At 34.8% G+C, this 72,089-nt stretch overlaps 2 protein-coding genes, 1 long non-coding RNA gene and 2 other non-coding genes across 6 annotated transcripts in view; 3 read left to right on the forward strand and 2 right to left on the reverse strand.

Moving 5' to 3' along the window:
* LOC112727440 (uncharacterized) overlaps positions 1–1,819 on the forward strand; it is a 7,355-nt gene extending 5,536 nt beyond the window's left edge. For both annotated transcript variants that reach the window (XM_025777173.3, XM_072209276.1), the window contains exons 7-8: positions 572–705; positions 1,345–1,819. In XM_025777173.3, coding sequence (XP_025632958.1) covers positions 572–705; positions 1,345–1,420 — 210 coding nt within the window. In that variant the 3' untranslated portion in view covers positions 1,421–1,819. The remainder of the gene's footprint in view (positions 1–571; positions 706–1,344) is intronic.
* A 4,595-nt stretch (positions 1,820–6,414) lies between these two features.
* Positions 6,415–10,698, forward strand: LOC140177037 (uncharacterized). Its single transcript, XR_011868521.1, has 3 exons — positions 6,415–6,623; positions 7,602–7,713; positions 10,069–10,698. It is a non-coding gene; the product is annotated as an uncharacterized lncRNA (long non-coding RNA).
* Positions 10,699–13,316: 2,618 nt separating this feature from the next.
* Positions 13,317–13,425, reverse strand: LOC112731183 (small nucleolar RNA R71). Its single transcript, XR_003166972.1, has one exon. It is a non-coding gene; the product is annotated as a small nucleolar RNA R71 (small nucleolar RNA).
* A 10,705-nt stretch (positions 13,426–24,130) lies between these two features.
* Positions 24,131–34,414, reverse strand: LOC112727441 (bifunctional D-cysteine desulfhydrase/1-aminocyclopropane-1-carboxylate deaminase, mitochondrial). The gene is made up of 10 exons (XM_025777174.3): positions 34,043–34,414; positions 33,874–33,939; positions 33,543–33,737; positions 32,744–32,854; positions 31,843–31,934; positions 30,760–30,852; positions 30,380–30,437; positions 30,187–30,300; positions 29,609–29,706; positions 24,131–24,549 (listed from the first exon to the last, which is right to left on the reverse strand). The coding sequence occupies exons 1-10, from the start codon at positions 34,277–34,279 to the stop codon at positions 24,345–24,347; spliced, it is 1,269 nt and encodes a 422-aa protein (XP_025632959.1). The 5' UTR covers positions 34,280–34,414; the 3' UTR covers positions 24,131–24,344.
* Positions 34,415–46,901: 12,487 nt separating this feature from the next.
* Positions 46,902–47,009, forward strand: LOC112732127 (small nucleolar RNA R71). The gene has a single exon (XR_003167864.1). It is a non-coding gene; the product is annotated as a small nucleolar RNA R71 (small nucleolar RNA).
* The last annotated feature ends 25,080 nt before the right edge of the window (positions 47,010–72,089 follow it).

The following is a 72,089-nucleotide window of genomic DNA, read 5'->3' on the forward strand; positions in this document are numbered from 1 at the left end:
CAATGAATGAAAACACAACACCAGATAGTCGTAACATTTTGGCAAGTGGAATTGGTGATTGATTGCAAAGAGATAGCGAGCAGACTTCATTCTTCAATTTAGTCATACAACGAGAGGAGCCAACCAAATAGGCCCTCTTAGCTTGTTTTCATGTTTGTTTTATTTAGTTGGAAGTGCGTCCAAGAGATATAAAAAATCTGGTCATTAGAGAATGTAATCAACTTGTTTCAACTTAATGAATGTTTCCCTTAAATGTCATTAAAATAAACGGAAAAAGAAAAACAGAAAAGAAAACGCTTGTGGTCTTTCAAGTTCAAGGTCCGGATAAAATCCCGGACTATGCGGACCTTTTACTAGTGGCCTGGGGTGCATTCATGTCACTGCCATCTTATTATATTATTTTGAGCATTTAGGGAATTCATGTGGCCAATATTCCTCTTCAACAAATCATCCCAAACTGAGTTCAATTTGTTTGATTAATTTTTGTGATTATGATTGCTTTCTTTTCAATTAGAATACTGGGGTCTGAATATGGATCCGCTAATGACATTATGTGTCACTATGTGAGCAGGTCTGGAAAGGCCAAGGATCAAGGAAGTGGAAACATGCGCAAAATGATGGCTTCTTTGTTCAATTTGAGACACCTTCTCTACGAAAGCTCTGGTTTATTCCAAGTTCCAATGAAAAGGGACAGACTTTGTGCAGGTTTCTCTTCCTCCACTCTCTTACATGCAAATGATGGAATGTATTTTAACCTTCATTCACTATATGCATTCAATTTTCTGGAGCATTTGCTAATTAGCTATTAAAATATTTATGTACCAAAGAAAACAAAATTTGAAATTTTTTACCCCTTCTGCACATTTCCCCCCTTCTAGTCCATTCACTTTCTTACATCTCCAAAGGAAGTATAAATTTTGTTAACCTTTCAATGTGCATGAAGTAGAGAAGTATCAATTAACTTTTCAAATCTTGTAGAAGGAAGATCATCCAATGTACCTATTTTTTGAATGGTAACTGTATTGGTCAAAAATGTTGAATAATTGTGGAAGCTTCTCATTGAGAATCTTCCAAGTGATTCCTGATAAATAACATAAATTGGTTTTGCTTTCATCATAGCGTTATGCTTTAAGATTTATTACCTAAATTTTGTTTATTGCCTTTTCGAAGAATCCAAACACATACTTGATCAGGGAACTTGCTAGGCTGGTTCTATTCATCTAATTTCTTCTTAGAATTATTAGTATGGGAACTTTGCAGTGCGCCCTGAAAGTTTGCTTTTGGTTATATAATATAACCTTTTAAATTGAAAAATCTAATTTGTGTTGGCTATTTATTTCTCAGGGATCCGGATGGTTTGGACATAGGTGCTCATGAAATTCTTCCGCGGTTATTCAAGGAAAATCTTCCCAGCTCTTAAAACTAGTGTTTTGGCTTATATTTCCTTGGATATAAAGGATAGGCTCATAGGAAAGTTTTCGTATCCAACAAAATATGGAGGACTAGGTTTATTGGCCATGTTTTGTTTTCTTGTAATGTGACAAATGCATCCCGTTCGATTTTGATTTATTTTTAATTTATTTTATCCAAACCTTCAAAAGGGTTGCGTACTTGCGTTAGTTCTGTGCAAGTTATTTAATTGCATGATTGATATTCATCTATATTGGTGTTCTCTGGACTTTGGCCTTTTAGTTTGTTTCATTCTAGATAGGACACGTCTGTGGCTGAGTCTAGAAAACTGCTTATTATGAAAGTTTGATGTGTATCTTTGTCGTTGAGATATGAATATGGTAGTTGGCTGTTAGCCTGTTACAGCAAAGTTGATTTAATTGCTTTCTTTTGACTATTTATATTGAACAACATCGTTCTTATTTGGTGATCAGGGACTAATGAGTCTAACCAATTTCACATGCACCTTTTGTCATTACCTAGCCTATCTTACAAGAACAACCTGATATTTAATTACCCACTCTGCAATCATGGTTAGGGGCTGCATTGTCTTTTTCTTTGTCAGGAATTGCAACGTCTTTTGTGCGAATGGATATGGATTGGATTAGAGGTTCACTTCAAATATTAATTCGTTCAAATTGAATTAGATAGTGAATGCAGTTTTGTTTTTTGTTTTTTTTTGTTTTTTTGTTTTTTTTTTGTTTTTTTTTTTTTGAGTAGAGTCAGTTTACTATTTAGTCAATGAAAAATTTCGCATCAGACAAATTAGTTACTAAGCAATCAAAAGTACCAAATTAGTCCCTGGAGTTGGCATTTGTCGGATACCGTTAGTCCTTAGTGAGCGCTGTTAAATGACATTTTGATGAGCTCACTAAGAGAAAGTATAGGGAGCCAATGACCTAAGCGTACAAGATGTACAATGAAGGTTTAGAAAGTATTAGAGATATGATTATTAATGTTACATTGTCCTGTCAGGTTACGCTTTTGGGAAGAGTGGTTTCAGGACATGGTATTAGAGTTCTAGATCCGGAAGGTTAAGAGTTCAAACCTTGGTAAACCCAAAATTAGCTTTTTATAACATGAGATGTTTATTATCCTTGGTATCCGGATGGTTATTTTGCATAGTACAGGTGATGTTCAATTTATTCATAAACCAAAGATTTAGCCCATTGTAAGCCATTGGCTCCCTAGCACTACTCGCTCACTAAACAAAACGTAAGCGCTTATGGAAGGAGAGAAACATTGTTGATTTCATATGTAATGATAATGAAATCTCTAAACCTAACCCTAATTGCATGGCAGACAGATGAATGATTGGAAAGCATGAGATTGGAAAGCATGAGCAGCAACGAAGGCTAATTTTAGTCGGCGAAGAGGAGGGGCGACAGATTGCTCAGCTTGGTGCGGTGCATGTGTCAGTGGGAAGGAAAGGGGATAAAGCACCGTTTTTGCCTCCAAGTGTTACTGCAATGTATATGTGACACTACAAGTTTTTTACATGATTAGCTATCTAATTGGATGAACCTGAATTTACTTTAACACAATTATCATCTATTCTGATCACTATCCTGATGCTTGTAATCTTCATCTTCAACACCCTTTTTTTTTTTGAACAAGAGAGCTCAACACAATACAGTGGAGCCGTAGACAACCAAACTGTAGTCATAAAAATAAAGGAGATAAAGTAAAAGTAATTAAACTATCCCTGTTGTTATCTCCGGCATTGCCATCAACAACAACAAGGTTTCAAACTAACTACTCCACTCTCCATAGCTAGTCATGGATTTTTCAAACACCTCTTCTGAATTACTTTCTTTGGAATTAAAAATCCGCCTGTTCCTCTCAAGCCATACATTCCAAATAACCGCAAAGAAGCACAACATCCACCTATTCCGCTCCTCCTTTCTGTTTGCGACTCCTGTCCAGCTCTCAAAATGTTCTTTTAATGAGCCCGGAATAGACCACTCTCTCCCGAAATCAGAAAGCCATCGACACCATACCTGCCAAGTAAACTCACAACCTAGGAACAAGTGGTGAATATGTTCAACATCTTTTTTACATAACACACATATGTTGTCTCCATGACTAAGTATTCCAAACCTATGTAGTCTTTCTTTAGTATTTACTCTTCCTATCAGAACAAACCAAATAAATAACTCCACTCGTGGTGGCGCCAAACCATTCCATATGGTTCTGGGAAAGCTGAAGCTGGTGATATCCTCCGAGAGAGTATCTGATTGCACCATCTGCACAAAAGAGTTAGTTGAAAAAATTCCTTCCTTGCCAAACTTCCATACAACTCTGTCTTGCTTATCACTTGCTAGTTTAATTGGCCTTAAAGACTCATGCAAGCTATCCAATAATTCCAACTCCCATTGATATAGGCCTCGCCTCCACTGGAAGTTCCAAACCCATTCTAACCCATCCCAAAACCCACAATCCCCTATGACAGATCCTTGCTGGTTTGAAACAGAGAAGAGTCTCGAAAACCTCAACTTGAGTGAACCGCCTTGAAGCCAGACATCTTCCCAGAACAGAGTCCTCCTTCCATCACCCACCTCCATGGACAACCCAATAATAATCTTATCCCTTACATTACTATCCTTGAGCTGCAACTGACATATGTCCTTCCATGGACCCCCTCTAGTAGGCAGTGGCTGGGTTGATAACATCATATTTGGATTTAAGTCGTAGCAGGAGCATACAACCTTCTTCCATAAAGGGCACTCCTCCTTTGAAAAGCGCCACCACCACTTAAAGAGTAGAGCAGAGTTTCTAATCACTGCATCACCTACCCCCAAACCACCCTCCTTTTTAGGGGCCTGAATCACTTCCCACTTAACTAGTGCTATACCACTCCTACCTTCCTCCTTGCTCCATAAGAATCTTCTCTGTAATGATATCAACTTTTCTGCCACGGCCTTCGGCATCTTGTATAGGCTCAGGTAGTACATTGGCAAGCTATTCAACACAGACTTTATAAGGACTAGCTTACCCGCTTTATTCAGCACCTTAGCCTTCCACAAACTGAGCTTTTCCTCAACCTTGTCGATTATCGGTTTCCAAGTCTTGACCAGCCTCGGGTTTGCACCTAGAGGAATACCAAGATATCTGACTGGAAGGTTCGCCTCTTTACATCCCAATAAGCTGCACATGTTGTCAGTCCAATGCTGTTCACAATTGATTGGGATTAAACTGGATTTATCAAAGTTAATTGTTAACCCCGACATTATCTCAAAGCATCTTAACAATCTGACATAGTTTCTGATGGTCTCCTCCTCCGGTGGGCAGAATAATATAGTGTCATCTGCAAACTGGAGATGTGACAACTCTATGTTTTCCTTACCAACCAGCAGCGGCGAGATTCGTCTGTTCCTCACTGCCTCTCCTACCATCCTGTGTAGGACATTCACTACCAGAACAAATAAGAACGGAGACAGTGGGTCACCTTGTCTCAAGCCTCTCTCCATCTTGAACGATTTTGATGGGGAACCATTTATCAGAATTGCCATGGACGCTGTGCCGATACACTCCCTAACCCATTCTCTCCATCTCCAACCAAATCCCATCTTTTGCAGCACTATATCCACAAAGTTCCATTTTACCCGATCATATGCCTTTTGGAAGTCTAATTTAATAATTTCCGCCTTCTTCTTCCTCATCTTCAACCATTGCACTGTTTCGCACGCAATCAGTGCTCCGTCGTGAATTTTCCAACCTTTCAACACCCTTTGGTGGAGGTTTGTACAATTGATCATTGGCACTCTCGTATCCCTCATCATTGACACTCCTCAAGATCACCAACTTCCTCTACATCAATCCCTGCTCCATCATTCTCCTCCATAGTATGCTCAAAGAAAATGTAAAATTCAACAGATCTCTTATTTTGAAGCTTGTTATTGAGCAGGTCGTTGATCTCAGCATCTCCTCCTTCAATACGGTGCAACCCAGCTTCAAAGCTGGCAATGTAATCTTTGTATCCCAATTCTTTATACAAGATCTCCAAGTCCCGTTTATCGACCAAATCCTAGTCCATTCGAGAAACCTCTCTGCTTTTCCATTCTTATAAATCTGCCCACATGGTGGAAAAACAAGGACTGCAAATACATCCATCTAAAAAAGGCAAAAAATTACAATTAAATAAACAATGTTTTTTATGTTCATTATTGAAACAAATATAACCTTTCTGTGTAATATTCTATATTTTTGAAAATCTAAATATGAATAAATTATAGTTTATTTCATTAACTTTTAACTTTATATTTCTAAAAATTATTTTATTAAAAATAATTAAATTAGTTAAAAGATAAGTTGATTTTATATCAATTAGGATTTTAAGATAATTTTATTATAATTAAATATTTCACATAATTTCATTAATTGAAAAATAATTAAGAATTATATCATTTAATTTAAGTAATTTCTATTATGAATAAGTTATGATTTATTTTATTAATTCGAACACTTTATTTTTAAAAACTAATCTATTAAGGGTAATTAAATTAGTTTTATGAATATTTGGAGTTAAGTTAATTAATAATCTTGTATAATTTTATTATAATTGGTTATTTAATATAATTGAAATTTTAATTTCGGTGATGGAAAAATAATAAAAGGTTATATGATTTAATTTACGTAATTGATAATTTGGGTTCAAATTGTACCTTATAAAATGTGATCAATATGTTTATTTTATAATTTAAATTAAAAATAATTATTTAACCTCATTGATATATTGAGAAATAAAATTATATATGTTTCGAAAGTAATTTCTACAGTATTATATTTAAATACTAAGTTATTCTTGTATCTTGAATATTTTGTAAAATTTCTAAGTTACTTGTATATATTTTATTTTAACCTTAATCCTAAATTTCTTATTTTATATGTACCATTATTATTTAACACATTACCCGCTGACCAATCACTTACACATACGTACCCCACACTTGTTTATCATTTACTAGGCCATGCTCACTCTATTATCACCACTCCTTCAAGAGCAAACACCCACCACACAAACGCAATACACACATGAAGAAAAGGAAGAAAACAGAGGAGGGAGTTGAAGAGAGCAAGCGAGAGAGATCGAATGAGAGAGGAAGAGATGCGCCAAAGAGGGGAAGGAGGAGGCCGCTAATGTAACTTTAAAGAGTTTTATGGAATTAATGAAGGTAAATATTGCTGGACTAAATTAACTATTTGCGTTTTATTATTTACTTTCATGACATTCTCAACCTCTATTGAGAACTTGTGGTTAGTTCTCAGCACAAAATTTTAACCCCTTTCAGTGTCATAGGCTTGAGGACTCAGTATGAAACTACAGATGAATAATGAAACTTGTATATGAAATCAAGTTGTTTTCATAGAGTCTCCTCACACTTGTTGCATAAGATTCCATTTTATATAGAGGGGTAGGTGTTGTATATGAGTTTCATTTGATTTCACTTGTATAACATTTATTATTATTAGTATTTATGTAATTATTATTACTTGGAGATCTTTGATATATGATTTTAATAAATAAAGACAAAATTTTCTGGAATTTCTTTAAATTAGAATGTGATATCGACATAAAGGCTCAGTATTAAGTAATTATTATTAGAAAAGATTACGTAATGTTCTTTCTAGTAGAAATACCATGACTTAAGCAAGGTATTTTGCTGGAAGGGACATTACATTATGGTATCAGAGCAGTCCTTCCTGTAGAGCCTTGGAAGTGGAATAACTATGCTTTATTGTATACTCTGAGTGTTTGTCATGCCTTGTGACTTGTCCTAGTGACAATAGTTTAAGTTTTATATGCATGACTGTCTGTTAATTAACGTTGTTAGTCTACCATTGGATACCTCATGGTATTAAGTATAGCCAACTTAACACTAATAGTTTATGTATTTAAGAACATTAATGGATTATCATAGACAAAATAAAAGTAATAGGTAATGCGAATTACGGGATTTGAAAACGTTAGAAGTTACGTTTTAGGGTTAATTCCATTTAGACATATAATATTTATTCTTGCCAATGTGACTTGGGGTCATCTCTTCCTTGATTGCTTGACTTGAGAGGGAAAACTATATGAGAAGCATTAATTAGATTAGATTTGATTCTGTTTTATTTGATTGAGTTTGAATTCTGAATTTTAAGTTTAGGGTTAGCATTTCAAGGAGTGAGAGATACACACGTGAGCTCTCTTCTGGCAGCCGTTTCAATTGATAGTTTTTGTTTTCCAAGCACTATGAGTCACTAATCTCCTCAGTTAAGGTTAGTAGCTCTGTTGATTCTAATGGATTAATGTTATAGCTTTTTTACTTTTGATTAATGCATTGATATTTTCTTAAGAAATAAGTTTTCATTCTTCATCACAAGAATTTGAATGTATTGAAAAATAATTCAAATCTGAATTGAATTACATTATCACCTTCGAAAAGTTGGTTATTGGAATTAAGCTTGAAAACCTCTTCTCCTAATTCTTTGAGTTTTAAAACTGGTTTGATAAGTGACATAAAATCAACTAGGTTTATTTCTTAGGAATTGTGTGATTTTGAATCATTAAATGTGTCTCATCTCTTATCATAATCAATTGATCATGGAATGGACAATTTGTTAAGAGAAATTGAACTACCAAGGGATTCTGGTTTGATTAACTATGATTTACCATGGATACATCTTTGCATAATCAAAGTACATAGTGAAAAGCATTTGCCCTGAAGTTTAAACATCTCGAAAACCTTAGCACCTTTATTCATATTATTTTCTGAACCATTTTCAAATAGCTTTCATTTAATTCTCTGTTTTTGATACTGAATACCTTAAAACCTAATTCTCAATTGTCTAACTAGATTAATAAGTTAATCACTGTTTTCTTAGTCTATTAATCCTCGTGAAAATGATAACCTACTCACCGTAGTATTACTTGATACGATTTGGTACACTTGCTAAGTTTGAAAAAAGTCCATCAAGTTTTTGGCGCCATTGCCGAGGATTAATTGAGATTCATAATAAACCAATTAATTGATTACCTGTAAGGATAATAAGTTGCAATCAATTGGAAGTGAGAGTTGGGTATGTCTAGTATGTGTGGATTAAATTTCAGGGCTGTCCTAATTTTAATGAGTGATTCATGGAACTTGGAAAAGGGTCTGTCCACAGAATCTTGCAAAAGATTACCCAAATTCCAAGCTAGATAACTTCCTCATTAAAAATGGTATTGAGCTGGAACTAATTGAAAAAGAAACCTAGATAAGTCTATTTGAACCATATTAAATTTGAGAGTTATTGGATTTAATTTGAATTTTATATGAAATTTTGAAAATTGTACACTACTGATGTTTTTCTGATTTTTAAAGCTACAATGCAATCACGGTTTTTCCTTTATTACTGAAGTTAGAAAATTTTGAAAATTATGATTTTAGCTTGTTATAAATCTTAGTCCAAGACGGACGCGTGAACATAAAGTTTGTGTGATTCTAAGTTTGTTTGTTTATTTAAAAACAGAGTGGAAGTTAGACTATCAATGCTATTTTGGTGACAAACTTGGTTCGTGAGTTAAAAGATGAATTTTAATGTTACATGCTTGATTTCTGTTTGATGTTTGACGAAGGATGGAACACCAAATTTGTTTAGCTTAGAAGTAATGAACCTAAGCTTGGAACATATTGGTTTTCATATGATTTAAGTGACTTTTAAGTTGTAAAGGAATTGAAACAGATTTCAATGTTAATGCTAGATATTTTGAGAATTATATGTTAGTTATCTACTGCGAGGAAGCAGTCAGAAATAATTCTTTTGAGAAAAGATAAAGTATCGATTAAAAATATGCCATAGAAGAACATATATGCTTGTCACAGAAGAGCAGAGCAATGTTTGTTTGATATCTGCCATAGAAAAGCAGAACTGCCACATTAGAGCAGTCTCTTTTCCAGGCCTCAAATATCTACCACAGTAGAGTAGAGCTACCACAGTAGAGCAGTTTAAAATTATATTACACACCTGTTGGAAAATCATATCCGAGACTTGTGACCGGTTAATGTCGGGAGCGGGCAAACAACCGACACATGAGCTCATGACATGCACTAAGGCTAGACATTCATCATATGTATTTGTATGACTTGCTTTAGTGTGCCTGATAAACCACTATTTTATGGTTTATTTTGAATTGAATTAAGTGGATTTTGTCAACTATTCTCACACTTATTCATGTAAATTGCATGTTTTTAAGATTCCTTCCTAATTTTGTGCTATGATTGAAAACATGTTTTCTAGGCCTTAAAATTACTAATTTTTAATTCTATCTTATTACCATTTGATGCCGTGATGTGTTCGTTGAGTGATCTAAGGGTTATAGGGCAGGAATGGCTTAGAGGATGGAAAGGAAGCATGCAAAAGTGGAAGGAACATAAGAATTTGAAGATTTGAGAAGTTGGTCTCGACGCGTACACATGGATGATGCATACGCGTGACCAATTGATGAACGGATATTTTATACGCTTTTTGGCATAATTTTCATATAGTTTTTAGCATGTTTTGTTTAAGTTTTATTATATTTTCATAGGTTTTAGTGTAAAATTCACATTTTTGGATTCTATTATGAGTTGTTGTGTTTTATGGTGCTTTTAGGTATTTTCTGGCTGAAATATGAGAGTTTGACAAAACCTGATTTAGAGGCAAGGAAAGCATAGCAGATGTTGTCAGGATCTGACCTTCATGCATTCAAACAAGCATCTCTGGAGTTACAGATATCCAAATGGAGCGTTCTCAACAGGTATGGAAAGCTAACATCCAGGGCTTTCCAGTAATATATGATAGTTTATACTTGTCTTTGGAGATGAAGGCCCAAAACTGGCGTTCAACGCCAGCCACATACCCCCTTCCTGGCGTTGGACGCCCAAAAGGGAGCAGCTGGCGTCCAATGCCCACAAAGGTATCCCAAGCAGGCGTTCAACGCCCAAGAAGCCTCCTAGCACGTGGGAGACACTAAAGCTTAGCCCAAACACTCACCAAGTGGGCCCTAGAAGTGGATTTTTGCACTATCAACTTAGTTTATCTTATTTCTGTAATCCTTAGTCATTAGATTAGTATATATAGACAAGAGTTCACCATTGTTAGGGGACTTTTCTTGACTCTTCCCCACTTTTATGTTTCATTTTGTATTTCTTCTATCAGCATGAGTCACTAAACCTCCTAGGTTAAGGTTAGGAGCTCTCCTGAGTTTTATGGATTAATAAAAGCACTACTGTTCTATTTTAATTCATGTTTGATTCTCTCGTAATATGTATCTTCGTTGTTCAACCTTATGAATGAGTTGAACCGTCAAAAGTTATCTCTATTCTACATGGGTTCAGCGAGCGTCTTTCATCGGATATCAATGAACCACTAGCTTGAGCATACGTCTTTTAGAAGGCTAATCGACGACTTCATTGGGGACTTCTCGAGACATCAGTTCAGCTGAGGTATGGGGAGATTAGGGTCTTTGTGGTAAAGGCTAGAATCAAGGCATAGCATTCTCTGATTCGGAAGATTCGACCTTGTCTGTGGCATTTTGTGTAGGATCCCCAAGGGGATGAACTGTAGGAGCTTCACCCTAATTCAGACTGGATGCGCACTAATCCTGGTGTTCAGCCTAGAGGAAGATTGGCGGCCGGTCAAACGGGCGTTCATCACATACAACCTGCTATAGAAGAAATCATTCACAGTTGGAGTAGACAGTAAGAAAGGATTGATCCAGAAGAACAAAGCATCTTTGAAGCCTTAACCATCTTCTTACCATTAGATTCACAACCACTGAGTAACGTTATCTTTATTTTACTTTTATGTGTTTAAACAACTACACAACTTTTTTATCCGTCTGACTAAGATTTACAAGATAACCACTGTTTGATCAAAGCTGACAATCCTCGTGGGATCGACCCTGACTCACCTCAGGTATTACTTGGACGACCCAGTGTACTTGCTGGTTCAGTTGTACGGAATGTGGAAATCCGTGCACCAAGTTTTTGGCGCCGTTGTTGGAGATTGTTTGAGTTTAAACAAACTAACGGATGATTTTGTTGCTTAGATTAGGTGCTTTTTAATTTTGTTTGAGTCTCTTGTTTTTCTTTTTCGAAAAAATAAAAATTTTTTCAAAAATCTTTGTTTTCTTTATAATCTTTATCTTTTGTTTGAGTCTTTTGTTCTTGTTCTTGTTAGAGTTCGAACTTTCTTGAGTCTTTTTCCAAAAATTTTCAAAAATAGTGTCTTTTGCTTGGGTTTAGTGTTAAATCTTAAGTTTGGTGTCCATTGCATGTTCTTTAATTGCTTTGAATTTTTCGAGTTTTGTTCTTGGTGTTCTTCTTGGTCTTCAAGTTGTTCTTGTTTTTCTTCTTGTTTTGATCTTTAAAATTTTTAAGTTTGGCGTCTTTAGGTATTTTTCTTTATAATTTTTGAAACTTAGTGTCTTTAGATCTAAAAATTTTATGTTTGGTATCATTTAGTTGTTTTTCTTTTTCTTCATTAATTAAAAACAAAAATAAAAAAATATATTTTCTATCTTTTTACATTAATTTTCGAAAATTGCAACAAAAATTTCAAACTTTAATTTCAAAATCATTATCTTATATTATCTTAGTTTTAAATTTCAAATTCAAATCTTTTCAAAATCAAATCTTTAAAAAAAAAAAAACATATCTTTTTCAAATTACTATCTTATCTTTTTATCTTTCTTTAAAATTCAAAAATCTTATCTTACCTTATTTCAAATTCAAATGTTAAAATTCAACTTCAAAATTTAAAATTTAAAATTTAAAATTTAAAATTTAAAAATTCAAAGTCAAATCTTTTTCAAAAATCAAATTTCAAACCTTATCTTTTTCAAATCTTTTCAAATTCTTATCTTATCTTTCCTAAATTCAATTTTTAAAATAAAATCTTTTTCAAATCTTTTCAATTTCTATCTTATCTTTTCTAATTTTAAATTCAAATTTTTTCTAATCTTCTATCTTATCTTCTTTTCAAATCTTTCAAATCTTTTCCTAACTAATTTTTCTATCTTCTAATTTTTGAAAATATCTTCTCTATTTCTCTCTATTCTTTTTCAAAATTTAGTATTTAATTTTCAAATCTTTTTAGTTAATTAGCTTTAATTTTTGAATTTAATTAATAAATAAAATAAAAAAATATTTTCTCTTTTTACTTTTAATTTTCGAATTCTTCTGCCCTTTGATTCGAAATCTTCTTCTCTTTTCTCTATCTTCATTCTTCTTTCTTCTTCACATCTCACAGGGAGTCCTCTATTCTTAAACATAGAGCTCCTATGCTTCTTCTTTCTTGTTTTCTTTTTCTTGTTTTTGAGCAGGAACAGAGATAAAGAACCTCTCTTAAATCTTGAACCTGAACCTGAGAAGACTCTAAGGAGGCATTTACAACAAGCTAAAGCACAACACTCCAGAAGAAACCTCACAGAGCTTTTCGAACAAGAAGCTGAAAACATGGTAGCCGAGCCTAATAATGAATGAGATGCAAGAAAGGTTCTTGGTGAATACACCATACCAACTTCTGATTTCTATGGAAGAAGTATCTCCATACTTGCCATTAGAGCAAACAACTTCGAGCTTAAGCTTCAATTAGTCTCTCTAATGCAACAGAATTGCAAGTTTCATAGACTTCCACTGGAAGATCCAAATCAATTCTTATCTGAATTCTTGCAAATTTGTGACACTGTTAAGACCAATGGAGTGGATCTTGAGGTCTACAGACTTATGCTCTTTCCCTTTGTGGTTAGAGACAGAGCTAGGATATGGTTGGACTCTCAACCTAAAGAAAGCCTTGACTCTAGGGAAAAACTGGTTAATGCTTTCTTGGACAAGTTCTTTCCACCTTAGAAGATGAGTAAAATCAGAGTGGAAGTTCAATCCTTCAAACAAAAAGAAGGTGAATCCCTCTATGAAGCTTGGGAAAGATACAAGCAACTGATCAGGAGATGTCCTTCTGACATGCTCTTAGAATGGTCTATCCTAGGCATCTTCTATGATGGCCTCTCTGAGATGTCTAAAATATCATTGGACAGCTCTACAGGTGGATCACTCTACTTGAAGAAAATGCCTGCAGAAGCAAGAGAACCCATTGAGATAGTTGCAAACAACCAATTCATGTACACTTCTGAAAGAAACCCAGTAAATAATGGGGTAGCTCAGAAGAAAGGAGTTCTGGAAGTAGACATTTTGAATGCCATATTGGCTCAAAACAAGATCTTGATCCAGTAGGTCAACATGATCTCTCAGCATTTGACTAGAATGCAAGCTGCAACTGGCAATACTCAAGAAACTTCCTTTGAAAGAGAAGCTTATGATCCTGAACAACCCATGATGGCGGAGGTGAATTACATGAGAGAACCTTATAGAAACACCTACAACCCCTCATGGAGGAATCATCCTAACCTTTCATGGAAGGATCAATAGAAGCTTTAGCAAGGCTTCAATAATAATCATGGTGGAAGAACCCAGAATGGGTTCAACAACAGGCCACCATTCCCATCTTCTCAGGAACACGTGGAGACTCCTAAGCAAAGTCTTTCTGACTTAGTCACTAGAGTCTCCAACCTCTCTAAGATCACTCATATTTTCATAACTGAAACAAGGTCCTCCATCAGAAATTTAGAGGTACAAATTGGTCAACTGAGCAAGAGAATCCCTGAGACTCCTCCTAACACTGTTCCTAGTAACACTAAAGTAAACCCAAGAGAAGAGTGCAAGGCCATCACTATTGAAGCTGAGATTGAATCTGAAGGGAGTAATCTGGCGTTGAATGCCAATGATGAGATCCCTAATGGGCGTTAAATGCCCAATGATATGCCATTCTTGGCGTTGAACGCCAGTAAGGAAGTCCTTATTAGGCATTCAACACCCAATGTTACACCTTTAATGGCGTTGCACGACAGGAAGGAGGTCCCTCCTGGGAGTTCAACGCCCAAATTGGCAGAGAAGCTGGCGTTAAACGCTAGTGAAGATGTCCCCATTGAGTGTTCAACGCCCAAAAGGCCACAAGAGGTGGATTTGAACACCAGTAATGGTGTTCCTACTGAATATTCAACACCCACTGATGAAGTCCCTATCCAAGAATTAAAAGAAGCCAAGGCTCATGTAGAGACCATAGAGGTCCCCTTGCAAGAACTCTTGTAATTCATGAGTTCTAATGAATACTCATCCTCTGATGAGGATGAGGAAACTAGGGAAGAGCAAGTTGTTCAGTAGCTAGGAGTTCTCATGAAGCTAAATGCCAAGTTATTTGGAGTAATGACATTGGAGGAAGAACCTCCAGTGCTTACCAAAGAACTCAATGCTTTGGTTCAGCAGAAGCTGCCTCAAAAGCTTCCGAATCCCGGATGCTTCTTAATTCCTTGCACCATAGGCACCATGACCTTTGAGAAGGCTCTGTGTGACTTAGGGTCAAGTATAAATCTTATGCCACTCACTGTGATGGAGAAGTTGGGCATCTTTGAGGTACAAGCTGCAAATATCTCACTGGAGATGGCAGACAAATCAATGACAAAAGTATATGGCTTAGTAGAGGATGTCTTAGTGAAGGTTGAAAACCTTTACATCCTTGCAAACTTCATAATCTTAGATACTGGGAAAGATGAGGATGAGTCCATCATCCTTGGAAGACCTTTCCAAGCCACTGTGACGAGCGGATTTCGGCCAGTAAAAAATTTTATAAAAATAATCACGTTGTAAGTATAGTTTCTAAACCAGCAAAAAATCCTTTCTTACAAAAACTTATTTGTCACTAAAGCAAACCCAATAAAATTGATAACCGAAGTATTTAAACCTCGGGTCGTCTCTCAAGGAATTGCAGGAAAGTATGATTTATTATTGGTTATGGAAAAAGGTATATTGTTGGGTTTTTGAAATATGGAACAAGGAAATAAATTAACACTAAAGTAAATTAATTATCATGAAAACCATTGCAAGGTATAAGAACTGGAAATCCCATCCTAGTTATTCTTATCAAGTGTGATGAGAATTGTTTATTGCTCCCACTTAGTTAACCCTTACTAAATAAAGAAAAGTCAAGTGGACTAATCAATTTGATTCCTCAAGTCCTGGTCAACTCCTATGGAAAGACTAGCTTTAGAGAAATCCAAATCAATCAGCAAATTCTAATTTTCAATCAACAGCTGAGTTTGATAACTTATGTGTCACCAATTACTCAACCCAAGCAAAGGGAGAGAAATCTAAATTAAATTAAAGGCATTAATAACATAAGTTAAAGAAAGCAATCATAAATCTGAAATACCTCAAATTGTATTAAATAGAAAATGAAATTAACATGGAGTTCATAAACCAATATTGAGAAAATAAACAAACCAAAGTAATAGAATAATTAAAATTAGAAGAGAACATAAATTAAAGGAACATTGAACCTGGAATTGAGAAGAAACAATCCTAAAACTAAGAGAAATCCTAAATCCTAAAACCTAGAGAGAGGAGAGAGCCTCTCTCTCTAGAAAACTACATCTAAAACCTCAAATTGTGTATATTGAATGAATGATTGAATGAATGAGAAGATAGGAAGAAACACGAGCAATACGTACGTGTCATACCATATACAGTCATACCATATACAGTCACGCGTCCGTGTCATCCATGCGCGCGCATCGCTACCATTTCCTTCAAAACTTCATTTTCGCGTGTTCCTTCCACTTTTGCATGTTTCCTTTTTGTCCTCTAAGCCATTCCTGCCCTATAAAGCCTGAAAACACTTAACACACAGATCACGGCATCGAATGGTAATAAAGGATAATTAAAATTAACATTTTTAAGGCCTAGGAAACATGTTTTCACATATATCACAGAATAAGAAAGGAATTGTAAAACCATGCAAATTATATGAATAAGTGGGTGAAGAATTGATAAAAACCACTCAATTAAACACAAGATAAATCATAAAATAGTGGTTTATCACACTGCCAATGCTATCATTGAAGTAGCAAAGGGAGAACTGATTTTACAACTAGGGGAGGAGCACATCTTGTTCAAGATGCCTCACCCCAACTCTCCTTCTGAGAAAAAAGAGATAAATGTGCAACACTTAGTGTTCCAACCATCTCTCTCAGTGCAAAGCTTTATGAAGCCCCCAGACACTAATTCTATGTTTGGTGTTGGGCAGCCATCAATAAGCACTGAGACCAATGGTACTAAGAAGAAAGTATTTAAAGGCTGCAGGGACAAAAAGATCCCCACTAAAGGCCTCTCATCTGGCACGAGAGTTGTCTTCTCCAAGAAACCAGTCATACCATATACAGTGAGTCGCATCCTGTCTCTAGAGCATGTAGAACTCATCCATGAGAAGATAGGAAGAAAGTTCACTGTAAGGGGTGAAATTCTGATCCCATATCATTCTCTATAAGGAGCTAACCGTCAATCTAGTGATGTTAAAGAAGCACTTGTTGGGAGGCAACCCAACCATAGTTATTATTTATGTTTTTCTTGATTATTTTCTTTAGGATCATGATCATGTGCATTAGTCAGAACACAGACAGAAACGTTCAGAAGCAGAAACAGAATACCCTGGAGTACATGTCTTGCTGGCATTGAACGCCAGACAAGAAGGCAAGAGTGGGCGTTCAACTCCCAACAGAGACAGAAGACCTAGCATTGAATGACAGAAAGGAGGTCCCTCCTGGGCGTTCAACGCCTTGAGTCGAGCAGCAAGCTGGCATTAAACGCCAGCTATGGAGCATGAGATGGGCGTTCAAAACCCATAAGGGGGCAAGGAATTTGAATTCCCTTGCCTCTCAGGACCAGTGGGTCCCACAACATCTTCACCTACCCCGCCTTCTTCTCTCTTTTTTTTACACTTTCCATCACACTCTTCCCTATAAACCCTCAACAAATCACATCCATACCTCTTCCCCAAAACCATCATAACTTCCACCAACCCTCACCCACTAATATTTCCCCCCCACTAATTGGAAGCCCTATAAATACCCCCATCATTCCACTTATCCCACACACTACTCATACACCTTTAGCCCTCACTTGGCCGAATTGCTCTTCTCCCTCCATCTCCATCTATTTTCTTCTTCTTCTACTCTATTCTTCTGTTTTGTTTATTTTTTCTCCAGGACGAGCAAAGTTTTAAGTTGGTGTTGGAAAAGCCTTGCTTTGGAGAATTAAGTTCCAACATGGGACAACTAAAGGTGGAGCACCAAGAGCACTCTATCATTCTCCATGAGATTAGAGAAGATCAAAGAGCTATGAGGGAGGAGCAACAAAGGCAAGGAAGAGACATAAAGGAGCTCAAGAGCACCATTGGTTCTTCAAGAGGAGGAAGACGCCACCCTCACTAAGGTGGACCCGTTCCTTAATCTCCTTGTCTATTTATTTTTTCTATTTTCGTTCTCTATGCTTTATGTTGTATTCATGTTTGTGTCTTTATTACATGATCGTTAGTGTTTAAGTTTCTATGCCTTAAAGCTATGAATGTCCTATGAATCCATCACCTGTCTTAAATGAAAAATGTTTTAACCGCAAAAGAACAAGAAGTACATGATTTCGAATTCATCCTTGAAATTAGTTTAATTATTTTGATGTGGTGACAATACTTTTTGTTTTCTGAATGAATGCTTGAACAGTGCATATGTCTTTTGAATTTGTTGTTTATGAATGTTAAAATAGTTGGCTCTTGAAAGAATAATGAAAAAGGAGAAATGTTACTGATAATCTGAAAAATCATAAAATTGATTCTTGAAGTAAGAAAAAGTAGTAAAAAACAAGGCTTACGAAAAAAAATGGCGAAAATAAAAGAAAAAAGAAAGAAAGAAAGAAAAAGAAAAAGCAAGCAGAAAAAGCCAAGAGCTCTTTAAACCAAAAGGCAAGAGCAAAAAGCCAATAACCCTTTAAACTAAAAGGCAGGGGTAAAAAGGATCCAAGGCTTTGAACATTAATGGATAGGAGGGCCTAAAGGAATAAAATCTTGGCCTAAGCGGCTAAACCAAGCTGTCCCTAACCATGTGCTTGTGGCGTGAAGGTGTCAAGTGAAGAGCTTGAGACTGAGCGGTTAAAGTCGTGATCCAAAGCAAAAAGAGTGTGCTTAAGAACCCTGGACACCTCTAATTGGGGACTCTAGCAAAGCTGAGTCACAATCTGAAAAGGTTCACCCAGTTATGTGTCTGTGGCATTTATGTATCTGGTGGTAATACTGGAAAACAAAGTGCTTAGGGCCACGACCAAAACTCATAAAGTAGCTGTGTTCAAGAATCAACATACTAAACTAGGAGAATCAATAACACTATCTAAATTCTGAGTTCCTATAGATGCCAATCATTCTGAACTTCAAAGGATAAAGTGAGATGCCAAAACTGTTCAGAGGCAAAAAGCTACAAGTCCCGCTCATCTAATTGGAGTTAAGTCTCATTGATATTTTAGAATTTATAGTATATTCTCTTCTTTTTATCCTATTTGATTTTTAGTTGCTTGGGGACAAGCAACAATTTAAGTTTGGTATTGTGATGAGCGGATAATTTATAAGCTTTTTGGCATTGTTTTTAGGTAGTTTTTAGTATGATTTAGCTCATTTTTAGTATATTTTTATTAGTTTTTAAATAAAAATCACATTTCTGGACTTTACTATGAGTTTGTGTGTTTTTCTGTGATTTCAGATATTTTCTGGCTAAAATTGAGGGACCTGAGCAAAAATCTGATTCAGAGGCTGAAAAAGGACTACAGATGCTGTTGGATTCTGACCTCCCTGCACTCGAGATGGATTTTCTGGAGTTACAGAAACCCAATTGGCGTGCTCTCAATTGCGTTGGAAAGTAGACATCCAGGGCTTTCCAACAATATATAATAGTCCATACTTTTCTCAAGTTTTGACGACGCAAACTGGCGTTTAAACGCCAACTTCCTGCCCTATTCTGGCGTTAAATGCCAGAACTGAGTTACAAGCTGGAGTTAAACGCCCAAACTGGCACCAAAGCTGGCGTTTAACTCCAAGAAAAGTTTCTACATGTGAAAGCTTCGATGCTCAGCCCAAGCACACACCAAGTGGGCCCGGAAGTGGATTTCTGCATCATTTACTCATTTCTGTAACCCTAGGTTACTAGTCTAGTATATAAACTACTTTTAGAGATTTATTTTATGTTTTTTGTACATCTTTTGACCATTGTACACGTTTGAGAGGCTGGCCTCACGGCCATGCCTAGACCTTTCACTTATGTATTTTCTACGGTGGAGTTTCTACACCCCATAGATTAAGGTGTGGAGTTCTGCTGTTATTCATGAATTAATGCAAAGCACTATTATTTTTCTATTCAATTCAAGATTATTCTTATTCCAAGATATTCACTCGCACTTCAACCTGTTGAATGTGATGATCCGTGACACTCATCATCATTCTCACCTATGAACGTGTGCCTGACAACTACTTCCGTTCTATCTGCAATAGCTTGAGTGTGTATCTCTTAGCCTCCTGGTTCACGATCAGAGTATTCATGGTATAGGCTAGAATTATTGCCGGCCATTCCTGAGATCTAGAAAGTCCAAACCTTGTCTGTGGTATTCCGAGTAGGATTTGGGAAGGGATGACTATGACGAGCTTCAAACTCGTGAGTGTTGGGCGTAGTGACAGACGCAAAAGGATCAATGGATCCTATTCCAACATGATCGAGAATCGACAGATGATTAGCCGTGCGGTGACAGCGCATTTGGACCATTTTCACTGAGAGGACGGACGGTAGCCATTGACAACGGTGATCCCCCAACATACAGCTTGCCATGGAAAGGAGTATGCCTGATTGGATGAAAGCAATAGGAAAGCAGAGGTTCAGAAGCAATAAGCATCTCCATACGCTTATCTGAAATTCTCACCAATGAATTACATAAGTATCTCTATCTTATTTTATATTTTATTTATATTTTAATTATCAAAACCTCATAACCATTTGAATCTGCTTGACTGAGATTTATAAGAATGACCATAGCTTGCTTCAAGCCGACAATCTCTGTGGGATCGACCCTTACTCACGTAAGGTTTATTACTTGGACGACCCAGTGAACTTGCTGGTTAGTTGTGCGGAGTTGTGAAGAAGAATTGAGATTATGAACGTGCGTACCAAGTTTTTGGCGCCGTTGCAATCACAATTTTGTGCACCAGATATCTGTATAAAATACATGATATTCACCATAACATTTCAGAATTTATCTTCTCACAAAAACACCTTTTAGTTCTTCAAATGAGATTGTGAATGAAAACAATATCTAATGAATTTTCACAAATAAATTTCACTCCTTTAGATATTTGTAACGAAATTTGACCAAAATAATATACTTTTAATATGACTCTATCATCCATTTTTTTCTCATATGAACGTAAATTTTATTGTATTTTTTTTAAGCACTAACGAAAAGCATAGTTCTAGAGGGCTGAGGGAAGAAGAAGGAGAAGAAGAAGAAAAAGAGAGATATGCCAACTCGGTACGAGTTACACATACATATATAAAACAAATTGGTTGGTACAATTTCTATTGACACATTCAAAAAATATATAATATTAAGTAAATCGGACGGTCCAATTTGCTCTCCCCAAAATAGAAAAAATAAATCACATTCAAATCGAACAGTTCGATTACCTATAGTCAAATTCAATTTTTTTCTCCCACACAAATCGAACCCTTGGATTTGTGTACCTACTTTCACTAACAAAAAAAAAAAAACAGACAATCTAATTTTTTCTACCTATATTTAAAAAAAAAAATAGCCATCACATTCAGGTCTAGCACCTCGAATCTCCATAACAAGGCATAACACATACAATATGCATATCGAAAAAAATGAGCCCCAATTCAGTTGCTGTTTATTTTTTCAAATGAAAAGATCATTTTTATCTTTAAAAAAAGACATTGCGACCTCTAATAAAATTACTTTAGAATAATCCTTCTCTGTTAAAAATCCATTAAATAATAACATAAATTAATTTTGTAGAAATTTTATTTGTAATTTGTTGGATTTCAAATCTTCTACAAACTACTAATAAGTTTATTTTTAAAAATTCTTTTACTTGTGGTGGTTAAATAGAGAAGAACCATTGTCAAAAGTGATATCACAAGAAAAAAATAATTACAATACGAAAATCTTTTAAAAATGAAAAATAGTATCGCAAAAAATATGAGAGAAGAGAATGGTGATGTTGATGGTGTTGCTGTCGATGTTGACAGTGGTAGAGGAGATAATAATAACGATAAGATATGATTGCGTAATTAAAACAACTAGAATGAGACCCGCGCTATGCGCGGACGGTAAATTAATGATAGTATATAATAAATATTAAAAATGACTATATTTTGTAGAATTAAATTAAATATGTGTAAACTAAAGTTAAATTTGGAAGGTGTTTTGTTTAAAATAATTTGTAGTACAAAAGATTTGGATGTTAAAGTTTTACAAAGTGACATTTTTATTTGGTAGTTTGATTTTTGTATTTGTTTTAGTGGATGGATTTAGTCTTCTTATGTGGCGCTCGTCCTCCTTTTTCTTTATTGGTTATTGTTAGAATTGTTGCTTTTTTCTTTCTGTCGAGGTTCTTGTGAAGGCATGCTCTTTATGAATTGTTGAGTTGTATGCACTTTCTATTATGTTGTTTGTTCCATCTTTGTATATATGTTTTTCTTCCGAAGATGTGTCTTGAATTTGTATGGTTTTCTTTCTTCTTAATCTCTTGATGTACTTTTCCAATGACATCTACAATAAAAAGAACAAAAATGTGTAGATTTTATTTTTAATAAGTTATTTTTAATAAGAATAATTGAAATAGTATAAAATGAAATTACTTGTTAGTATTTTTCTTTAACCCACTCTGTCAGACAATGTCTCAAGTGATGCAAATTCAAAATAATCTTGGAAAATGTTCAAAAACTGGATCTTTAATTTCTTTCGAAACAATTGTGAGTAAAAAGTTTGCTTTCATTATACCTTTAATTGGCCTATACAAATTATTTGTATCTTCTATTTTTAAATTTGTATAGTATAGACTTTTCCTTCCCTGGCGTGTTAGTAAATCATAGTTCATAATTAGTTAAAAAAGAATAATGAATAGCATATTAAAAGAAGTATAATTTTAACGATATTAAAATACAATTATATATAAAGTATTATAAAATAATATAAAAAGTATAAAAAACAAAAATAATTAAAGTATTTTTTCGTAAATTCAATTTAAAAATATAATAAATATGTTTGTTTTGTACCTTTTCATCTAATATAATCTTTTTTAAGCAAAGAGACTCTTCTTCATTTGTGGGTGTTAATGTTTCCCATAGATGAATCACGCGAACTTTGATAAACTAATTGTCTTTTTGTTTGGTAATATTGTCCAAAGAATGATGCTGCATTGAGTAAGTTTGAGATGTGTAGTTTAAAAATAAATTTTTTGTGCTAAATTTGATATCATTTGAAGGAATAGTAATAAGAGACTTATATAAGTAGTTTAAATAGTATGGAATTTGAATATTTGTAACGTAAAATTTATTATGATTAATAATATTATTATTACATTTGTAATATGAATGTTTATTATATTTAATAAGTTATTTATAGAAATTAATAAATTAATTATTGGAGTTATAAATTTATTGTATTGTTTATAACGGTGAGATATAATAAATATATGGATGTGGAATCAATGTCTTTGTAGGTTAGAAATTTGATTACAATTTTTTGTATTTTTTTTTTTTTGCTGATTTGAAAATAATAGTTGATTTGGCAAAAATTGAGTAGTTGGTTCTAATATTTTGTCAAGTAAGCGATGTTGCTGACATGACATTAGTAGAAAGAAAAAGATGTTTTAAAAGTAATGTGAATAAACTTATGTATCTACTTTTATATATTAAGAATAGATAGAAGTAGAAATTATAATGGTGACGAAAAAGACAATGATAATAATGATAATAGTTGGTCTTATTGTAGAAAAAAATTTTGTAGAATTTTAGATTCTCACAAATTACAATAAAAACCCTACAATATTAATTTTTGTTACTATTTAACGATTTTTTTAACAAAAGAATCTTATTGTTTCAAAATAATTTTGTTAGAAACTAAAATATTTTTTTTAATACATAGAATTATAGAAATCGCCTTATGATTAAAAAAAAGTAGATAAAAACCGAATATAGTATTTACTCTCTTCCACCATAAACATTTCCTACTTTTTATAGAGGGGAAAGGGCTTGTTATAGAAATAGACGGAGAGCATTATAGAATCTTTCTCTCTCGGGGGAAGGTACTGTATTTTATTTTAAAAAAAGGGTATGTTTAGGAAATAGAGGGGTGCAAGAGTGTAATACTTGAGGATAATGATCTAAATGATCTATAAAACATTCTATATCAATTGAGCCTTGAAAAATGAAATACCTTGAATTAGTCTCTAAAATATATAATAGTAAATTAAATTGATTTTTCTATTTGATGATAACATATTTTAAAATAATTTATACTATAAATCATTTAACTAACGAAAAGATTAATCTAACATAATTATAACTTTAAAAAACTACTTTAAAATATCTTATCTTTTGAGAACTTGAGCTTAATCTTTTAAGAACTATTTTGAATATTAATCTTTAATATTGTCATGTATTAAGGAGGGGATGGGAATGTAATCCTGAAGATCAAATTAGTCCCCAAATCTGCTGAATGTTACAAACAAAACAGAAACAATACATTGCTATATTGAGGCATTTAAGTGATACATTCCAAACTCCAATCTAAAGAACAGCACCCATGATTACAAGAATCATGATCATTGGTAACATTGACACTGTTTTGGAGAACGTTATTATATCGTACGGCAGCTTTCAGCGTGCGCAATACAGTTATTACAAAACAATAATGAAAGCAATCCTAGTCTTTCTAATTTTCCTTTTTCTAAAACATTTTCCCAATACCATCCTGCCTAGGAACAGATTCAGCAACATCCATTCGACGCCAATTGCCCACCAAAGAAGCCATCTGATCGACCTTGTCGTACAATCCAAGGAGGCCGCCTGTGTGAATGAAGAGGATCTTCCTCCCTTCCCATTTCTTTGAATTTTCAGACATATCTTTCAGCAATCCATATGCAGCCTTCCCACTGAAAGTGTTACAAGTCACAACAACCAAATAAGAAGTTTTAAGTAAAATATGCAACATTGAATGTATGTTATCTGACTAGGTTTACATTTCTGTTTAGATTTTTATTTTCTCCATATGTTTGGAATTTGTACTACTGATATTAAGGTACAGGCCAAGGAAATAAGAAATGAAGTGTTGAATAAATAGCAGCAAACTTGGTACCTTGAACATTCATGTTTTGTAACAAGCTAAAACCTTTCATTCCTCCCCTTTGTTTGTGAGTTGAGATTTTGAAGGGGAGGAGATGAAAAGGTTTGTAGTGTAAAAGTTCAAACTTTAACACTACATATCTAACCTTGTTCTCCCTTTCCCTCCAAAACTCTAACTCACAACTAAACCCTAAATGAATTCGTGAATGGTCTCGTGAGCATTATAGTGAAAATGGATTTTAATAACTAGCACCTTACCGGGCACTCCGTGTCGCAATAACTCAATAAATACAAAAACGGTTTTCTTAAGTTCAGTGGTTAAAAGTATGCATAAGGAACTTCTAAGAACCAAGTTCGACCTTGCCCCAATAACCATTTTGGAATCATCTATTATATATTACTAATTTTAAGGCCAAAATGTGCCACATGTCACTCTCTCATTGCAATTGAAATCAAATCTTTTTCTTCAAAATTAAAAAACTCTCCCCTCTTCTCTCTTCCTTTCTCTATCTCTCTCATTCCTTCACTCACTCTATCTCTCTTATATATCATTATCATTATTAATGACTAATTACGAATTTGACAATCAAAATATACAATATAACATTCTCTAATTGTATTTAAATTAAATTAAAATACTAAAATTGAAATATAGCTATATTTTATATTATATTTATATATTACTAACTAATTTAATAACTAAAATGTGTCATACGACACTCTCTTATTAAAATTTAGAGAAAATATTTTCCTCTAAAATTAGTAAACATCCTTCTTATATTTTCTTATCTACCTCTCTTTTTTTCTATTTCTCTCTATCCTTCCTACTCTATATATAATTTATAATTCATATTTTATATTAGTAATTTGACAAATCAAAATTTGTCACTAGATATTTTCATTATAATTAAAATAAAAAATTTTCTTAACTTCCAAAATTAACAAACTCCTTCTCTCATTCTTCTTCTTTATCTTTCTCTCTCTTTTCTCTCATTCTCTATTTTTTTCTACTTTTATGTTCTACAAAAAATAAAATTAACAACATAATATAATTTAAATAAAAAATATTATTATATACATATATTTTATTTAAATTTAAATTTTTACTGCTTATCTTTTTAATATATGTTTTTACTTTTTTCTTTTAAATATTTATTACATATAATTTTAAAAAAAATACAAATGTTGTGATTAAAAGTTAGAATCAAGATTCAATTGTTTTAAAAAAATGAGTTAATTTTATAACTATAAATATAAATTTTTTTTATATTAATATCTAATTATATTTTTATATATATAGAAAAAATATTATTTTTAAATAGCAAGTATAAAAATTAATTATTTCTATTTGTGCAACAAACTTAATACCTAATCAAATATAAAAATATACACGTTAAATTCTTTTAAATTTTAGATAACGAATGTTAAAATTAAGTAAAAAAATTAAACTCTTTCATTTGAAAATAATAACTAAAAAATTTATTATTTAATTTTGTTTAAGATTCTGGTCTTTTTAGCCGACGAGAACTTTTCTCCCTTAATACCATTTTATAAAAATAGTTTAATATTATAAATTTTTCGTGTCATAATCTATAATACCAGAACTTACGTAATTTTAAAAGACTTATATTCCCGTAATAATATTACGGGTAAAAATACTAGTTTTTATAAAATTGTGAGACCAAAAGAGAGCAAATATGAGAAGGGAGCCTTTCCGACGGATAAAGACATCTAAAACGTTTTTTTTTTTTAAATATTTTTTAATAATTAAAATTTAACACATAATAGATTAAATTGTATTATTTTTGTTAAAATTAGGCCAGACAAATTAATTTGACCGAAAAATGGTAAATTAAATTTTGAATTAGTCTAAATTAATATTATTTTTTATAAAAAATAACTACAATACCCTTATTATAGAAAATGACTAAAATACTCTTATTATATATATTAATTTTGAGAATCCTAAATTATAACCCTTTTCTTCTCTGTCGTCATATGATAAGGATTTAGAATTTTCAATATATATATATATATATGGGTATTTTAGTTTTTTTATAATAGAGATATTGTAGTCATTTTTTATAAAAAATATTAATTTATACTTGTTCAAAATTTAATTTATTAATTTTTTGGCTAAACTGATTTGTTCGATCTAATTTCAATAAAAAAAACACGGTTTAATTGATTATATGTGTTAAATTTTAATTTTTCAAAAATATCTTTTAAAAAAAGACGTTTTTGACATCTTTATCCAAGTGGCTCCCATATGAGAAACACTAATAATTATTCCAATCCTCACAATAATAAGTATAAATATCTTTTTTTTTAAAAAAAATAGGTTGATGATTTTAATTTGTAAAACATCTTATAAGCATAAGCAACATTTTGAAGCTTATTATAGAGAGAAGCTGATTATTTCAAAATGATTAATTTTCATATGATCAATTATATAAAATATGTTGAATTCAGAACAGCTTATGAAAACAAACAAATTTTTGTACAATGGTGGCAATCATTTTTAAATCTAGGATCTCAGACATACCACCCAAAGTTCTCATCCTAATAAGTTTATGAAAACTAATCTAATCCAATACCAAACAATTCTTTAATATTAAGTATGTTTGGAACCAAAACTTTCTGGAGTTGATTTTATTTGAATTGAATTGTAAATCAAATAACATGTTTGAAATAACTGATAAAATAAGAATTCAATTGATTTGGAAATCATTTTTTATGTTTGAATTGTAAACTAATGAGAATTGAATTGGGGGAGGGTAAGATTTTACAGTGTAATCCGTTACTCTCTAATTATATATTTGTATCACACAATCTTCCGCCACTGATTAAGTGCCACTGGACACCGCCAGACTGTCACCCACCACACGGGGTAGCCCAAGGCAGTTGGGCATGTAACCTGGTGTCTGGTGTCGATAAGGCTCCCTTTTCAAACCCTTCTCTTTAATATCAAAAAGGGTAAAATTGACTTTTTACATTTTAAAAATACCACATCAATTCAATCTATCTATTTTCTATTTATAATATATAAAAACTGATACCAACCATCTCTACAATGAGTTTAAGTCATCTTTTCTTTGCTAATGATACCACATCAGCAATTCTAATGACTTGGCAAAAAATGAAAATCAACCAATCACTATTTAGTAAAATGTTTTAAAAAAATTAAAACAAAAAACTCTTATTTATTATTATTCAATTGAAACATCAAGTACTAATTAAATGCAATAAACATACATTAAAAGTGTCATAATAATAATAATTATAAAAAATTTCAGTTACAAATATTCAAATTCTACAACTTATACATATTAAGACTCTTATTACTCTTCATTTCTTAATCTCTCATACTAATTGTTAAAAATTTCTTAAATTTAATATAACATTTTTATATGTTTTTCATTCTCATTCATTTATTTTTTTAATTATTTACAAACAAAAAACTCGTAAGAAAAGACAAAGTGTAGCCATTAATGCAAATCGAAAAATGAAAAAAAAAATGAAAATACAGTTTTGTATACAGATTTTGTTTTTGATATTGGAGTAGCAACTATGTTTTTTCAAAATGTGGGTTGATGGGTGTTATTCTCAAATGTGAAACCGTTTAATTAGATAAACAAAAATCGGACCGTCCGATTTGTGAGAAGTACAGAAATCGGACCGTCCGATTTGTGAGGATACAGAAATCGGACTGAGAGATTTGTGAAATCGGACCAAGGGATTTGTGAGAGAACAAAAATCGGACCGAAGGATTTCTGTTAAAAAAAATTAAAAATTTTGAAGTATAGAAATCGGACCCTCCGATTTGTGTATCTTCCACACTTTTGAAGAACACCAAAAATTACAATGTTAAGGTATATCACCACTTTTACTTCCATATACAAAAAAAAGAGCCGTTTTGTATAACTCTAATATAAATAACCTATGTCTTTTTTAAAAATAAATAAATTCAAAATATATTTATAATATGTTCTCTAAAATATTTTTAATATAACAATTATTAAAATATACTATAAAGTATAAATAATCTATCTCTCCGCGCATTGCGCGGGTCTCACTCTAGTTCTAATAAAATCCTATAAAAAAAATGAGAGGTTTTGAGATTTGATGGAAAGTAAATCCATGGGATTTATAAATTAAATCAATCCTCAGTTTTTATGTACCAAACAAGGAATCAATTCCATTTCCAAAGGATTCCAAAAAGGTATAATTATTCAACAGGATTCGATGATGGTGTTCAACGCTTTTTAACAAGAACCATTCAGTTACTTTTCATAGAAACTAATTTTGATAAATTCATGGTTCATAGACATTTTCATAGTTCTGATGGTGTATAGCTATAATCAGAAGATGGGCTTAAGCCTCCTGAGTCCTATAAGGCTATGATCCCAAATAAAAAATTAACATCGAATTTCAATGGGAATGGATTCTTTCAATTTTTTTTTTCTCGCAATTGTTTTGTAAAGTGTGATCTTTTACCATTCAATATCTTCTCTCACATATTTTCTCTTGGTCCTACTTAACAAGAGTATGGTGAGGAATCACACTTTACAAAACAATTGAGAGAAAAAGAAATTCAGACGATCCATTCCCAATTTCAATATCACTTTCTTCATCACCAATTTGATATGACAGAACCCAGAAATTTCTAGAGGAAGTACAAATATGGCATTCTGGTTGATTGGTTCTACTTATAGAATATTATTTTTCAATCAAACAAATAATGCTTCATTAATTGGGCCAACTACGGGAACAAGGCAGAGAAAACTACTGAGCCTTGATCTACGTACCAAAAAAATGGTCATCGCATTCACTTTAATAAACCCAAATATAGCACTGTTATTATAATACCTGTATACCGGGTCTAGAACAACACCAGTAGCTGCAGCAATTTCTCTTACAAAATTAAGCTCCTCAGAGGTGTTCAATGCATAACCAAGACCCTTGGCCTGTAGATATAATTAAAGTCTAATTGTCAATCGAAAGACCAGTGTGAACATAGATTATCAAGCAAGTATTCCAAATGATAAATCTATGTATTCAGAAAACATGTGCACATTACGAGAAGTCAAGCATGCTTGCTATGTAGATGTCTCATCATTCTTTTCCCCAATAACAAGCAACAACAAATTTAAGATTTTTTTAACAAAAAGGGCAGCCCCGAAAACTAGCATCCCACATTATACATGTAATGTAGAAAGCCTAACCTAAGGCAAGAGTGATGACCGAGTCCACAGCTTGAATCTGTGACCTTAGGTAAAAATGAGACAACTTAACAGTTGCTCCAAGGCTACCGTTCAATTTATTAGAGATATATAGGAGGATTATAGGACTTTAATGTGATTAGAGCACAAGAACAAGCAGCAGCAGCAAGACCAAGGAATAGCATGCATATAGGTCTTTACTTTCTATTTTGCCACAACACTCACGTTTTGTATGTCAACAATATCTCTTGAGTTGACACCAGCATTCAGTCCATCAAGCAAGCCTTGGACAAAGTTGTGGAAGTAATCTGGATCATCGCAGACAGAAAATGCATGTACCTACAGGGAGGAGCACAGAAATGATATATGCTGGTTCCAATAATCTGATTTACTTGAATCTCATAGATGGATGACATACTCTTGCTTTCAATGTACTCAATGATGACCCCAATGATAGACCAGCAATTGTGCCTCCACTGAAAATTATGTTATGAGGTGTTAAATAGAAGAAAAACTTATCTAACCATTGATGATATCTCAATTAAAAATGTACAATGTTACGACTTAAAACTCACTCTCATTTATGAAAGTGAAAACCAATAGAGGACATAAAATTTATCACTAGATCTTGATTTACTACATAACTCATACTTCTTTTCAAGAAAGATAATTTATTTTCGTTTGGTTGCATTATGCATACTAGAATATGCTAATAAAGTAATCTAAAAGAGAATCCATTAAGAAGAAATATATGGAAAGTAACTTAGGAAAACATAAACTGATCAAGTAGACTAGAACCTGCCACAAGCTACAACAATATCATCAAACTTGATATCATTTGCCTCACTTTGAATTTGCTGCTCAATTTCCCGAATTGCCTCTATATATCCCCTAAATCAGAATTAAATCATAATAATGTAAGATAAACTAATAACGTATCTAAATCAAAAATTGTAAAACAATGTCAATGTGGCCCAAAGCTAAAATCCACTTAGACACTCACCAATTTCACAGAAATATGTTATGTACCAAGCAAATTAGAAATTAGGGACCTAACTATAATTGAGTGAACTATAGGCAAGGATGGGATTTGGTAACTAACTTGCCTAGCTGAAAAATGTGCGAGAGAGTGAGCATTATGTTATGTGAGAGTGGTGAGAACTATAAAGGGTTGTGGGAAAGGCCTGGAAAAAGTTGAGATCAGATGGTAGGACTTAGGAAAGAATCAGGTCTCTCGAATACCTAATAATTTTGGTATACCTTCCTTTTACTAAATACTAATAACAAATATTGAGAAATTGGGTGATCTCACCGATATCACTCTGTCTCCCTTGCCCTTGTATCACTGTTTCATTTTTCTACTTAATCTAGATGCCAGTTTCTTACAAAATACCTTTATATTAAAAATAATAGACAAGTAACAATTTATCGGTGTAATAGATATAGAGTTATAGACCATTTAGACAATGGTAAGAGAGCTTTGTTACCTAACGGTTTAAGCATGGACCTCCAAAAATTCCAATAATATTTATCATTATATCATTTTTCAACTATGATCTGAGAAGAGCGAGAGAGAAAGGGGGTTGTGGGGGCGGGGGGAGGGAGGGAAGGAGGGAAAAGGAGGAGGTGATAATGCATTGGCTTTTGGAGACTAAATTCACAACCTACCTAGACATATTAAATCATGAACAGGTAATTTAAGCAAGGGAATTCATTTAAGATACAGTAAACATGGTCAATGTTCAGCGTACAGATGCAGAAAACAAAAAGCAATGCAATATAACTAATATGTTTGGACATTAAAATACATTGAGCTTATTGGGATCAAGGGAATTGTAAAAGGGAAAAAGAAAATTACATTAGTGATTTTGTCTCACTCACCATGTTCCTAAAGAGTTTGATCCACCAACGGGAATAATATATGGCTTTCTCCCTTCCTTTATCAACTTCTCTTTTAGAACATTGGTGAGTGTCTAGGAAACAGTTTGATGGTAAATATTATGTTATTGTTTAGCAATATCTACACTAAAGTATTAAAACACAGTTGACATAAAAAAATGGCACTAAACAGCAAAAAATGTTGCTTCCTAAATAATAAATATGCCAAATCAAATCAACCAGAGAACAGGAAACTATTGTTCATTAATTAATGCCGCATGACCGTAGCAACAATTTGCAGAATGAGAGCAGATAACATGTAAATCAGGGGGAAAAAATCCAGCTAAAACCAAAATTTGGGGAAACACAGAAGCTTACAATAACCAATTATTGCAAAATACATATGGAAATAGAGGAAAAAGATAAAAATTAACACATTCGGCAAGACGTTCTACAGATATATTACAACAATGAAAACCAAGTGTGTGGCACAACATTAGCAGCAACACGTTTGCTGCATTATGGTGGAGAAATATTTCTAGATCATTCTTGTACCAAGTAAGATAGCTGTTGAAGAAATATTTACACCTTTTAGCTTTCTCAATAATGATATTTACTAATTTCAAAGCAAAAATAGCCAATAGCTAAACTTCAAAAGGAAAGCTTTCATACTTCATGGAAGTTGTATTATAAGTTTAAAACTTGGTTTCGAAGTCATTATGTCTGTCTTGGTGCGAACATGAAAAACCATAATATGAATGTCAGCAAACACATGCCAAATTAAGTGAGTTAACATACAAGAAATAAGGGAGGCAGTGAAATATGTTTTAAGAGTAAAGTAGCTTGTGAATGAATTGGTACAACAACTAAGAAAGAACAAAACAAAAACTGAGAGTGTGCTCACCACACTTCCAATTCTTCCATACTCTTCCTTTGATATAAGTTCAACATGTGCTCCTACCAAACGCTCAACCAGGAGATTGCCTACCAATCCTGGGTCTTGGTCGACAAGGGCCTGAAATTGACAAGACTTTTTTTTTTCCTTCTTTCTTCTCACTATTAATTTGAAATATCACCATAGTTTTTTTTTTCTCTTTCCTAATTTTATATGATTTCGTAGTTTTAAGTTACAGTCTGAACAGCAACTAAAGCCAATGCTGTTGCAACACTCCACAACAGCATCATAGCAACATCTGCCATCAGCTACATTTCCTTGCAATTTTCTAGAATTGCTAGAAATGCTATGTAACCGCAACTGCAATTTAAACCATTTATGATTTTGTGCATTGGTTTCACCACTTCACCAAATATTCCCATCAATAATAGGAAACAAAATGTAATTAAGGTGAATAAATTAGTGTTTTTTACCATAGAAGATTTAAGCTTGAACAATTCTAATAATAAAAGATATAAGCTAAGTTGATATAATTCTAATAATAAAAGATATAAGCTAACTTGATACTCATTAAAAATCAGGTTAATTCAATAAAATTACCCAAAACATTCGCAAAACTACCTAGCCGACTATTCATTTGGGTAGTTTTGTCGAAGTACCCCTGATCTTTGATAAGTATAAAGTTAGTTTACATGTTTAATAGTTAGAATTGTCAACAAAAATGGTAATTTGTTCAAATAAGGTGCTAGTTTTATAACCAATATTAAAAACAGGAAATTAAATTAAAAAGGAAAATAAATTCTCCAACCTTAGAAGTGCGGAGTATAAGATAACAATCAAGGTTTAAGTATTTGGCCGCCACCGCAGTGGCGCGGCAGTGGTTGCTCTGAATGCCTCCAATCGTGATTATGCAGTCAGCGCCTTGCGACACAGCATCTGCCATCAAGAATTCCAATTTCCTGACCTTGTTTCCACTCAGTTGCATTCCTGAAAGGTCGTCCCGCTATGTATATGCGAAACAACAACAACAACAACAAATCATGAAAGTAAAATTTCGAGAAATGAATCAAAACAGTCTCAGATAAACAGTCATTAGTTAAAAAGCAAGGGTTTCGAAATGAATAGTAATAGCATCTAACCTTGAGCCAGAGTTCGGTATTTGGTGGCAAATTGGGGAGGTTCCATCTGTGAATTGGCGTAGGACGCTGACGAAGATAATAATAACAAAACAGTAAAAGGGGAGAAAACAAAGATGAAGAAAGAATTAAAACAAAGATGTGTTATGATATTATTTGAATATTCAGTTACATGGGCAAGAGAGAAGACATGAGAGGGTAAAGGGTTGAGGTGGGAGGCCCAAGAAGGAGGAGTGTAAGGCTTCTTGGCGAGGAAGTCGAAGGACGACGTTGCCATTTGATGGTGGTGGGACCCACAGTGGATGAAGCTCAACGTGAGTGGCTGTTTGTGAAGGTGAAGACCAAAACGAAGGCTGTGGTTGTGTTGGGAGCAGGAAATGAATCGGCTGCAGCTGGGCATGCACAACATCTCTCTCTTCTCTCACTCCATCAGGGCTCTCGTTTTCTCGTTACTTCATCATTAATACCAATTCATACATAAAATTCTATACCGACCATCAGCGTTCCAACGGCTGCGTTTGTTTACATAGACTGGACCTGAGACAGGTACAATGACACATAAAATTGTATTTGAAAGATGAGACATACACAGAAATAATGGGCTTGTTTGGGTGAGCTTTTAAAAAAAAGATATTTTTTCGAATTATTTTTTTTTAAAAGATCTTATAGAAAAGTAAAAATAATTTTATGTTTGGATATCTCATGTAAAAAGGCTTTTTTATCAATCAATTATGTTTGGGTATAACAATATAAAAGTACTTTTTTGTTTATTTATTACATGAAAAACATATTTTTTTTAGGGAAAAAGATCTTTTAAAAAAAGATGTAAATTACAGCTTCTCAAAAAAGATCTTTTTCTGGTTTTACTAGTGCTTTTACTTTTACTACTAGAAATTTGCCAAACACGTTAAAAAATAAAAAAAGATCTTTTTTTAACAAAATAATGGCGCCCAAACATGCACAATATGTCTAGAGATATGGATAGAGATAATATATACATTGAATTAGTGTATTTTGTGTTTATTCTTATAGAAAGGATATGAAGACATTAACAACAGACACAACTTATTTTTTATTTTTTCTTTCATTATTCTTGTTAATTTTTCATAATTATATTTTTTATTGTTATATTTTTCATCTCAAATTTTTTAAATGAAAAAAATGAGAATAAATTGAATTTTCATCATTTGTTCTAGTTTATCATCAAACAAAATACAAGAACACAAAATTTTGTGTCTCTGTCCATGAGTGTCTTGTCCTGTCCTGTTTTCAGTGCCTTGTCCTGTCCTGTTCTTAGAAACAAACGCATAAGTACCTCCTGCATAAGTCTTTTTATAATTAAGTGCGAGTAACTTCCCCATAATAGTCCCTGAGATTCGGGTTGTTACCCAATGTAATTCCTGAGATTTCAATTGCACCATTGTAATCCTTCAGATACGACTCCGGACACCATAATAGTCCCTGAACAGTTTTTCGGTGATGAGTCATGACCGACAATCTGATGTGTCATTAAGTTGCCACGTTGGAGAGCCAAAACGTTGGCATTTTGGGTTGGCGCCCCAATTTAGTAAAAACGTCGTCGTTTGACTCAAAATAAAAATATGAAACGGGTTTGATAAAAAACACACCCTTCCTTCACTTGTCTTCTCCACTTCCACCCTCTGTCTTCTTTTCTTCTTATTGTTCATCCTCTCTTCATAAATGCCACTACCTTAGGGTTCTATTGGTGAGGTTGAAATTCTTGCACTCAAAAGACATCAAAATCAAGTTTCACTTCATCGTTGGTTTCCTCTTGCGTTAGAAACAAGATGTTCTGCCATTTGTAAAGGTAAATTTTTTTATTCTTTTTTTGCAATGCATGATGGTTTTTGTATATGCTTGTGTTGTAAGTGTGGTTGAAATTATGGTTTTTTTTTCCTATTACTATGGTTCTATGGTTTGATTAGGTTGGGATTTCATGAGATGTTCTGTTTGATTGTGGTCATGCTCTATAGTGATAAAGGATATACAAAGAGAGGTTGTAAGAAGAAGAGAGCTTGTGATGCTCCTACGGTTGCTGCAGCTGCTGCAGTTGCTGCTACTGCTGCTGAGGCTGATAAGAAGAAGAAAAATGAAGGAGGTACGCCTGTATCTGAGCAGCAACTTCAGCAGCCTCAAGATGATGGTGACTAACGTGATGGAGAAGACAATCCTCTTGTGCAGTCTACTGAGATTGCACCTTCCACTTCTGATGCACAACCTGTAGAGATAGATATATCTCAGCCAACTGCTTCTGATGTAGAAGATTCTCAAAAGTTAACTACCTATTAATATTTTTTAAATTTTTTGTGATTCAAGTAAATCATAATTTATGTGTAATGTAAATTTTTTCTATCTAAGATCATGGAATAAAAAGGCCTTCAAAATTATCACCAAGGAGAAGATCCTCTCCACTAACAACTTCTGTCCCAGTGAATCCCATGCAGGGTGCTAGTTCAGGAACTACAACAAGACTTGTCAATTACATGAAGTTCATTCCAACTCCAGGATTTAAGGCTCCAAGAAAGAAGAATTGAAGACTTTAGCTTAATATGTATAGGACTTTCTGTGTTGAATTTAATACTTTTTGCTAGACAAAGACTACACAAGAAAAAAACAATCCTTTATATTTTGCTGTAAAGTCCTCCCTTTGGAGGCGACTTTGTTTAACATGCTCATGTTAGTTGGCTGCCCTTTGTGTTATGTGACTAACTGTGTTAAGTTAAACTAATATCTTAATACACTTATCTTTTATATTTGAACCATTATCTTAATACAGTGCTGGCTGGTTTTCAATCACTTATACTGCCTTCGTTAGCATATTACTGTTTTAATTAATTGAGTTATCCAAGTTTAAATTCCATCAACAAACACCATTCAACAGTTTCTAATACCATAATCATGTTATCATTTTTTTACATATTGTTCATTCAATGAATACAGGGTACACACCACCAACTCTTTTAACTCAGGCTTTACAATACAGGATAACAATTAACACAATCAATACAGACACAACTAATACCAACAATTGGTTAACTAATTTTTCATTCTAGATATCTTCTTCTAATCTCCCAAGCCTCCAATCAAAGTTCATCTTCACTTCATGATTATCTCCATAAGATTCTGGTTTCTCAACTGGTTCATCCTGCCCAATATCTGCCCACACCATCTATTTTCACTTGTCTGTAATCAAGCAAACATATAACATGCTCAAGCTTCAGGGAAGAAGAACAAGAGAAGAACAGTCAGGTAGGTAGGAGCAATCATAAAAACACAAGTAATACTGATAACTCACATTATAATTGGGACAACCAAAAAATGGTTTATTTGGATTTGAATATGTCCCAGACCACCTGAGAACTGGCTGGCAGCCGCAACCGCACCATTCCGGCACCCCGAATCTTCTGCTCCTGCTTTGCGTTCTCGTCCCATGGCCACTGCACAGTGAACTAATAGAGCTTCCAACTCTAGTGCTTCCACCACCCATCATGGATATTCACTTCCAGCTCCAAGAACAATAGCAACAACAAGAATGAGAAAACAACGATGAAGAAGAAGAAGAAATTAACTTACTGAACATTTGGAGATTTAAGGTTAAATATAGAGGGAGGAACCACGTTGGGTATAAATTGAAACTGTGCCAGCTCAACTAGCCGTTGGCACCATCCAACGTGGCAAAATGAGGCCACGTCAGTGTCTTGATGATGACTCATCACCGGAAAACTGTCCAGGAACTATTATGGTGCGCGGAGCCATATCTGGAGGATTACAATGGTGCAATTGGAATCTTAGGGACCACATTGAGTAACGATCCGAATCTCAGAAATCATTATGGGCATTTACTCAATTAAGTGCAACTAAATTGGTGTAAAATTTAACAGAAAAAAAAATGTATGTATATTTTATTATTATTTTTATTATTATTTTACTATACATAAATTTTTATTGAAGAATATAAAAATTTATTTTTTGTTAGAGAATACAAAATTTTATTAATATAATACACAAATTTTTAAAGCATAATGCACAACATAAATTTATCAATATAGTACAAATATTTTTGCACATAGCATATAAATTTTTAAAACATAATACACAAGTTTTGCACATAACACAAATTTTTACTGCAAATGTATTTTATGAGTTGGGTGAGTCAATGTTCTAATTATGTAATTCTTAAAAAATATCTGAAGTGCAAATCAAAATTTCTGCACTATAAATTAAGATTTTTATACTGTACACCAAAATTTATACGTTACATGAACGAATAATGGTGCATTTAAATTATAAAAGAAGAAAATAAAATTGTGCACTAAATGGAATAGAATAAAACTGGATAGAATTAAGTTATAAAAAGAACTATTGTATTATTTACAACTAAGGACGTCTATATATATACAAATTTATCTAAGACTAAGTCAAAAAACTAACTTTAACTTCAATAAAATTTAATCAACCAAGGAACCACTTTTTGAATTTCTTGATTTTTTATGTTTGTAACTTCATACATTAGTACTTTGTACATTATACGTATTTCATTGGTATAGTATACAAATTTTTACACATAATAAACAAATTTTTAAGATATAAACATACAAATTTTTTGTGCATAAAAATTTTTGTTTAGTTTTTTGAATATTTATAGAAAAGGAAAAAGATGATGAAAAAAAGAGAAGAAATTAAACAACAACATCAAGAAGTCAGCAGCGACTGTAATAATCTGAGTTTTTGGAAATTAAATAATGAGTTATTTATGATTTATTATATTAGTTGAGAATTTTATTTTAAGAAAATTATTTTACTAAAAAATAATTAAATAAAACTTTATGATACTTTGAATTTAAAAATAATTAGGAGTTATATGTAATTTTTATAATAGTTGAAGTTTAAATTAACTAGAATTTTTATATAACCTTTATTATAATTGGATATTTGGTATAATTAAAATTATAATTTTGGTAATTGAAAAATAAAAAAGAATTGTATAGTTTAATTTAAGTAACTTCTATTATAAATAAGTTATGACTTATCATTAATTTGAAGTGAATAAGTTATGACTTATTTATTAATTTGAATTCTTTATTTTTAGAAACTAATTTATTAAGAGAAATTAAATTAGTTTTATGAATATTTGGAGTTAAGCTAATTAATATTCTTGTATAATTTTATTATAATTAATTATTTTATATAATTTGAAATTAAAGTTATGATGATAGAAAAATAATAAAAGGTTATGTGATTTAATTAGATAATTGATAAATTATACTATATAGAATGTGATTAATATGTTTATTTTATAATTTAAAATAGAAATAATTATTTGAACTCAGCAATATATTAATAAATAGTGTTCTAAAATATTTTTAATGATGTATATTTAATTTTAAAATTATTATTTTGACTTCTAATTTTATTAAAATATCTGTCCTATCTTTATTCCTTTATAAAATCCCTAATTTCTAACCCTAAATTTTCAAATTGAAAACCCTAAACCCCCTCACCTTCGCATAACACGCACAACCTTCACTACACACAACCCCACAGTAGAGAAGAAGAAAGAAAGAGAGGGAAGAGGTCACCAGCGGTATAGGGGAAACTGCCGCCGCTTGCTGGGCCGTTGCTATCACCGAGAGAGGAAGGTGATGCAAAAGAGGGAGATCGAAGAGAGAAACAGCTTGAGAGGGAGAAAGAGTTGAGACTGTGATGGAGAAGGATGAATCCGTCGTTGTCAAGCCAGATTGCCACCGCCCTGCACTCCATCGCCATCACCGTGGAGACCACCACTGCTGCCACATCTCTTCGCCGTCGATGGAAGTCGTCGTTGTCGCCGAGCCGCTACATCGCCAGACGTCATCGTTGGAGGATCGAAAGGAGAGGCTCGCAGTTCTACCTCTAAATTTGATTTTTGGAATCTGACAAGAACGCCACTGCTGCTACTAGAGCTGTTGTTGTTGTTGATCTGGCCTTGCTCTGGCTCTATTCTGAACCATTACCGCCGTTGTTTGGCTGATGCTGAGGCCTTCCACCATCACTGGAGATGCCCAGAACCACCATAGTTGCTGCCAAGAGAACAGAACGCGTGCTTGAACTGTTAACGGAGCTATCGTATTTGATGGTTTCTGCAATATTCAACATTAAGGTAGGAGATTTATTTTAAATTTATTCGTTTTAATTTATGAATGCCATTGGAGTCTAGTGAGTAACTGCAAATAATTTATAAATATTTTGTATGACTAATTTATAAACCATAAAACACCAGCAAGTACACTGGATCATATCAAGTAATACCTCAGGTGAGTGAGGGTTAATCCCACGAGAATTAATGGATTAAGTAAACAATGATCAATCAACTATTCTAGTCAGACAATCAAGAATAAGTGTTTCAATAATAAATAGCATGAAAACAGAAAATTTAACAAAAGCAAACAAAGATTGGTTGAGAAAGTAAGATGATAAAGATAGTTAAGTTGTCAGAGATGTTCACTCCTTAAGAAAACAATCCTTGTGTCTATTTAGATGAGGTATGCAAAGATTAATCATGACAAATCATAAATAATCAAATTCTAATTCCCTGGCAATGTAATTTCTCTTTAACTTAATTAATAGCTAATTCCTTAGTCAATTACTTAAGAAAAAGAGGTTAAGCACAATTCTGATTCAACTTCAAGTAAGATTCAAAAATAGTCCTTAGGTTGAATTATATGTCACGTATTCAAGCTAGTCCCAACAATTGAAACTCAAAAGTGTCGCACACTCTTTGAACCTATTCCTAATGTAATAAAAAAGTAGTGTGAAAGAGTTTTCAAGCTAATTCAAATATCAATTTTTTCCAAAATAATATTTAGAATCCAAGACGGAGTAGAATGTTTTTCAACAATTCTAAATCTTTAGGGATGAAGAACGAAAATTCAATCATGAATTAAATCAAATCATAAACCTCATATAAAATAGAACATTTAGATTAATAATCCATCAAAGGATTAACAGAGCTCCTAACCTTAACCAAGGAGATTAGTGACTCATGCTTCAAAAACAAGGTATGAAAAACGGCAAAGAGTCTGATCGTCAGAATAAGTGTTTTTAGGACCTTTTTATACTAAAGAAAACAAAACCTAATTATTAAATTCAAACTTAAATTCTAAAACAAAACAAATCAAAATCTAATCTTCTGCATTAAATCTTTAGCTTTGTATCTTTTCTTCAAGGCTTTAGTGGTTCCAAATTGTATTCTGAATGGGCTTGTGAAGGTTGCAAACAAGGCTTGTGGAGGTTGGGCCATAATTCACATGAAACACCATGCTTCAAATGTAGAATACCATGCTTTGCATGCATAATCCTAAGCTTTCCTAGAGCATGCTTCCTTGGCGTGGAACGCCAACTTTGGGTGTGTAGAACACCAAGCTTTACTCATTGGCATGTGGCACGCCATGTGTGACATTAAACGCCCATTCCCTTAGTTCCTAGAACTCAAAATGGGATCTTTAAAATAGTCTTCTGAAAACTTGGCCCCGCGTGTAACGCCGGACTTTGGCGTGCAAAACTCCACTCAATAAGCAAGGGTGATCTTGGCATGCAACACGCCCAAGTGTGGCGTGCAACGCCCCTTGAAAAGTTGCTCATTAAAGCCTTGAAGGCATGTGGGTTTGACATGTTCGTTCTCTTGTGGCGTGTGGAACGCCCACTATTCACGTGTATCATGCATAGGCATGAGGCATGCGTACGCATGACAATGCGAAAATTTTCACTTGCGCATACGGATGAGTCCTCAATCTGCCAGGTTTTCCGCGTACGAATGCACCATGCGTACGCATGAATCCTCAATTTCCCATGTCTTGCGTGTATGCATGTAGCATGTGTACTGGTGCGGAATTTATGACCCACGAACTAACTGGCAAGTGCACCAGGTCGTACCAAGTAGTACCTCAGGTGAATGAGGGTCGATCCCACGAGGATTGATGGATTAAGCAACAATGGTTAAGTGATTTACTTAGTTAGACAAACAAAAAATGGTGTTTTGAAAGTTCAATTGCATTAAATAGTAATTCAGAAAATCAGAAGCAAGCAATAAACAAGTTGTGAATAATATATGGAGAAACAGTTAAGGCTTCAGAGATATCTATCTTTCGGATTGACTTTTCTTACTAACTATCTTAATCATGCAAGATTCAATTCATGGCAAACTATATGTGACTAAACCCTAATTTCTTAGACCTTTTTAGTCTCCTCTAACCTTCATCAACCGTAATTCCTTGGTCACTTAATTCCAATTAGAGGGTGAAGTTCAATTCTAGTTTATATACCACAGAAACCCTAATTACCCAAATATAAGAGGATTAGATGTCACGTATCCCGTTAAGTCCAAATAATTAGAAGTTTAGGAAAAATTGTTTTCAATCTGTTGTTCAAGTAAAGAGCTTTTCCAAGTTATACAAGAACTCAAGTAGAACCAAGGACATACTTCCATTCCACTCAGATTTCTAAAATAAAGAACGAAAATAATTCTTGAATTATAAATCAGTACATGAATTAAAATAGAAAAGTAATATTATCAATCCATACAATAGACAGAGCTTCTAACCTTAACAGTGGAGGTTTAGTTGCTCATGGTTCAGAGAGAAAACTAGGATTCAGGTAAACTGTAAATTGCGGAATGAGGTAAGAGAAGAGAAGAGCCCGAAGGGCTGATTCTTTTCTCATTTATATCTAATGCTAATTAATGTAAATTATATTTTCTAAAACTAAATAATATCTTTTCCTATTTTAAAATAAAATAAAATTTAATCAAGATTAATGTAACTCTGCGTGCAGCCTTGTCTTGAATGAATGGGGGACCACCTTATTTGTAAAGGTTGGCGCCAAACTTGGAGGATCCAACTTTGGCTTTAACCTAATCGAAAGCTTCTCTTTGGGGTGTCCTTGCTGGTGCCAAACTTGAGTAAACTCAAGTTTGGCGTTGAATGATACGTGAAGCATTCCTCAAGTTCTCTTGGTTGGCGCCAAACTTGAGATTTCTCAAGTTTGGCGTCAAGTTACCCGCATGCACTCCTTGGAAACTCATTGCTGGCGCCAAACTTGAGGTTTCTCAAGTTTGGCTTCAGCAAGCCAGCATGCATTCTCCAATTCTTCTTAGCTGGTGCCAAACTTGAGGTATCTCAAGTTTGGCTTCAGCAAGCCAGCATGCATTCTTCTTGAAAACTTGTGTGTGGCGCCAAACTTGAAGTATCTCAAGTTTGGTGCCATGAAGGCCAAACGAAATGGAAAAAAGGGTATACTATTAGGAAAGCCCTAGAAGTTAGCTTTCCAATGCCGCTGAAATCACATCAATTGGACCTCTATAGCTCAAGTTTTTTCTGTTTGAGTGCAAGGAGGTCGGGGTTGACAACATCATTCGCTTTCTTCCTTTTCTGCTACAAAACTCCATCAAATCCATCCGAATGCTACCTAAAATAAATAGAAATTGCACACAACTCAAGGTAGCATTCATAGTGGCTAAAAGTAACTAAATCTTGATTAAACTTAGTAATTTAAATGCAAATTCACTAGAAAAGGATAGAAAAGATGCTCACGCATCACAACACCAAACTTGAATTATTGCTTGTCCTCATGCAACCAAACTAATATAGGCTTAGGATGTGAATTTGCATGAGAAGTGAGTATTCAATTAAGCTCCTGTCTCTTCTCAAAGTGGGGTTTATACACTGTAATCCTGAATAGTTTTTGGCATCTCACTATCCTTTGAATCAGAGGAATGCCACTGTCATTCGGAATTAGAATCCGGATAATATTTTGAATTCTCTAATCTTTTTACTCGGATTAATCCTTGAACGTAGCAAATTTCCTTTAATTCTCTTTTCTTTGGTGCTTTGCACCCTGAGCCTAGCCGTGACTTTAAATGTTTTGTCTTAAGCTTCACTTGACACAAAAACACCACAAGCACTTAACTGGAGAACTCTCTTGAGGTTCTGATTTTTCTTTCAATTACTCCTAGACAGTGGTGCTCAAAGCCTTTGGCATACTCTGTTAATTGCAATTGATCTCGAGTCTTAGTGTTCTGTCTCAAGGCTTACTTGACACATTCACACCACAAGCATATGACTAGGGAAACAACTCTTTGAGATTTTAATCATGTCTGACCTCCCTAGTCATTGATGCTCAGAGCCTTAGACCTTGCTCTTTAAAAACATTTTTTATATGCTTTTTCTGTTGCTTCAAGGATTAAGCTCTCACTAAATGCAGAGAATTCATAATAGTTCTCTAAATTCCTATTCTTTATACATCAACATCCCTTGATTCAAATTCAAATATACACGGTTCATGTCATGCATTCAGAATCACAAATAATACCACCACATTTAAGTAAATAAGACTACTCTTAAATATAAACTCAATTTCTCATGCAATACATCACTTCTTTTCTTTTCTTTTGAATTCAAGCTCATTGAACGATACATGAGACAACTTTTGAACTAAGAGCAAATAACAGAATTAAAATATCAAATCAAACTAGAACCTAGGAATTGAAATAACAAAGGATCATGCAGAAACTACGTAAAATAGCAGAAAATAGGAATATAACATAATAAGAACGGGAGGAAATATAGAATGAAAGGAACTCAATCACCTCAGTTATCCTAGTGGCCGTCTCATTCTTCAGGCTGTGCTCCTCCATGAAGATGATTCGCCTCCTTTAGTTGCCATTAAAATAAATAGAAAAGCCACAAGTGAAGCGACAACACCAAACTTAAAAGTTTGCTTGTCCTCAAGCAAAGAAAAACTCCAGGTGTAAAAAATTCATTTTAATTGCTCCTATTCCTGTTCTAATCACTTTTCATGACCAAAATATACGAAAAACAAAGGAAAAATAGTAGAAACTTAAACAATACTAATAAAATTAAAAATAAAAAAAATCAAAATAAAAAAAATCAAACTTAAGGATACGAAAACATTGGGTTGCCTCCCGACAAGCGCTTCTTTACCGTCACTAGCTTGACGGTCAAATCCTCTAAGGAGGATGATCATAGGGGCTCAGCTCTTCATGCCTCACTGTGAGCTTCTTTCCTGTGCTTTCATAGATCAACTCTATATGCTCAAGAGACAGGATCCTGTTCACTGTATGAGGCAGGATTGGGCATGTAGTGAATACCACCTTCATTCCTGGGGAGAAGTCTTCAGTGGGAATTTTTTTGTTTCTCCATCCCCTGGGTACTTTCTTCTTTTTGGGAGCCTCCTCCTTGTGAATGATGCATTCCCGACACCAAACTTAGGTTTGATGTCAGAAGAAATTTTATTGATTGTCAACAAAGGAGGTTTGAGCTGTAGATTCTGTTGTGCAATATCAGGAGGTTCTTGAAGGTTTGGATTAATAAGCTCAGTCTGCATGTACCTCTCCTCTTCACCTGCTGAATGCATATCTTTGAAGACATGAAAGACTAGTTGCTCATTATGCACTCTAAGCACTAATTCACCTACTTCTACATCAATTAGAGCTCTCCTAGTGGCTAGGAAAGGTCTTTATAGGATTATAGAGGCATTCTCATCCTCCCCCGTGTCAAGAATCACAAAATCTGCTGGGAGAAAGAACTTACCCACTTTGACCAGAATATTCTCCACTGATCCATATGCAGGCTTTATAGATTTGTCTGCCATATTCTTGTGGGTTGTGCCTATTGGATTTGCAACTTCTTCATCACAGATAAGGGCATTAAATTGATGCTTGCTCCCATATCACATAACGCTTTCTCAAAGGTTGTACCCCCAATGGTGCATGGAATTTGAAAGCTCTCTGGATTTGGCATCTTCCTTGGCAAGTTATTCTAAATGATGGCACTAAATTCCTTAGTCAGGACAACTGTCTCATCTCCCTTTAAAGGCTTCTTTGACAACAGCTCCTTCATGAACTTGACATAGAGAGACATTTGCTCCAAAACCTCAGCAAAAGGAATATTGATTTGCAACTTTCTGAAGACTTCCAAGAACTTTGAAAACTGCTTGTCCTTAGTCTCCTTTTGAAGTCTCTGAGGATATGACAATTTAGGCTTGTACTCAGGCGCCTTAGGCAATGTAGGATGAGTGTCAAGAGAGACTGCGAATGAATTATCTGCATGCCTAGGAGGGGCGTGTTCCACCTCCTCTTTCTTCTTCTCTAGAGCTTCTTTTTCAACTGGCTCCTCATTAACTTGTGCTTCCGTACTTACCACTTGTCTACTTATCAAGGCGATAGCCTTGTATTCTTCTCTTGGATTTGGAATTGTGTTACCAGGAAGGCTATTAGTGTTCCTCTGATCAATTTCATTAACTTTTGTGGCTAATTGACTCATCCCCAAGTTTTTTATTGATGCTTTGGTTTCCTGTATAAAGCTTGCCATTAGTGCTTCCAAATCAGTGTTCTTCTGAGACTGAGGAGTTACTTGCTGAGATGACTGAAACTGATGGTTATTGAAATTGTTCTGATGAAAACTGCCCTGAGAATTATTGTTAAAATTCTACGATCCTTGAGGTTGCTCTCTCCACCCAAAATTTGGGTGATTTCTCCACCCTTGATTATAGATCTTAGAGTATGGATCATTATTGGAGTTTCTAGGAGCATTCCCCATGTAATTGACCTATTCAGAAGAAGTTTGAGTATAACCATAGTTATCACCTTGCATAGAACAACCAGTCAGGTCATAAGGGGCCTCTTGAGGTGCAGTCAGAGTGTTGACAGCTGAAACCTACATCCCACTCAATTGTTGAGTAAGTAAATTCATCTGCTGAGACAAAATTTTGTTCTGAGCAAGAAGAGCATCAAAAGCTTCTACTTTCATGACACCTTTCTTCTGAGGGATCCCAAAGTTCACATGATTCCTGTTAGATAAGTAGAGATATTGGTTGTTAGCAACCAACTCAATAAGCTCAGTAGTCTCCTCTGGTGTCTTCTTCATGTGCAATGAACCACCTGCAGAATTATCTAAACACATTTTAGACATTTCACATAAGCCCTCATAAAAGATATCCAGCTGAGTCTATTTAGAAAACATGTCCGGAGGGCATTGCCTAGTCAGTAGCTTGAATCTCTCCCAGGCTTCATAAAGGGTCTCACCATCTTTCTGTTTGAAGGTTTGAACATCCACCCTTAGCTTAGTCAGCTTTTGTGGTGGAAAAAATTTAGTCAGAAATCCAGTGACTACCTTATCCCAAGTATCTAGACTCTCCTTGGGTTGAGAATCTAGCAACAGCTTTGCTCTATCCCTCACAGAAAATGGAAAGAGCATGAGTTTGTATACCTCAGGATTCAGTCCGTTAGTCTTCACAGTATCACAAATCTGTAGGAAATTAGAAATAAACTAATTCAGGTCTTCATGAGAAAGTCCATGATACTGGCAATTTTGTTGCACAAGAGTGACTAACTGTGACTTCAGTTCAAAATTGTTTGCAGCTATGGGAGACACCACAATGCTTTTGCCATAAAGATCTGCATTGGGAGCAGTGTATGAGTCCAACACTCTTCTAGGTTGTTCATTTTCATTCAGATTTGCCATATTGGCATTCACAGCACGATTATGATCCATGGTGAACTCTGCAGCTTCCCTTTCAAGGGTTTCACTCTGATTTTCACTAGCCTTGTAAAGTCTAGCTTGTTGAAAGCGCTACCTCAAACTTCTCTCAGGTTCAGGATCAAAATCTATAAGAGATTTCTTGTTCCTGTTCCTGCTCATAAACAAACAAAAAAATAAGAAAAGATGGGAATCTCTACTTTAGAGTGCAGAGAATTTCCAGTGAGGTAACTTATGTAAAAGAAATAAAATAAAACAACTAAATAATTAAAGCAATAAATTTTCAAAAATTGTAAGCAAAATGGAAATGAAAATTTCAAAATTTATATTAAAAAAATAAAATAAAATAAACAAAAAAATAAAAATAAAAATAAAAATAACTAGGTGACACCAAACTTAATTTCAAGAATTAAAGAAAAATAAATATATGATGCAAAATTTTTTTTTTGAAAATTAAAGACAAATAAAATAAAACTAATAAAATATAAAAAGATAAAAAATAATGGACAGAAACGGAATGAAAATAAAAGAAAATAAAAATAAAAAGGAAAATAAAAAAAAAACGGACGAAGGTTTTGAAGAAAATTCAAAAGTAAAAGGAAGTAAAAATAAAACAGGGGACAGGGGGTGGGAAACGAAAAGCAAAGCAAAAAAATAAAGGAAAAAATGAAAAACAAAAATTAATAATACTAAAACTAAACAAATTAAAAGAAAAAAAAATTATCTAATCTAAGTAATCAAACAACGAGTAATTGTCAATCACAATCAATCCCCGGCAACCGCGTCAAAAATATGGTGCAGAATTTATAACCTACAAACTAACCGGCAAGTGCACCGGGTCATACCAAGTAGTACCTCAGGTGAATGAGGGTCGATCCCACGAGGATTGATGGATTAAGCAACAATGGTTAAGTGATTTACTTAGTTAGACAAACAGAAAATGGTATTTTGAGAGTTCAATTGCATTAAACAGTAATTTAAAAAATCAGAAGCAAGCAGTAAACAAGTTGTGAATAATATTTGGAGAAACAGTTAAGGTTTCAGAGATATCTATCTTCCGAGTTAACTTTTCTTACTAACTATCTTTATCATGCAAGATTCAATTCATGGAAAACTATATGTGACTAAACCCTAATTCCTTAGACATTTTTAGTCTCCTCTAACCTTCATCAACCGCCAATTCCTTGGTCACTTAATTCTAATTAGAGGTGAAGTTCAATTCTAGTTTATATACCACATAAACCCTAATTACCCAAATATAAGAGGATTATATGTCACGTATCCCGTTAAGTCCAGATAATTAGAAGTTTAGGAGAAATTATTTTCAAGCTGTTGTTCAAGTAAAGAGCTTTTCCAAGTTATACAAGAACTCAAGTAGAACCAAGGTCATACTTCCGTTCCACCCAGATTCATAAAATAAAGAACGAAAACAATTCTTGAATTATAAATTAGTACATGAATTAAAATAGAAAAGTAATATTATCAATCCATACAATAGACAGAGCTCCTAACCTTAACCGTGGAGGTTTAGTTGCTCATGGTTCAGAGAAAAAACTAAGATTCAGGTAAACTGTAAATTATGGAATAAGGTAAGAGAAGAGAAAAGCCCGAAGGGCTGATTCTTTTCCCATTTATATCTAATCCTAATTAATGTAAATTATATTTCCTAAAACTAAATAATATATTTTCCTATTTTAAAAGAAAATAAAATTTAATCAAGATTAATGTAACTCTGCGTGCGGCCTTGTCTTGAATAAATGGGGGACCATCTAATTTGTAAAAGTTGGCGCCAAACTTGGAAGATCCAACTTTGGCTTCAACCTAACCAAAAGCTTCTCTTTGGGGTGTCCTTGCTGGCGCCAAACTTGAGTTTATGATACGTGAAGCATTCCTCAAGTTCTCTTGGTTGGTGCCAAACTTGAGATTTCTCAAGTTTGGTGTCAAGTTACCCGTATGCACTCCTTGGAAACTCATTGCTGGTGCCAAACTTGAGGTTTCTCAAGTTTGGCTTCAGCAAGCCAGCATGCATTCTTCTTGAAAACTTGAGTGTGGTGCCAAACTTGAAGTATCTCAAGTTTGGCGCCGTGAAGGCCAAAGAAAATGAAAGAAAATGGTATACTATTATATATCGTTGGAAAGCCCTGGAAGTTTTGTGAATGGTTGTTATTGAAATTATTGGACTTCTGACTATGATTCTTCCACCCAAAATTTTGGTGGTTTCTCCATCCAGGATCATAGGTCTTGGAGAAGGGATCATTGTGGGGCTTGTCTATGAAATGTACTTGCTTCGAGGAATGATATCCATACTCCATGCGTTCACCTTGAGAAAATCCATTACTTACACCATAGGAATTCTCTTGAGAGCTAACTGCAGAGACTTGTATTCTCCCTAGGTGTTGAGTAATTGCATTCATTTGTTAAGACAAGACTTTATTTTGAGCCAAGATGGTATCCAAAGCATCTAACTCCAAGACTCCTTTCCTCGTTGATCTTTCAGAGGAGTAGAGGTATTGATTATTGGCCATCATCTCAATTAACTCCAATGCTTCATCAGTGGTCTTCTTCATATGCAAAGTCTCCAGCCGAGTTATCCAATGAAACTCATGAGGTGGGGGTGATCCCATCATAAAATATCTGAAGTTGGACCCAGTCAGCAAACATTTATGGAGGACACTTTCTCAGCATCTCTTTGTACCTCTCCCATGCTTCATAGGGGGACTCTCCTTCATGCTGTCTGAAGGTTTGAACATCAGTTTTGAGCTTAGTCAACCTCTGAGGTGGGAAAACTTGTCTAGGAACTTAGTGACCAAGTCCTCCCATGTGGCTATGATCTCCTTATGCTGATTATCTAACCACTGCTTAGCCCGGTCTCTCACAGCAAAAGAAAATAGCAAAAGTTGGTAAACCTCAGCCGGCATGCCATTGGTTTTGACAGTATCACAAATTTGCAAGGAATTAGACATAAATAGATTCGGATCTTCTTGCGGGCTCCCACTAAACTAACAATTTTATTGAACCAATGTAACAAGCTGAGGCTTCAACTCAAAATTGTTTTAATTGACAATAAGTGTCACAATGCTACTTCCACAACTTCCTGGATTGTGGATAGTGAAAGAGCCAAGAGTCCTCCTAGGTGAAGAAACATTGGCATTGTTGTTCTCTGCCATGCCTTGCTCAGAATTTTTCTCAACCACTTCTTTAATTTTTTCTTCAACTCTTTGATTTCTAGCTTGTTTCCTCTGATGCCAAAGGGTTCTTTCAATCTCAGGATCAAATTAAAGAGGTTCTTTGTTCCTGTTATTCTGCATAGACACAAACAACAAAGGAATCAAATTGGAACTCCCTTCACTAAGTGAAGAGAATTCCTAGGGGGAAATAAAACAACAAAAAATAGTAAATAAACAAAAGTAAAAAGGTCTAATCTAGGTAATCAATTGATTGGTAGTTTGTTAACCACAATTAATCCCCGACAACGACGCTAAAAACTTGATACGGATTTTATAAACCACAAAACATTGGCAAGTAATACCTCAGGTGAGTGAGGATCGATCCCACGAGGATTAATGGATCAAGCAAACAATGATCAATTAACTATTCTAGTCAAACAATCAAGAATAAGTGTTTCAATAATAAATAGCATTAAAAAAGAAAATTTAACAAAAGCAAACAAAGATTGGTTGAAAAAGTAAGACGATCCTTGTGTTAGAAATGTTCATTCCTTAGAAAAATAATCCTTGTGTCTACTTATATGAGGTATGCAAAGATTAATCATGACAAATCATAAATAATTAAATTCCAATTCTTTGACAATTTAATTTCTCTTTAACTTAAGAAAAAAAGGTGAAGCACAATTTTGATTCAATTTCAAGTAATATTCAAAAATAGTCCTTAGGTTGAATTATATGTCACGTATTCAAGCTAGTCCTAACAATTGAAACTCACAAAGTATCACACACTCTTTGAACCTATTCCTAGTGTAATAAAAAAGTAGTGTAAAAGAGTTTTCAAGCTAATTCAAATATCAATTTTCTCCAAAACAATATTTAGAATCCAAGATGGAGCTAGAATGTTTTCTAACAATTCTAAATCTTTAGGAATGAAGAATGAAAACTCAATCATAAATTAAATCAAATCATAAATCTCATATAAAATAGAAAATTTAGATTAATAATCCATCAAAGGATGAACAAAGCTCCTAACCTTAAACAAGGGGTTAGTGACTCATGCTTCAAAAACAAGGTATGAAAAATGACAGAGTCTGATCGTCAGAATAAGTGTTTTTAGGACCTTTTTATACTAAAGAAAACAAAACCTAATTATTAAATTCAAACTTAAATTCAAGAACAAAACAAATCAAAATCTAATCTTTTGTAGTAAATCTTCATCTTTGTATCGTTTTTTCAAGGCTTTAGTGATCCCAAATTGCATTCTGAATGGGCGTGTGAGGGTTGCAAACAAGGCTTGTGGAGGTTGGGCCGTAATTCACATGAAACGCCACGCTTTCCTTGTAGAATACCATGCTTTGCATGCATAATGCTAAGCTTTCCTTGAGCGTGCCTCTTTAGCGTGTAATGCCACCTTAGGCGTATGGAACGCCCAGCTTTTTTTATTGGCGTGTGGCACGCCATATGTGGCGTTAAATACCCATTCTCTTGGTTCCTAGAACTCAAAATGGGATCTTTGAAATAGTCTTCTGGAAACTTGGCCCTGCGTGTAACGCCGGGCTTTGGCATGCAAAACGCCACTCAATAAGCCTCAAAGGCGTGTGGGTTTGACACACCCATTTTCCTGTGGCATGTGGAACACCTACTGTTCACGGGTGTCATACGTACACATGAGGCATGCGTACGTATGACAATGCGAAAATCTTCACTTGCGCGTACGCATGTGTCATGCATACGCATGAGTCCTCAATCTGCCAGCTTTTACGCATACACATGGTACATGCATACGCATGAATCTTCAATTTCTCATGTCTTCGCGTACGCATGTAGCATGCATACGCATGAATCCACTCTTTTCAGCTATTGTGCATACGCATGAGGCATGCGTACGCATGACTTCCTTTTCGAAGGCATTTCACGCCTTCTCCCTGGCGTGTAAAACGCCATGCCATCAATGCCAAAGTGTGTCAAAAACTCTTTTTTCCTTCTTTTGAGCTAATTTTGTGCTTTTTACTTTTTTTTCTATTATTTTCTGCAAAATTTATCAACTCAAGCAATCAAAAAAATATTAAATTTAAGCACAAAAATACTCCATGATGAATCATTATGCATTTATTTCTTATATAAAAAAACATAGAAAAATACAACATGATGTGCATGCATCGAAATGCACCCCCAAAGAAAGAGAAGCTAAAGGCTCTGAGCACCACTAATTTAGAATGTTAAAACGATAATATGAACTCAAAGGGTTTCGAATCAAGTGCTTGTGGTGTTTCTGTATCGAGCAAAGCTTGAGACAAAACATTTAAAGTCACCGCTAGGCTCAAGGTGCAAAGCATTTTCATAAAAGATATTTTGAAATAAAATAAAGAGTTAAGCTTGCTTCAAGGTTGGAATTGATAAGAGAGGATTCTATAATATGATCGGGATGGAAGTCTTGCAAGAATTAAGATTTTTGTTCTAGATTCTGTACAAATGAAAAGGCTAACCAAACCCATTGAAAATACTATAAGTTACCCTTGATTTGTGAGGTTCAGTTCTTCAAATATGAATGCATGATTCTTTGTTTGCTTGAGGACAAGTAAATTCTCAAGTTTGGTATTTTTATGCAACCGCATCTTTAGTTGTTTTTCCTTTAGAACTTCATTCAATAAGCAAAGAATTCTTGGTAGATAAGCAATGATTTCATGATTTAATGAGTATTACTTTGAGTTAGTTTGAATTCATTTGCTACAGAAGAAATTGGAGAAACGTTAGCAAAGATCAAGGACAAAGAAGAGGCAGCAGAAGTGAGCAAACAGAATAGGTGCTAGATCAAACAGTAAGGTTGCTGGACCAAACATAGACCCCCTAAGATGATAATTTCTTGCTCTGTCCAACGTGCCTCGTGGTACATTTAACATGCCAATCTAAAGCACTCCCAGGGACTTGCACATAAGCTCACGTTTAAAATGAGCCATGGCACGTTCAATGTGCCACTTAAACCCCTTCTCCAGTAGCGAAAAGCAAGCCCACATTGAACCCAAGGAGAGGCACGTCCAACGTGCTTCTAAGGAAGCTCCCTCATGTCCAACCCAAGGAAGGCACGTCCAATGTGCCCCTAGTAGGAGCAAGCCCACATTCAATCCAAAGAGTGGCACGTCCAACGTGCCACTAATGAAGCTTCTAGGCAATTGCCTCCAACCATGCGTCCAACGTGAGGAATGCATGTCCAACGTACCATTTTGAAGCTCCCTCCAATGGCTCACTCTAGCCATGCATCCAAATCAAGGAGGGGCACATTCAACGTGCCAATGGTGGAGCTCCCAGGGAAGTGCATCCAAGCTTGTGTCCAACATGAAGGAAGCCATGTCCAACGTGCCATTTTTAAGACACCTCTAGTGACCATCTCTAGCCTCACATTCAACATGCCAAAGGACACGTCCAACGTGCCTGAAATGCGTTCAACGCATGGAGTATCCATCTTCCATGGCCTCTTTATCACTAATCTCTAAGTCTATAAGCTTGAATGAGGGAATGAATATTAAGCAAAAATCCCATGTTATCTAGCATTGATTGAGGATTATAAGGAGAAGGATCTAAAGCTTGACTTGAGAATGAGAATATTAATTAGTTAGATTTGATTCTATTTTAATTTGATTCTGTTTTGAATTTTGAATTTTAGGTTTTAGGTTAACATACATAAGGAGAGGAGCCACATACGTGAGCTTCTTCTTCGACAGTTTTACAATTCATAATTCTATGTTTTCTTTTGATCATGAGCAACTAATCTCCTCTGCTAAGGTTAAGAGCTCTGTTTATTACCATGGAATAATGTTCTTACTCTTCTATTCTTGATTCATGTACTGATGTTTTCTTAAGAATATGGTTTTTGTTCTTCATCACAAGGGTTTGAGTCCATTGGAAAATAGCTTAAATCTGAATTGAATTTTATATGCATCTTGAAAAAGATTCTTTGATAGAATTAAGCTTGAAAACCTCTTCTCTTGTAACACCCTAATTACCCCAAACTTTATCTCATGCTATAAAACAAAGGATAATTAAAGGTCATGACAATTCTAAGGCTTATACGATAATATATATGTATATATAGAAAGAGATAATAATTCTAGAAGCCCGATGAAGAAATAAGCTCAAAAACAGAGTTACAAAAGCACAAAACATTCACACGAAGTTAAAAGAAAAAAGGCACAAGATATAGATACAAGATAACGAGGTATATGTATATATATGAGTATAAAAGTCATAAAGTACCAGCCGCAGCTTGCGGAGTTAGGCCGACTAGTTATATACTGACATACAGAGTTTTGAAAGTTAAAATAGAATACAACATATCTCTCTCAAAGTTAGCCTCTAAGGAAAATATAATTACAAAAGTGAGAGTTCTAAACAAAATATCCAAAGGTCTCCAAAATGGGATAAAGATCATCCGCTCTGTCACCATCACATAACTCACCGAGGTGGGTTACGACCTGCATCTGAAAAACAACAACAGAATATGGTATGACAACCGGAGGTTCTCAATATGGTAACAGTGCCCAGTAATGTAAGATATAAGATTCTGGAATGCTAGAGGCAATTCTAGAACTTCATATCAATCATAATATTCAAGCTTATAAAACAGATAAATAAATCCTTAAACATGTCATCTAACTTAGGGGATTTCTAAACTATCAGTTCACCGCTGTCCCACAGCCTTCACCAGCCTAACCTCCATGCGATCCCATTGCCACTGCCTTCCAAACCTACTCAATCCCAGTAGAAAACGCAAGTAATAGTAATACAAGTAAAACACAAGTATAATCATGTATATCAAGTAATTCAAGAAGCAATTAAGCATGTTATACAATTAGGCAAATAATGCAAGTTGGCAAAGCAAGGAAACATATAGAATATGCATATGATGAAGGCCTGTCCTATTTGGCTGTGATATCACATTGTCAGTTCAACTGCCAACCCGACACATTTCCATAGGAATGTCGCCTTTCGGTCATGAATATAGGTGGGATCCCCCCATGGATATAGTGTCGGGCACACTCTTGTGATCCGAAAGGATGCGAGCGGGATGCTCAGCCATAGACCTCACATCTCAACGTAAGCGGGATAAACCAACCGTCTTTACGCAGCCGCCGCAACCTAGACTAGCGGGATCAACCAACCGTCCTTGCCAAGCTCATAGAGTCTCAACAATCTCAGCATAAAACAATATATCAATGGTTTTCAAAATTCATTTTCAATACTCAGTAAAGTCATCATTCCACTCTGAGTCCTAGACTCATCTCAACATCATCAAATCCATAACTCCACAATTCATCATATCAATCGTTATTACAGTACTCTACAATCTCACTCAACTAATCCCCCCTCAGTACTCCAGAAACCTAAGGCTCCATCTTCTAAATTCATGTAAAATTTCACCTATTTAAGTCACTAATTCTTCTCTATTAGTTTTAGAGCTTAATTACTATATAGTACTCTTAAACACCAATTTAAAGAAGTTTAGAAAGTAAGAGAACCCTTAAAAATGAAAAAAAATAATTTTTCAGCAAAACAGGGTCTGTGCGTACACACGCCCAAGTGTGCGCATGCACACTTCAATTTTGGACCATTACGCGTACGCGCTTACATGTCGCGTACGTGGGGGTGCTGGACAGAGACCATCACCCACGTATCGTGCATTGGGCTGCGTACGCATCCATGAGTTTTGGCCCATCCCATGTATGCATGCATATGCCGCGTACGTATGAAGACCTGGCAGAGACGCACGCCTGCGTATGGGGGTACCCGTGTACGCATGCCTCTCCAGATTTCAAAATTCCATAAAGTTACAGAAAATCAGTTTTAAACATCAAACTTTAAATGTTCATAACTTCCCCTACAAAACTCCATTTTCCTCAAACTTTATATTACTTTAAAGCTCTTGAGAACCTTTAATTTAAAATAATTTCCAACCAATTTTAAAAACAAAGGCTCAAGTTATGATCCGTCAAAATTCATTAAAAATAAATTTTCAACGAAAAGTTCACTAAGTTCTCAAACTTCCAAAATTCACAATCAAAACCAATTATCCTACAACCAGAATAGTTCCAATGGATCTAAATGATGTTCACATATCTTTCAATTCATTCCACAACCTATCCATACACATTTTCACCATTTCCACTCAAAATTTCTACTTACACACCTTCACATTTTCAATAAATCACAACTCAACTTTAATTCACAATCCTCAACATTCATTAATATCAACAAGCATCCAAACCCAATATCACTACTCAATATTGTCATTATTCAACTTCAATCTCAATAATCAACAAAAATATCACAATTCATTAAAATCATCACAAGCATCAATAATCATAATCCATTATTAACAATTCAAGCCTATTGATAAACCCCCTTTGTAGGGTTTATCTTGTGCCTAATTTAGGAGATTTTATCACCTTTCACCCATATTTATTCAATGAAATAGCATGGTTTCATGGTTATCTCTTTATTTGTGCTTAGATGTGAAAACATGCTTTCTAGGTCCTTAATTGATTGATTTTGATTCAACTTCGATTCCACTAGATGCCTTGATTTGTTTGTTAAGTGATTTCAGGAAGAAAAGGGCTAGGAATGGATCAAAGGAGTGAAGATGAAAGCATACAAAGTGGAGAAAACATGAAAAAGCCAAAGATTTGTAAATCACTTAACAAACAAATCAAGGCATCTAGTGGAATCGAAGGTGAATCAAAATCAATCAATTAAGGACCTAGAAAGCATGTTTTCACATCTAAGCACAAATAAAGAGACAACCATGAAACCATGCTATTTCATTAAATAAATGTGGGTGAAAGGTGATAAAATCTCCTAAATTAGGCACAAGATAAACCCTACAAAGGGGATTTATCAACCTCCCCACACTTAAACCAAGCATGTCCTCATGCTTAAACCAAGAGAAAGCAAAGGGTATCAACATTTATTTAATGTGAACTAATCTAAATGCAACCTAAACTAATCTCCAAGACATACATGCACAAGTAGGGCTAAGATCATATAACGATTCATGAATCCTACCAATTCAAGCATAAAAATGAAGTTCAAGTAGACTTGCAAGAAGAAAGCTCATGAAAGCCGGGAATCAAGGAATTGAGCATCGAACCCTCACCGGAAGTGTTTGCACTCTAGTCGCTCAAGTGTGTAGGGTCGATTCTCTCAATTCTCTTCTAATCATGCTTTCTAAGATTTGTTCTTCTTCTAACAATCAACATTTATTCAATGCATGCATACAAGTATCATGAGGTCTTTTCATAGGTTGTAATGGGGCTAGAGTCAAGGTAGGATGCATATATGGTTAAGTGAGCTTGAAATTTGAATCTTTGATAAGCTTAAACTTCCCACATAACCTATGACATCCTATACAATTTCAAAGCTAACCTAACTACCCATTTTTATCACTTTTTCACATACTCATGCATTTTCCTTTCATTTCACAACACTTGTGCATTGATTCTTATTGACTTTACTTTGGGCCATTTTGTCCTCTTTTTATTTCTTTTCTTTTTCTCTTTTTTTTTTCTATTTTTTTCTTTTCTTTTCCATATTGTTTTTTTTTCTTTTCCTTTTTCTCATTTTTCTTTCTATATACAAGATCATCAATGCATAAGGTTTTACATTCATTACATATGAGTATGTACCCAATTCCCAATATTTACAATAGAAATATAAAACTACCCTTTTATTCCAACCAATGTTCCCAAATCTCCCCAAACTTGAATAATAAGCACTCTAGCCTAAGCTAATCAAAGTTCCAAATAAAGGACATTTATTATTTTTCGCTTTAGGGCTTGTAATGTGCTAAATTAAGAACAAGTGGGTTAATCATAGGCTCAAAGTTGGCTAACAATAGATGATAAAAGGTAAGGCTATTTGGGTAAGTGAGATAATGAAATAATGGCCTCAATCATATAAGTGCATGAATACACAAAATAATGGATATAAAGAATCAAACAAATCAAAGATTACAATCATAGAAAGAGAATAATGCACACAAGAAGAAAAAATAAGTGGTTATAAGATGTAACCACACCATTAGGCTCAAATCTTACAAGATTGTGTTCTTAGCTCAAAACCATGTTCCAAAATAAATTCTTTCAAGCAAGTTCAACCAAAAATTTTTCAAATTGGTAGGGTGCACTAAAACAATTTTCTTGGAAAAGAAATCATCACCCTAACCAAGTAGTCCTAATAAGAAAGAAATGGTAAAAATATGTACAAATTCTAACTAACATGCAACCTATCATGCAATGCAACAACTATCTAACGAAGAAAATAAAAAAATTGGTGTTGAAAAGGAAATTGTTACCCATGGAGATAGTTCGAACGACCTCCCCACACTTGAAGATTGCACCATCCTCGGTGCATGCAAAGAAGAGCAAGGTGGATGGGTTGCTAAAATTGATGAGCTTCTTCGAAAGGTTGTGCAGATGACTTGTTCGTTGCCCCATTTCGAATCTTTTCCTTTTCCTCCTTTCTTGGTGGCCAACCTAAAGGAAGATAAAAAGAAAGAAAATTAAGCCTATAATAAAGATATCAAAGCAAATAGAACATAGGCGGAGGCTAATGCCAAATGAGAGGAAGGTGCTCACTACATGTTAGCTACACATGAAAGTGAGAAAGCAATATATGCAAAGGGCATATCAACTAATACTTGATGCAAGAGTAGAGTCAAACCATGAAGAGCACGTTGAACATTAAGTTCAACTAAGAAAGAGTGGGTCATGAAAGACAATATGAGGTCATATCAATGCACAAAGACACAAGAGTCATACAAGATAAAGCATTGATTAAAAAGTTTCATCACCCAACAATATCAAACAAGTCAAGAGGCACCAAAATAATGCAAGAAAGTCTCAACAATTGAGTAGGAAAATGCAACATCATTATTAAAATAAGAAACTCGAAAAAAATAAAGTAAAAACAGGCTATAAAAACAAAATGAAAATGCAAAGAATAAAAGTATGCGAATGCAATGGACAAAAGAAAACGTAAGATGAGAAAAAAAAACTCTTTTTTTTTTACCGGCGCGGACGCGTCATGCACGCTTACGCGCCGATGTGCATTTTGGCCGAAGGGCGCGTACGCGCCAGGTGCGCGCACGCGTGGGTGAGGTTGGGCCAAAGGTATAGTGCTGGCCCAGAGTTAGCACAACTCTCAGGTAAATGGCCCAGAATTGCAGGTGGCACCATCGGCGCGCGCGCGCACAGTGTGCGTGCGCGCGCATTGCGCAATGAGCTCTATGGACGCGTACGCGCGGGTTGGTTTGTGCCTTAGGCCCAATTTTTGCACAGTGCAGGCCTAACTTTCGGATTTTTGGCTGGGGTGAAATTTTTGCATCCACGCGTACGTGCACATGGAGCGTCCGCGTGGATGGTCGAAAATGCTTGATGCGCGCATACGCGCCAGGTGCGCGTACGCGTGGCTGGTGCTCTGTTTTTCAAAATTTTTCTATGTTTTTGCACCAATCCAGGCATTCTAAACCTCCAAACAGCTACCAAAACACCTTAAAACCTTATTTAACATATGATACTACCAAATAAACTCAACAAACTAGTAAAAACATGAATTTAAACTAATTATCAATATGTACAAAAAGGAAAAATGAAAAGATGTTACCATGGTGGGGTGTCTCCCACCTAGCACTTTTGTTTATTGTCCTTAAGTTGGACTTATGGGGAGCTCCCCTCAAGGTGTCTTGTGCTTGAAGCTATCTTGGAACATCCACCAATGCTTGGTTCTCCATTGTGCCCCAAGATTCCTTATTTGTTGCACCAAGTGTTGATGGAGTTCTTCACAAGTTTGGGGCTCCCAAAGTCGATCCTCGTCTTGTGATCCGGGATTCTACACTTTATTTTCACACCCGTCTTGAACTTAATCATCATTATTAGTCCATCCGGGTGGTGAGTAAGGTGAATTCTCTATGAAGTGCCCAACAATCCTTTTAGACCCATCTATTTGAGCACTACTCCAACCTTTATATCTCATGTTTGATGCATCAACCATAATGAGCTTTGATTTGCAACGCCAACCACAAAACCTTTTTCATTTACACTTCATCCCACAAAGCTCCCTAAGTTGGCCATCCGTTTCAAGCAAACCATATTCAAGTGGGATAATAAAGCTAATAGAGATTAATTTCACCCACTCAAATGAAGGAGTGGATGGCAACCTAGGCAAAGACAACTCCAAGGGTCTTGATAAAGCGTATTCAATTCCCATCCTCCTTTTTCTAAGGATTTCCACCTCTTCACAAGACTTCTCAATTATAATCCTTTGTTCAACAATTTTATCTAAACCTTTTCTCCTACTCAAGTCATAAATGGGAGGATGAGAAAAATTTACCTCCACATTGCTTTCCATCTTGTTGGGAGAAGGTTCTTCATGCTCAAAGGATTCTTCACTACTAAGGTTTGATGCTTGATCTTCACCACCAAGGGAACTCAATTCTTGCTCTATCGCATCCAAGTCTTCATAAGGGATATGTGGAGGTTGTGCACATTCCTCCTTATCCTCAAATTCAATCTTCTTGGAGGGGTTTTCTTCAACCCTATGTTCCCATGGAGGCTCCGCATCTTCCAAGTCTTCAACCAATTCTTCATCTTCTTCAACAATTATAGCTTCCTCCAATTGTTCTAATACAAAGCAACTTTCCTCATTCTCCACCAATCTCTCCTTCATGTTATGCTCTTCATTTGATTCTCCACATGTAGTCATGGGAGTTCCTTGAGTGTTCAAGCATTGGGATACTAACCGGCTTACCACCTCATCCAAGGTGGCCGTAAATTGTTGCACATCCCTTTTCATCTCCTCTTGTCCTTGAACAAGAACATCAAGGATGTCATCCATTGGAGGTTGGGGTGGATGGAAGGGTTCATCAATTTGGGAGAAGGATTCATAGTAGGAAGGTGGTTCTTCTTGGTAGAATTGTGGTGGTTCACTACTTTCCACTCTTTCCACTTGTTGCACAACACGCTCCATGGTTGCTTGAAGTTGATCCAATGTTTTCTTGAGACGATCCCGTGACTCTTGTTCCTCTTGGATAATATGATTAGGATCATGTGGCTCTTGGGTCAATGGACATGAGTATTCTTCCATGGGAGGTTGTGGTGGAAAGTAGAATTCATCTTGGTAATAATATAGAGAGGGTGGCTCTTGGAAGTGGTGATGTTGGGATGGTGGTGGCTCTATATGTGGTTCATATGGCTCATATGGTTGTTGTAATGGTGGATATGGATGAGGGTCATATGAAGGTGGTTGGTGAAAAGTGGCTTGTGAGTATGGTTGAGGGTTATGTTGAGGGTATGACTCATAGGCATATGGTGGTGGTTCTTGAAAGTCACAAAGGAGTTCACCATAGCCATTAGATTGATATGCATCAAAGAATGGCTCTTCTTCATAGTGTATTGGTGGAGGTTGTTGCCATGAAGATTGATCATGTGCATGTGGCTCCTCCCACCTTTGGTTATCCCATCCTTGATACACATTCTCATTGTAGCTCTCATTTCCTACAACATAATTATAATCACACTCATAGCCAAAGTGAGAATTCATGATAACAAGAGAAAAGGACAATAAAATCAAATAACAAACAAAGAAAACTAAATCCTAAAACTAGCAAGAGCTAACAAAAGCAAACATATTCACACTATTCACATATATACAATAACCAATAACACAACACCATTGCAATTTCCCCGCAACGGCGCTATTTTGATGATTGGACTTTTGACGGTTTAGAATTCACAAATAAATTCTCGTTGCAATATAGTTTCTAAACCAACAATAGTCTTTTCATACAAAAATTTGGTTGTCACAAGTAACAAACCCCTAAATTTATAAACCGAAGTATTGAACCTCGGGTCGTTCTCCCTAGGAATTACAATAAAGTGTCTTGTTATTGGTTATGAGTTATATTTGGGGTTTTTGGAATAAGAGACATGAAATGTAAATGGCAATGAAAATAAACTAACAACTAAAAAAGCTCTTGGTAAGGTTATGAGAATTAGAAGTCCTATCCTAGTTATCCTCCTCAATTGTGATCATAAATTGTCCATTGCTACCACTTAGTTAACCTCTAATCATGGAGGAAAGTCAAGTGGATGAGTCAACTTGATTCCACAAGTCCTAGCCAACTCCCAAGGGAAAGACTAGCTTTAGTGGTATCCAAATCAATTAGCAACTTCTAATTATCAATCAACAAAGGAATAGATAACTCAAGCGTCACTAATTACTCTACCTAGACCAAGAGGAACAAAATCTACACTAAAATCCAACCAAGCATTTCATCAAACACTTGGAAGGCACTAAAGGAAGCGCATTGCATGATAGGTTGCATGTTAGTTAGAATTTGTACATATTTTTACCATTTCTTTCTTATTAGGACTACTTGGTTAGGGTGATGATTTTTTTTCCAAGAAAATTGTTTTAGGGCACCCTACCAATTTGAAAAATTTTTGGTTGAACTTGCTTGAAAGAATTTATTTTGGAACATGGTTTTGAGCTAAGAACACAAGCTTGTGAGATTTGAGCCTAATTGTGTGGTTACATCTTATAACCACTTATTTTTCCTTCTTGTGTGCATTATTTTCTTTCTATGATTGTAATCTTTGATTTGTTTGATTCTTTATATCCATTATTTTGTGTATTCATGCACTTATATGATTGAGGCCATTATTTCATTATCTCACTTACCTAAATAGCCTACCTTTTACTCTCCATTGTTAACCAATTTTGAGCCTATGCTTAACCCAATTGTTCTTTATTTTAGCACATTTCAAGCCTAAAGCGAAAAATAATAAAAGTCCCTTGTTTGGATCTTTGATTAGCTTAGGCTAGTGAGAGTGCTTATTATTCAAGTTTGGGGAGATTTGAGAACATTGGTTGGAATAAAAGGGTAGTTTTGTATTTCTATTATAAATATTGGGAATTGGGTACATATTCATATGTAATGAATGTAAAATCTTATGCATTGATGATCTTATATATAGAAAGAAAAATGAGAAAAAGGAAAATAAAAAAAAAGAGAAAAGAAAAGAAATAAAAAGGGGACAAAAATGCCCCAAAGTAAAGTCAATAAGAATCAATGCACAAGTGATGTGAAATGAAAGGAAAATGCATGAGTATGTGAAAAAGTGATAAAAATGGGTAGTTAGGTTAGTTTTGAAATTGTATAGGATGTCATAGGTTAGGTGGGAAGTTTAAGCTTATCAAAGATTCAAATTTCAAGCTCACTTAACCATATATGCATCCTACCTTGACCCTAGCCCCATTACAACTTATGAAAAGACCTCATGATACTTGTATGCATGCATTGAATAAATGTTGATTGTTAGAAGAAAAACAAATCTTAGAAAGCATGATTAGAAGAGAATTGAGAGAATCGACCCTACACACTTGAGTGACTAGAGTGCAAACACTTCCGGTGAGGGTTCGATGTTCAATTCTTTGATTCCCGGCTTTCATGAGCTTTCTTCTTGCAAGTCTACTTGAACTTCATTTTTATGCTTGAATTGGTAGGATTCATGAATCGTTATATGATCTTAGCCCTACTTGTGCATGTATGTCTTGGAGATTAGTTTAGGTTGCATTTAGATTAGTTCACATTAAATAAATGTTGATACCCTTTGCTTTCTCTTGGTTTAAGCATGAGGACATGCTTGGTTTAAGTGTGGGGAGGTTGATAAACCCCCTTTGTAGGGTTTATCTTGTGCCTAATTTAGGAAATTTTATCACCTTTCACCCACATTTATTCAATGAAATAGCATGGTTTTATGGTTGTCTCTTTATTTGTGCTTAGATGTGAAAACATGCTTTCTAGGTCCTTAATTGATTGATTTTGATTCACCTTCGATTCTACTAGATGCCTTGATTTGTTTGTTAAGTGATTTCAGGAAGAAAAGGGCTAGGAATGGATTAAAGGAGTGAAGAGGAAAGCATACAAAGTGGAGAAGACAGGAAAAAGCCAAAAGATTTGTAAATCTTCGTCCACGCGCACGCGCACCAGACGCGCATGCGTGGATCGCGAAAAACCTCAGGGACGCGCACGCGTGCTGTGCGCGTACGCGTCGGTGGCCGCACGTGATTTTTAAATAGAAAACGTGCTCAGCAATTTTTGAGAAGATGTGGGGCCCAGTTGCAACCAACTTTGGCGCCAGAAGTGCTTTAAAAGACCAAGGATTGAAGGGGAACACATCATTCACACCATTCACTTCACATTATACACATTACGATTAGATTTAGTTAGAGAGAGAAGCTCTCACTTCTCTCTAGGATTAGAAATTAGGATTAGGTTTAGTTCGTAGATCTAGATTTAGATTCATGCTTTCTTCTACTTTTGATTCTCAATTCTTGTTGTTACAATCATCTTCTTCTATTCTTTTGTTGTAATTTTCTTTATGTTGCTTCTATACTTTGTTGTAGATCTACTCTTGCTCCTTCTCTTTTCTTTCAATTCAAGTTGAGGTAATTCATAATAATTGTGTTTCTTTTGATTGTTGTTGTTGATTTCTTATATTCTATTGTTTTTAGATTCTATTTTTGTTATCAATTTACTATGCTTCCTTTAGTGCCTTCCAATTATTTGATGAAATACTTGGTTGGATTTTAGTGTAGATTTTGTTCCTCTTGGTCTAGGTGGAGTAATTAGTGACGCTTGAGTTATCTAATTCCTTTGTTGATTGATAATTAGAAGTTGCTAATTGATTTGGATACCACTAAAGTTAGTCTTTCCCTTGGGAGTTGGCTAGGACTTGTGGAATCAAGTTGATTCATCCACTTGACTTTCCTCCATGATTAGGGGTTAACTAAGTGGTAGCAATGGATTATTGTGGTCACAATTGAGGAGGATAACTAGGATAGGACTTCTAATTCTCATAACCTTGCCAAGGCCTTTTTAGCTATTAGTTTATTTTGATTGCCATTTACATTTCATGTCTCTTATCAAAAACCCCAAAATATAACTCATAACCAATAACAAGAACATTTTATTGTAATTCCTAGGGAGAACGACCCGAGGTTTAATACTTCGGTTTATAGATTTTAGGGGTTTGTTACTTGTGACAAACACAATTTTTGTATGAAAGGATTATTGTTGGTTTAGAAACTATACTTGCAATGAGACTTCATTTGTGAATTCTAAACCACACAAAAGTCCAATCATCACCTATCCTATGGTCCACTAGGCTAAGTGTCTAGAAATATTACATATTACATAGAAAAAACCGAAACCATACCTTGGCCGATTCCCAATATGCACAATACACCAATTTGAGTCCAACTCAAGCCTCCAATCACCAACAAATCACCAATCAACTCCAACAAGCATCAACAATCAAATTTTCCAAGCTATTCACATTAATTTAACACAAATCAATACTTAAGGTTCCTAAATACATAATTTCACAAAGGTAAAGAGTTTTTTTTACCTTTTCTGATGGTGTTTGGGGCACAAACCACCAATATCCCAACCTTAGATACCACCTAATCAATTGAAAACACAATCCACTTAAAACCAAAACCTTAAATTTCAAATTTCTTAGAGTAGCAGAATGGGGAGTGAAATTCAAAATGTTACCTATGAAAGTTAGATAGAACTAATGGGCTCGACAAGAGCTTCACGTAGCCGCAAATGACATGCGAATCGAAGCACCGTAGCCTGAGTTATGGTCAAATGAAGTTGGATGTGAATAGTATTTTTAAAACTCTCTCCTCTCTTCCTCTCATTCACGTTGCTTCAGCCTTCTTGTGCTGAAAGTGGCTGAATTTGTCACTTAAGTGGCTTTATATATATTGAGCTTGGGCCAACTTGGGCCCGGGCTAACCTGTTAGCGTTTTTGGGCCGTTTGCCCCAATTTCGGGCCAAACATTTAAAATTAGTGCCCAGTTTTCAACTTTAATTATTTTTTAAGTTTTTCTACAATTTTTACTACTCTCACACAATACCGAACAGATTTAAGCCGGTACTACCGGCTAATTTATCGGTACATATTTTTATGCAATTTTTTTTTTGCAGAAAATTACATTTTCCAACTCAAAAAATCTACTTAGTCTAAATATTATATTTAAATTTTCTAATTAATATTCTAAATTTTTAGATCCTATTTTGGGTAATTAAATTAATTTAATTAAGCAGCTAATTAATCGCAGTTCTTACATCTCTCAATTCTGAAAGTTTTGAACTTGGCTTGATAAGTGACACTGAATTAATTAGATTTAAATCTTAAGAATTGTGTGGCTTATAAATCAGTATGTGTGCTTAATCTCTTATCATAATTGATTAATCAGGAATTGACTATTAGTTAAGTTTAGGGAAACCGAATTACCAAGGAATTGGGGTTTGGTTAATTAGGGTTCGCCGTAAGATAAATCTTTGCATGATCCAGGTAGACAGTGAAAGGCATTCTTCTTGAAGTTTTAAACATCTCTGAAACCTTAGCATTCCATTCATACTATTTTCTTAACAATTTATAAACTATTTCATTTAATCTTCTATTTTTACTATTTGATATTTCTGAAATCCTAATTTACAATTGTCTAGTTATAATAATCGATTAATTCTTGTGTGCTCAATCCATTAATCCTCACGAAAACGATAACTCACTCTTGTAGTATTTCTTGATACGATTTGGTGCACTTGCTGAGTTGTGGTTTTGCGAAATTCCACATCAGTCGGCAACTGGAGAAGTGCTTTTTCGCCTGACCTACGACACACAGGCAGTAATCCCAGTGGAAATTGAGGAGCCAAGTCCTAGATTCTCCCTCAGGACCTTTGACCAAGAAGCAAAGAAAGATCTAATAATCGAAGGAAACTCACACCAAATTGGGAGGGCCCTTACCGTATCTGAGAAACATGTGGTAAAGGAGCTTACCGACTAGAAAGGCTCGACGGTTCCATCACCCCAAGAACTTGGAATGTCGTTAACCTCAAGAAATTCTACTCAAAAAAGTTAACGCCGAATCTTTGTAGTTTTCTCTTATCATTTTTTACTATTTTGCTCACCAAAGGGTACTCTTTCTTCACCTTTTGGACCCACGAGGGCTAAAGAAAGGTTTTGACAAGGCCTAAATCTCTTTTCAAAGTTGATTCTAATATTTCATTTACATTTGTATTTAATTTTATAAGTTACCTGCTCATCCTTTAAACAAAATCCTAATTATTTTCCAAGCTAACTGCACGGCATCCCGGGACTTATCAACCCAGAAGCCATAATTAAAACACCTTAAAAGTGGATATCAAAAACAAAAACGTGACACGAAGTTTGCAAACTTAAACCAACATGCCATAAATACGGTATCCAAAATATTCAAAGTCGAGCATACATTCAAAATATACAATAAATAGAAACTAGGTTTTCTTCTCAAAGCTATAATCTCCAATCTGCCCATCTCAGGTAGTCTTGAAGGCACCAATCCGGGAGACTTCAAAATCAGGAGAAAGGAGGGAAACTTGCAACTTTAAAGACTCCTTAGTAGCAGAAATGGCTTCCTTTGCAATCCTCACAATCTCCTTATTTCTCTTTTTCAAGACGTCCGCAGCATCCTTGGTGGCTTTCGCTTTCTTCTCTGCCTCCTCAGCCCGACACTCCTCTTTTGAAGCCTCCATCCTCAAGGATGTCTCACGATCGATAAGATGATGGATCTCATTCTCAGCTTCCTGAGCTTTTTTCTTAGCCTTAGCCCTAGTAGCTTCAGTCATATCCCTTTCTGATCGGGCAGTCATCAGATTGGTCTGGGCCTGCCAAAGTTTCTCATCAAACACTCATGACTACCCTAGAACTATCTTTTATCCTACGAACCACCATTGCAGAATGAAGCAATGAGTGATAGACCCACTTTGCTTGATCGACAAGATCGTGGTTGTTGAAGTACTCTTCTGTCTTTGGAAGCAAGTGCTCATCAATGAAAGCTGGGGCATCAAAAAAGCTTTCTCCATCACAAAAGAAACGACAACCTCCTTCCTCTTCCCACTCGATGCCGTCTTTCATTTTTTCAAGGAGATGGGGGGCATGATCTCATGAAGATCATACTCAGCTTGAGGCATCTGAGGCAGGGACCTCCTCAGTATGAGGCTGCCATGAGGTTTTTCATGGTCGTAAGCCCACCGGCTATATCAACTGCAAAAAAAGGAAACTCATGAGAATGAAGATACTAAAAAGAAGGATACAGATATGAAGTAAAAAGAAAGAAACCTACCCATATATACTGACGACCAGCCTCCTGGTCACCTATCACACGTCGGGGGTTCAACGGCCTATTCCAAAAAATGACCGTCAATACCTAGACTATGTTTTTACTTTCTCAACTACCCTTCAAAAGTTTCCTTTACTAGGTAGTCGGCCGCGGCCTCATACTTCCTGTAGGTCGGGAACCTCGGTTCCCCTTCTAGAGTGTGTCAAAATGGATGATATCCTCTTGCCAGTCTCACTTTGAAGTACTCCTCCTTGAACCAAATTCTTATGTTTTTAAGCTTCTTTTTCATTAGTTTTCTTAGTTTTTGAATCAAACCCTTATGTTTTTAGTGATATTTTGATAACTGATCATATATTTAGAGTTGTGTTAGAATAATTGTATTTTCAGCCAAAATCAAGCAAATTAGGATAAAAATCGACACAAAAACAAGCTTGGAGGCGTAGGCCCAAAGAAGACAAGCTCACTTCTTAGAAAGCCAAGCTAGCGCCCAAATCTAATTACCAGCATCAAAGAGGTGGCGCCCGACATCAAAGAGGTGGCACCCAGCATCAAGGAATGATGCCCAACACCACTTCTCCAAGCCTGACACAAAAACATAGCACCCAACCCCACTACAAAGTCTATGTACTGGGTGCCCGGCATAAAGTCACCAAGCCTGGCACCAATGCATAACCAACTCCGAGGAAGCTTCAACTGAATTCAAGATTCAAGATTTAAGTGATTAGTTAGAAACAATCTCTTCTAGAAAGATAAGATTTGGTTGTTTGGATTAAATTAGATTAGATTTGAATTTGAATAAGTTGTCTTTCTAAAAGATAATATTAGATTAGTTTTTGAATTTTAATTAGTTAGGAAAGTTGATATAAATAAGTGAACAATATTCACAAGAGGAGGATGTCAATCCACGGATTGTATACCACCTCTCTCGAGTTTAGTTGTGTTCTTCTCTACCATGAACAACTAAACCTCTCTTGTTAAAGGTTAGGGGCTTGATGAAGACCAAATGTCAACTCGAAATTTCTCAAATTGTAACTTCGTTGTACGCATAGTTCCCAATCAACAATTAAGTCTCAATCAAAGTTTAAATATAAAGGTTTGTCACAATCCAAGATAAATTAATAACCGGGAGTTTTTAAGTCCCGGGTCGTCTCCCTTGAATCATGCAATTTAGGTGTCACACTTTCGGTTGTGAAATAAGGGGTTTTCTTCAATTAAGGAACGGAAAATTAAAGGAACTAAGGAATAAAAAAACTAACAAATGATCAAAAAGGAAATTAATGCAAACTAAAAGAAAGCAAGATCAAAACTTAGTGAAAATGCTATAAATGCATAAAAGAGCCTTGACTTGGGAATGAGAATTAAGGAATCCTATCATTGTCATAACCACAACTATGGCAACTATGATGAGTTAATCTCACTTCGTCAACCCCTAACATCGAGGAGTAAGTCAAGCAAGTATAATTGACCTTAATCCATAAGTCCTAGCTAACTCACTAATTAACTTAGTGAAAAGCTAGCGTCAATAGAAACAAGAATCAACTAACAACCCAAGAATTACCACTAAATGTCGGACATTATGACTCTAGTACTAGGAACTCATTTTTTAAGCCAAGGTGTGAAAATCTACTCAAAATCTCCAAGTGGCATTTTCACAAACACTTGGTGGGCAATAAAGCAAAACATAGGAAATTGCAAAAGAAAGTGAAAACTATAACCAAAATATTCACAATATCAATAATAGAAATCATAAAACATTAAATTCATCAACCAAAACTTCAAGGAATCAAAATTGTATATATTAACAAAATAACTAGAACCATAAGAACATAAGAGTAAATGTGATGTAATTAAAGAGAAATTAAAGAGTACTTACAAAAGAGATGAGCAAAATCCAAGACCAAAATTGGAACTATAAAATTCTACAATGAAACCTAATTAAAAACCCTGAGAGAGCATTTTTTTATAGTACTCTACTCCTACTCCTAATAATGTTTTCTATCCTAAAAAAGAGCTCTTCCTTGATATGGAATGAAATCCCCTTGATATAGCACCCAATTAGTTTTAGAAACATAAAAAATTGGGCCAAGAGACCCCAAAATCGCGAGCCACATCACATTTTAATGAAGTCACGTGCTGGGACTTGTGCGTATGCACACTTGCTAATTTTTTCACTTGTGCATACACACAGAAGGTTGTGCGTACGAACACTTGACTGTGTGCTTCTCCTTTGTTTTCTTCATGAAATCTCCCATTTTGCATGCTTCCTTCCACTTTTTCCTAGCCATTCACACTTAATTGACTTGAAATCACTTAACAAAATATATCACGGTATCGAATGGAATAAATGTTGAATTAAAATGATCAATTTAAGTATAAAAATACATGTTTTCACATTTAGGTTCAAATTAAAGAGAAATCACAAAAGTATGCTATTTTGGTAATTAAGTGTGAGTTTATGTGATGAAATTCATCCATTTCAAGCCAAAAAATCGTTATCAAATATGGACTCATCAATTCACCCACACTTAAACAATAGCATGTCGTCATGCTAAACACAAACAAAGAGAATGATCAAAGGGTAAAGAACTTATTAAATGTACTATGTATATGCATTGAAGCATACTAAATATTTTCTATATCCATCTATACTAAAGTGTCCTATTGACTTGGTGAAAAGAAAACATCAAATTTCCAAGCAAACATGTAGACATATAGGAATAAATAAAGAAATAATTCAATGCAATCACAATCCAAAGAATTGATTCAAGTCTCAAAAATGAAGCAACTTGCAAGAAAATACAAAATTTGAGGTGGAGACATAGAATTGATTAATTGAACCAAGGTTCTAAAAATTGGACCGGACCGGCTGGTTCGACCGGATTAACCGGGAACCTGTCAGTTGGCCGGTCCGATTAACGCCAAAAACCAGTCTGCCAAAAACCGGTGAAAAATTGGTCAAACCGGTGAACCAGATGAACCGGTCGGTTTTTTGAAGGTCTGGTTCTTTCATTCACATCAAAACGGTGCCATTTTGGTTTTTTTATTTTTTCAATTCTGCTCTGTTGAATTAACTAAATGAATTGCTGAATTTAATTATGTTGAATGCCATATGAATTTTATGAGCTATGAATTGATATATTGGTCTGGATTGCTGGATTGCTGGATTCTGGATTGCTGTCATTCTAAGTTGGGGTTGATGGTTGGTTTTAACGGTAGTTGTTAATTTTGTCAATTGTGTGTTCTGAGTTGGGGGTTGTTGGTGATGTGATTCTTA

The sequence above is a fragment of the Arachis hypogaea genome, chromosome 12 (assembly GCF_003086295.3).
Source record: "Arachis hypogaea cultivar Tifrunner chromosome 12, arahy.Tifrunner.gnm2.J5K5, whole genome shotgun sequence".
Lineage (NCBI taxonomy): Eukaryota > Viridiplantae > Streptophyta > Magnoliopsida > Fabales > Fabaceae > Arachis > Arachis hypogaea.

Excerpts from the sequence above, each read along its gene's own strand:
- LOC112727441 (XM_025777174.3), bottom strand. The coding sequence starts at position 34,279 with ATGTTGTGCATGCCCAGCTGCAGCCGATTCATTTCCTGCTCCCAACAC. Across the intron at positions 33,940-34,042 it reads ATGTCTTCTCTCTTGCCCAT|CGTCCTACGCCAATTCACAG; the intron begins GTAACTGAATAT and ends TATCTTCGTCAG. Across the intron at positions 30,301-30,379 it reads TGAGTACATTGAAAGCAAGA|GTACATGCATTTTCTGTCTG; the intron begins GTATGTCATCCA and ends TCCTCCCTGTAG.